Consider the following 57,488-nt stretch of genomic DNA (forward strand, 5'->3'; position numbering starts at 1 on the left):
TGGTTGATTATTCCTCCCCTTTAATAATACTAATTGGTATTGTATTTTATATCGTTGGAAAGCCTGATTAGTCACCTTTACAACGAGGTACAACTTGTAAGGATCATGCATTCGTGGAATGAGCAACACAGCTAAACGTGTGGGTAGCGGCCCAAAAATATTTGCCAAAATCCCCTATATTCTTCTGTTGGTATTCACTCTCGTTTTGAGTTGCTTGGTGGGTTGGATGATTGCACTCTCCCACAGTAATAAGGAAAAACAACACATATTGGCCATTTTTACACTTTATTAATTTTACATTGTCAGGGACCTCAGTAGTTTGTGGAAGATCCATACTCAGTCACAACAGCTTGGCACCTCCTCCTCATGCTGGTCACCAGCCTGGTCACACTGCTGTGGGACGGCATCCCATTACTCAACTAGGATTTGCTGCAAGTCAGCCAACATGGTTGCGTTGGTCACTCTGGCACATACAGCACACCCAAGCTGATCCCACAAGTGTTCAATTGGGTTGAGGTCTGGACTCACGGCAGGCCATTCCACCCTCTCCACTCCCACATTCTGGAGGTGCTCTGTGTTGATCCTGGCTCTGTGGGGGCGAGCGTTGTCATCCTGGAGGATGGAGTTAGGTCACAGATTCTGGAGATATGGGATCGCCACTGGCCCCAGAATATCATTCCTGTCAATTAGGTGCCATTCAGGTGCCAGTCACACAACTGCCAGCACTTGAAGCTCAAAACGAGAGTGAAGAAGAATATTGCAGGGGATTTTGGGCCGCTACCCACACGTTTAGCTGTGTTGCTCGAACAAAGTTGTACCTCGTTGTAAATGTGACTAATCAGGCTTTCCAACGATATAAAATACAATACCAATTGGTATTATTAAAGGGGAGGAAGAATCGACTGAAATAACGTTTCCAAACTTTTTGCAGGAAAAGCGCTATACAAATACAAGTTATTATCATCATTACCAAAGCGCTTTGAGTTGCATTTCATGTACGAAAGGCGCTATATAAATAAAGCTTTACTTACTTACTTACTTACTTACTATTATAATTATTAATATTATAATAATAATAATTATTATTATTATTATTATTATATGTTGATCTCGGCCAACATTCTGTGAGCTTTCAGGAATCAACACATCAACACACTTAGAATGACTGCACAACAATGCATTCTCTTGGAAACCAGTTATACCCCAAAAAACCACAATGCACTGACCTACCATGGGTTCATCCTATCTATCGTCTGATCGATCAATCTGTCAATCAATCTGTCGATCGATCATTCACCCAACCAACCAACCAGCCAAACCATCTTTAAACTTTATCCACTGCCATTATGAGACTAGCTGATCTCACTTTCCTATATATCTAGCTATCAAGCAATCTATCTCTCTCTCTTTCATCGTGTCCCCTAATTCATCCCCTAATTCATCCATCTATCTAACTGGCAGCCAGCCATACATAATCATAACACAAGGATACATAATTGGTCCCCGGCCGAGTCATATCAAAGACTATAAAAATCCCTGCTTGGCACTCAGCATTAAGGGTTGGATTTGGGGTAAGACCCTGCGACATACCAGCGTCATGTCCAGGGGGTGTACTTGTACATCAAGCCACCTTACTCTACGGAAACAGGAGGTAGGGTTCTGCCCTATGGGCCATTAGGCTGGAGAACCTTTGGTTCTCAAAGCTACTTACGTTTTTACATAATTGGTCATCATACTTTCCTATTTATAGCCCAGCCTCCCACCCATCCAACCAACCAACCAACTATCCATCCATCCAATCATCCAACCAACCAAACTCCAAATCTTTATGCGTGACCATAATTGTAGAGGCAATAATAAGATCTCACTTTCTTTAAACTACCCAGCAAATCTATCTATCTATCCTCCATCTTTAAACTAACCTACTGGGGTAAGGGTCTTAAATGTGAGTGTGTGTGTGTGTGTGTGTGTGTGTGTGTGTGTGTGTGTGTGTGTGTGTGTGTGTGTGTGTGTGAGAGAGAGAGAATGTGAGTGAGGGTGAGTGCAAATATGTTTTGTAATTGTTCATTAAATCCAAAGCTACTCTGGATACAGTTGGGAAACGTATTATAACTTACATATTCTCAGAGGATTCCTGATCCTATGTGATGAAAGTTCAGTGGTAGTCTTTAGATATGTTCTATACACCTTTTAAATTAGCAAAACTATAACAGAAGTTTGATATGCACATGAGACTTACTCCTCTGAAATCTGGAGCAGAGGAAGACAAGAGAACACATCTTGATACAACACCGGTCAGCAAGTGCTACAAAATGAAAAGCTTGCATTTCTTGAGCTTCTTACTGAAATACACTTTAATTCAACATTTTGACCTGGCATTTTTGAATTACTTGATTTATTTATTTTTTAAATATTTACTTTGGACGTTTTTGCTTTATCAAGACAGTAGAAATTGACAGGAAGAATGTATGTTCTGTTAGGGAGCAGAGCTAGCGAAGCAGTGTCCATAGTGCGTCCAAGGGTAACAACCGTAATAATAAGAATAAGAATAAGAATAATAACTTACATTTATATAGCGCTTTTCACAGACCCACGGTCGCTTTACAAGGGAATGGGACAAACAGAAAAGAGCCAGAGAGACAAACACACAGAGAAGAAACAGTGAAACAGCTACTAAAGGTTGAATGCAGTGGTGAAAAGGTGGGTTTTAAGGGCAGCTTTGAATATGTCCAGGGTTGGAGAGTTGCGGATATCCTTGGGTAGAGAGTTCCAGAGGATGGGGGCTGCCACACTGAAGGCTCTGTACCCAAAGGTCCGGAGTTTGGCGCTGGGTTGGATGAGGAGGCCCGTGTTAGAGGACCTCAGAGTTCTGGATGGGGTGTAGTGGTGGAGGGGATGGGAGAGGTACTGGGGGGCTGTGGAGGGATTTGTAGGTGAGCAGGAGGAGTTTGAATGTGATGTGGTGTTTGACCGGGAGCCAGTGCAGACGGGCGAGGATGGGGGTGATGTGCTGCCAGGGCTTGGTGCGGGTGAGAACCCTGGCAGCGGGGTTATGCACGTACTGGAGCCTGTTCAGGGCAGTGTCAGGTAACCTGGACAGGACTCCATTACAATAGTCCAGGCGGGAGAAAATTAAGGCATGGATGAGTGTCTCTGTGACGGTGTCTGACAGAGATGAGTGGAGATGTTGAGGTGGAAGAAGGCGGATTTAGTGATGATTTGATATGTGATTGGAATGAGATATATAGATAATCCTTGATAGATAAGGAGTGACACACTGACACTTCATCGTCTATATCAATTGTGGCGTAATGAGTCTGCACTGTAATAATAACAATAACAATTCTTTCTGCGACTTTTTGTGCAATTCACGCCTAGCTTACATGTTTTCATTAGCCAAAATAAATAATAGCCTAGTAAAGAGTGTGCTTTCCGTGAGAGAGAGAGAGAGAGAGACTGCTCATTATTACCTGGTCCAAAGATTTCACACACACTCACACACAGCTCAGCTCCCATTGGCTCCCACAGAACTCGAACCCTGTAGGCTACTGATTGATCTGCACAGCGGACCACCATGAATCCAATCCAATGACTTGGTCACTTTATGATGTTGAACCCAGGGTGCTCTCCGGCGAATTTACGAATGCAGGTGCAAGTGACGCGAGGCGGTCAAAATCGGTCGGTTGCTATGCATTTATTTTCTTTTAAAAATACACATATGTGACGGGAGCAGGTGAAACCATAAACCAGTCACAGACTCTAAGGCTCTAAAATTAAAGTGAAACTTATTGTGTCAACAATATCAGTTTTTAGTTTTTTTTCATAACACGCAACTTGAAGTTTACCCACTCGATATAATAAACAACAGTTTAACGATCACTAAATATGTATCATTTGTGGATTGGATTCACTGTTCTCGTTAGCCTTAGGCTAACGGTAAGGGACCACTCTACTTGTAAACCAGAGCTGCTAAGTCTCACGCTTTGGCCGTGAGACTCACGCATTTCAACCAGTTCTCACGCTCTCACGCCGCACCTCTATTTCTCACGGCGAGAAATAACAATTGTTTTACGGGACTTTTATTTTTGAAATTCCTTGAAAGAAAGCTACCGGACATGAGTTTCGTGGCATCTTTCTGCACGAGTCTGCAATCGAAGCGGCAGGCGAGCGCTAGTGAACAAGCGAGCGAAAGTGAACAAAGGTTGGCTTTGCATGGGAGGCTGCAATAACAAACTTCGGACTTTCTCCAAATCACTGCTATGGATCATTGAAAGACAAGATCCCAGTTTTTCAAAGCATAGGACTGAGATATCCTGGAAAGTATCTGGAGGAGTCAGATCCTGCTTATGATCAGACTCTGGTTGCTCTTTCACAATGTCTTCATCCCTCACTCCCACTGGAATCTGATGACAAACTGGGTTTAACCTTCCAGCAGTGAGAAGCTGGACTCACATCATAATGCCTTGGACTGGGGGAGGGTTTTTCACAAGCCAAAGATGGATTGGACTGTAGTAGTAGCCTGTAGTATGATTCAGGGCATAGGGTGAAAGGAGGTAGAACAGCTCCTCCCATGACTGTGAGATGACTCATGAACACCTTAAATCACAGGAGAACGAACAAGAGGTGTGGTTTGTGAGCTACATTTTATAAGGAATCAGTATTGATGACTAACAGTATTTCTTCTTCAAATATTTCGCCATCTCAATCCTTATGCAATAAATTAATTTGCATAACGGATTTGCATTAGTAGGAAAAAGGAAGAAACCATACAAATTTGTATTCATTTTTGTAATGAATAATTCATTAATACATCTTTATTGGAAAGTCAATGTATTTTGCACTCTATGTTTTTGTTTTGTTGATTGATATTTATTGACCTGACTAAAATAAGATAATTTGATTAAATATAAAATACAAATAATAATTCATTGTCTGATTCTGTTTGAATCAAACATTCTGTTTGAATCAAACATTCTGTTTGAGGCTGATATCACCAGCTCGCTAGTCAACTAGCTAACTATCCCACCACAGCCAGTCAGAGCTACTAGTCAGAACTAACTATCCCACTACAGCCAGTCAGAACTAACTATCCCACTACAGCCAGTCAGAACTAACTATCCCACCACAGCCAGTCAGAACTAACTATCCCACTACAGCCAGTCAGACCTGCTGCTCTAAATATACTATCTCTAGGAGATAAAAAGAAAACACTCAAAGCTCAATTAGCTTTACTTCAAAGCAGGCAGCATGTTCAACCCTTCCCCTGGCATTTCAACTGGTGCCAGTTCTTTCATCTCGTCCCATGCCCCACACTTAGACGGAGTCAGGAAGTCATCATTGGTATCGCTTGGCATTCTGGGATACTGGAGGACATGAGGTCTTTGTAGTTTATGAGGTCAAATCAGAAGTCTACGAGGTCAAATCATCAGGACATGATATCTTTTTTTTGGCTGCAAGTCATCTTCAACTCCAAAAGTATTTTTCTTCTTTAGAAATTCTTTGAAAGTGAGTTGCTTCTATTCTGACACTAATGTCAGTTGGCAGGTTGATGAGGTGTAATTGAAAATGCGTATAGTAAAAAGCACAGCGAAATTCCCACCTAGTTTCCACATGCATATCCCAACCCACATGAGCCAGTGTGTAAGGGGTTAGCGGTCGATTTGGAGTTCAGCATAGTATTCTATATCATATAAGGTTCTATATCATATAAGATTCTATATCATATAAGATTATATATCATATGAGATTATATATTACGAAAACGGGAGGCATTCAAACTTTGCAACAGTGAGGCATGAAGCCAGCTCTTCTAGCGTCTCACTCTCCCACACTCGCAGTTCTTCCACATGACAAATTATTCATATTTCCACCCCTGCTGCGTTTCCTCCTACTGCACCGCCGCAGACAAAAGAAACAAAAAAAAAAGTGCTGATGCGGCTTGAAGGATGGTGTTTTCGTAAGTGGTTCGGCGTCGCTGTCACAAAGGCTGTCACCCTCCGCTATCCATTAGCCTTCTGTAACGGGAGAGGAAGTGATCCGAGGCCCTTATTGTGTGCTTGGCAGACCCCTGTGTGTGTGTGTGTGTCTGTGTGTGTGTGTGTGTGTGTGTGTGTCTGTGTGTGCGTGTGTGTCTGTGTGTGTGTGTGTGTGTGTGGGTGGGTCTGCATTTGTGTGTGATGGCGGCAACAGCGGTGTCTGGCTGGAAGGGGAGGAGGTGTTGGGGAGAGCGCCTGTGCTGCTCTGGGTCCCAGAGGAAAAGTGGCGGCTCTAAGGGGGGACCCTGACTAGTGAGGGAGCCAGGCAGGCAGGCAGGCAGGAGGATGGGGCTGGGGCTGGGGAAGGAGGGGAGGAGGGGAGGGGGGGAGAAGAGGTGCTGGGCCGGCTCTTGCCCTCTCCGCTGACAGGATCTGGTCAATGTCCTGCCTCCGAGGGTCGCGGCCCGGCTTACGCACACAAACTTATCTCCAGTGCATCTGCCCAGGCTGCCTGCGCAGTCAGGCTGTCTCCACGGCGGGCTGCAAGCGCTTTCCTGCTGTGGGGGGGGGGGGGGAGGGGGTGGACGTGTGGGGGGGGAGGGGGGGAATGCAATGGGAGAGAGAAGGGATAGGGGGAGTGGGGGAGGGGGTGGACGTGTGGGGGGGGAGGGGGGGAATGCAATGGGAGAGAGAAGGGATAGGGGGAGTGGGGGAGGGGGTGGACGTGTGGGGGGGGAGGGGGGGAAGGCAATGGGAGAGAGAAGGGATAGGGGGAGTGGGGGAGGGGGTGGACGTGTGGGGGGGGAGGGGGGGAATGCAATGGGAGAGAGAAGGGATAGGGGGAGTGGGGGAGGGGGTGGACGTGTGGGGGGGGAGGGGGGGAATGCAATGGGAGAGAGAAGGGATAGGGGGAGTGGGAGAGAGAAGGGATAGGGGGAGTGGGAGAGAGAAGGGATAGGGGGAGTGGGAGAGAGAAGGGATAGGGGGAGTGGGAGAGAGAAGGGATAGGGGGAGTGGGAGAGAGAAGGGATAGGGGGAGGGGGGGAGAGAAGGGATAGGGGGAGTGGGAGAGAGAAGGGATAGGGGGAGTGGGAGAGAGAAGGGATAGGGGGAGTGGGAGAGAGAAGGGATAGGGGGAGTGGGAGAGAGAAGGGATAGGGGGAGTGGGAGAGAGAAGGGATAGGGGGAGTGGGAGAGAGAAGGGATAGGGGGAGTGGGAGAGAGAAGGGATAGGGGGAGTGGGAGAGAGAAGGGATAGGGGGAGTGGGAGAGAGAAGGGATAGGGGGAGTGGGAGAGAGAAGGGATAGGGGGAGTGGGAGAGAGAAGGGATAGGGGGAGTGGGAGAGAGAAGGGATAGGGGGAGTGGGAGAGAGAAGGGATAGGGGGAGTGGGGGAGAGAAGGGATAGGGGGAGTGGGAGAGAGAAGGGATAGGGGGAGTGGGAGAGAGAAGGGATAGGGGGAGTGGGAGAGAGAAGGGATAGGGGGAGTGGGAGAGAGAAGGGATAGGGGGAGTGGGAGAGAGAAGGGATAGGGGGAGTGGGAGAGAGAAGGGATAGGGGGAGTGGGAGAGAGAAGGGATAGGGGGAGTGGGAGAGAGAAGGGATAGGGGGAGTGGGAGAGAGAAGGGATAGGGGGAGTGGGGGAATGCAATGGGAGAGAGAAGGGATAGGGGGAGTGGGAGAGAGAAGGGATAGGGGGAGTGGGGGAGAGAAGGGATAGGGGGAGTGGGGGAGGCTCAATGGGAAACTGACAATGCAGGGGCCTGGCCTGCCAAGTCACAGAGGATGATATGGAAAACACGAGCCCCCTCCAGGGTAACAGGACCACTTCTGAATTTCGACAAACAAAAATAGCTCCAATGACTGGCTGGTTACTCTCTCTCTTCTCTCTCTCTCTCTCTCTCTCTCTCTCTCTCTCTCTCTCTCTCTCTCTCTCTCTCTCTCTCTCTCTCTCTCTCAGGCCTCCCCTCCTCCTCCTCATTCTCTCCGCCTGTGTCTTGACATTCCCACACGTAGAACGAGCTCATGTTCGAACCCAAGCCGCCTGCGAGGAGAACCTAATTTGCTCTACGGTAAGAGAGGGGGAAAAAAAAGAAAGAAATGTGAAATGTAATAATTCTGCGGAGCCTGGTGTATTTATCATTCCTTCTCTCTGTGGATTGAGATGACCTTATGGTGACCAATTTCGTGGCGCTCGATTCAAGTCCCATTGGCGAGTCATTTCATCATACAAACAGCACGCGATCCAATTCTCATGACCTAATGCATCGTAGAATGCTAGGAAACGCTGCTAGTTCTGTTCTCGCTATTCTCCCTCTCCACCCTGTCATCGACAGAACGAGAGAGCCGTGACAAGATTCAGCTTGGGGGAAAAAAGGCAGCTACTTTTGAATCACTTTGACAGGATGGTGAATTGGTAATAAATACATTGTGTGTGTAAAGTAATGATAAGAGAGCCGTCCGTCGGGAAGTGATCCTGTAAGTGCCAGCCAGGGTCAAGTATCGCAGCTCACTGAGATGTGATTTATTACAAATAAAAACTTCCCATAAAAATCAACATTTAAAGGCATTTAAAGACATCCCATACAACACAGAACAGCCTACGATTGATAAGAACTCTAGTTACTAAAGCTCAATAGCCCCAGTATTGTACGTAAAGGTCGATAGGATACTTTTTTTTATCATTTATTTGGTGTACTGTATTTTAGTATCAGGGACAATGGCATTTCTTCAAGTCAATGGAAAAGTTGTGCATTGTTCTGGCTCCCAAAACACGAGATGATTCTCCAGATCTCATAGCCAAAGGATCCACTGGAGATTTTTTTCCAAAGCCCTTTTGACAGATACCTGACACAGACACAGGCACGGCCATAAACCTCCTAGAGAACAACTCTCCTCATCTGCTCCTCGTTGGGATGATGTCTGTTCCAGTCAGACCTTTAACACAGGGGCTACAGAGGTACAACCCCTCTCTCCTGGTCCACAAGACCCACTATCGGGGCGCTACAGGTTAAGCATCGACCATGTAACCGCAGGGTTCCCGGTTCCAATCCGGCTGCGGACATATCCTGCATGTCATCCCTTCTCTCTCTCTCTCACCCATCCTTCCTGTCAAAGTCTACTGTCTCTATCAATAAAAATAAAAATATCAGTGGGACTGCCCCACTCAGAAAAAAACACTTAAAATGAAAAGACCCACTATCATCATGTGACTTTCAATACGACGAAACAAAGTTTTTGAGAGAGAGAGAAGGAGGAGAGGATTGATTGAGGGGAGGAGGGGAAAGGGGGAACTTTTTATTTATTGCGACATTATTGATGTTATTGAATAGCAATGACAATAAAACTGTGACAAACATGACAAACATGACAAGATGCCGATGAGGATCTATTGAATTTATTTAACCTTTATTTATCCAGGAAGTTACTTTTGAGGTCAAAAGACTTCTTTCTCAAGAGAGACCTGGCTTAGGATGCGTAGGGTCTCTATTCTCTAAACATTATCCACTTTACTGGGGTCGCATTATCCACTTTGCAGTCTTCAACGGATGAAGAACTGAATTTGTCTCCAACTCAGCAAAAAGGGTATGCGGTGTATGTGTGTGTGTGTGTGTGTGTGTGTGTGTGTGTGTGTGTGTGTGTTTGGGGGTGGGGGTACTGTTACTGAACTGTGTGAATTAAGAGAGGAGGAGGAGTGGAGAGGAGAGACAGAAGAGACACCCTCCAGTGTTAATGTACATTCTGTCCTGCTTTCTCAAGGCTGCCGGACTAGGGTGTATGTAAGTGCATGTGCGTGTGTGTGTGAGTGTGCGTGTGCGTGTGTGTGTGCATGTTTGTGTGTGTGTGTGCGTGTGTGTGTTTGTGTGGTGTGTGTGTGTGTGTGTGTGGGTGTGTGTTTGTGTGGTGTGTGTGTGTGTATGTGTGCATGTTTGTGTGTTTGTGTGTGTGTGTGTGTGTGTGTGTGTTTGTGTGGTGTGTGTGTGTGTGTTTGTGTGGTGTGTGTGTGTATGTGTGCGTGTTTGTGTGTGTGTGTGTGTGTGTGTGTGTGTGTTTGTGGTGTGTGTGTGTGTGTGTGTGTGTGTGTGTGTGTGTGTGTGTGTGTGGTTCCTGCTGGTGCCAGGCACAGTGAGCTCAGCCCAGTGTTGACCTGTACAGTCTGAGTGCTGATGATGAATACTCTCCTCCCACTCTGGGCGAGGCCTGGCACTGCACGTAGAGACTATGCACATACAGTAGACACACACACACACACACACACACACACACACACACACACACACACACACACACACCAAGGGTATCAAGGGGCTGGGAGGCATTGAATCTTCTTCTTGGAGTTTACCCTCACTAGTTAATAAGACCCATCACTACAACTGAACTGACAATCCAAAGCTCGAAGCTAAGTGAATGCTCTCAACATACTCAAGTGTTTAATTACTATAGCCAGCACAGTACATAACCCTTTCTTTTGGAAAGCGTAACCTTCCGAATTTGATTTTTTATTATTATTTTATTTTTATTAGTTTTATTTAACCAGCATTCCACAGATTACCGGTGTTTTTCAGGGAGTGCTGGGATCCAAATCTGCCATTGCATATGATTGTTACTCAGAAGATCAGAAGATCATGGTCCATGGCTCGATGAAAGATGAGGTGGTTCACTTTAGGCCACTTCAGGTCACATCTCAGCAACAACGGATTATCCTGATTATCCTGTTATACCACCATTTAAGAATTCTCAGGAAAATGCATTTCCCACCACACCTCTGAACACACACACTCTCCTACTGTATTATTATTATTAGTAGTAGTCATTCATAAGCAGTATGAACAGGGCTGCCAAGTTTCACCAAAAGTTTGGAGTGAGATGTTTTGGCGGTGGAGCGACCCAAAACTGTGCACATTTTGGCAGCGGCGGCCCCTCTCTCCCACCCAATTATTTGTGCTAGTTTCCTGCAATTTTACATGATGTTCATAATAAACCAGCCTTGGTCATCATCTTATATACAGTGCATTGCTCAAGATGGCTATCATGGCTACCAATTTTTTTTGAGGGACCCCCAATTGTTGTATTTGTATTGTAAATTATAATTATTAATAATAATAATAATTATTAATGTACCTGGTTATGTTACAGTAGAGAAACAAAAAACAGTTACCAAAACTGAGTATTTACTAGCTAAGATTGGCAAAAGATTGGCGTGGTGCAACCGAAATGAGTAAACAACTAGTTTGAAACTAGCTAGTAACAACTAGGGGTTTGCCTGCATTTAGTAATGACTTACGCCAAATTGGTGCAACCCAGTCCAGTAGGCTACCAGATACGATGTTGTAATGTAATGTATGCACATATTTTGCTACCACGGTTGCCAGACGGAATTGACAATGTCCAGCCTAACCGATCTAAAAGCTGCCGAATCCACCCGTCCAGTGTGACCAAAAGTAGCCCAATCTGGCAACACTGCTTGCTACGTTCTTGCAGCTCGCGTGAACACAGGTTCTTCCATCAGTGCTCGCCTGACGCTTCGATTGCAGACTCAAGTTAACGCGCGTGCAGAAAGATGCCACGAAACTCATGTCCGGTAGCTTTCTTTCAAGGAATTAAAAAAATAAAAGTCCCGTAAAACAATTGTTATTTCTCGCCGTGAGAAATAGAGATGCGGCGTGAGAGCGTGAGAACTGGTTGAAATGCGTGAGTCTCACGGCGATTGGGTGAGACTTGGCAGCTGTGAGTATGAAAGACAACACGTCATAGCCAATTCCTCTGAATGTGTCATTATGTTTTAGCTCTCTCTCCTCCTGCGTGCAAGCGACCTCATTTAGAAGTAGTCTCATGTTCCACTGAGTGAAGCCTTATTGTCCCCCGCTAGCCTAGCTTAGTGCTAGCCTGGTCCTATCTCACCAGTCATATTGTCCCCCACTAGCCTAGTGTGGTGCCTGGTCCTATCTCACCAGTCGCCACCGGCCTTAACTCCCCACACTCCGTCTTACCCACACACCCCTGCAAATGAATACAAATGAGTGTTTTCCTTCTGAGCTAGACTGCAAAGTATGTTATCACAAGCCCTGAGTTCTACTCTTAAAGGGAACAATCTCATCCTCCAAAGAAAAATAAATATGGGAAACTCTTGAAGATGCAGTCGTATTATGATCGAATTGCTTTTATGTCCTTAATTGCTGAAGAAGATTAATAACAGTTTGATGTAGTGAGCCAGTCGTGCTAGTGACAGATTTGTAAAGTGTTCGTATCGGAGACTCATTGAGGGGACATATTCATAATATGGTGGTGTTATCTTCACACAATGAGATTGTTTGGAATCAGTTCAAAACCATAATGTGGATGCAAGCAAGTTGTTGAGCAGTTGAGAAGGGCAATATTAAGGGAACCAAAGCATTACAAACATTGTGTTTATGAGGGAAAATTTGAACCAAAAAATATATATCCAGTCTCATGCTCCAAAGAAGTGCTTTCCTCATTACAGAGGAATTTTGACCCATGCCAGGAACATGTCAGAAATCTAAAGGAGGTTTGAATAACCTACACCCAGCCTCACAGTCTGACTAAAAGTATTTGCTAATGTGTTTATAGTTGATGTTGCTGAACATGTACTTCAGTGAGTACACTCCCAACTTAGGACATACAGAATGATGGCATAAATAAATACTAAAAAAGTTTTTTTTAATTGACTGACATTTCACCTAAATTCACCTGAAATTGCTCAATTAAACGATTTTCTGTAGATTTTTAAAATTAGATTTTTTTATGATTCACATACATTTTTGTTGATTTTTAGCAAAATACCATTTTTCATTTTTTCAAATTTTTCAAATGCAAATACCACTTACATATCTGTTGTCTTCAAGGAATGACATCATTTGTTTACAAAGTCATGTATGACAACAAAAAACATAAACAATAAAATACAAGTGACTGACTTTCTCATAATCTCAAAATCACTTGTTACTTTTTTTTGAAGCACACACATGTAAATTCCCAGCATATTAGGGCAGGTCTGCTTAGCATTCTGGTTTGAGGTTGAGAGGACGTCACAGGTCCAGAGATGGCTGACCCTCTGCCTTAGCCTTTGTTTGGCAGACGCCTTGGCCCCCTTTAATCTTGCAGAGAGATAAATCCTTTGATGGACCTGGCCTGACTCAGTTGAAAGTACTGCCTGGGCCATCTCCATAGATCACCATAACACAGTATGTTTGATGTTGGGGGGCTGTGGCGCGCGGGTGGGCTCCCTCGCGACCTATAACAGAGTCATCAATCCTGAGCCATGACCACAGCCCCCCCCCCCCCCCCCCCCTCTTATCCTCCTCCTTAAACCATACACACACACACTCACACTCACACACTCACACACACACACACACACACACACTCACACACACACACACACACACACACACACACACACACACACACACACACACGGACACACACACAGACACCCAACCACAACCACCACTGCTGCTGCCCCCTTGACCACAGAGAACTGACAAGCAGAATAACCAACTCCACTCCACTCAAAGTATCAACTCACTGCTATTTTTTCTCTCATCGATTTCCTTTATTTCACTACAACCTGTTTTCCTGGTGTTGTACAAATGAAATGAACACATTCGAAAACAAGGGAGTCGCAATTCCATTAATCTAGTCTTCTTAATCTTTATGGGTCATGTTGGTTGCGTGATGCATTTCATTGAAAACCTGCAACTGAACTTGATTTACATGAATCCTGATAATTAGCGAGTATCTCAAAATACCTTTTTCCCTGACAGCTGCCCTATCAATCAAGTACATTAAAGCATTTATTGACGTGTCATTCAGAAGTGCATCATTGAACTGAGGTGAAGTGTTGGGAGTCTTGTAGATGCTACTGATAAGGTCTTCACCCCCATTACTGCTGCGTAAGAGCCCTCCCTCACTCACTCTCCACGCTCTTATCTTAGTCCTTCATCAACACTGGGCTCATCTGAGTACAGTGGCTCATTTGGATCTTAGTTTCTAAGGGTATATACGTGAGATGGAGGTTTGGTGGAGGTAGAATTCAGAGGACCTCATTGTAATGCTTGGAATGGAATGAGGAATTGATATCATTACAATGAGCCCACCCTTTAGATTTGTCACGGGTGCTAATTACAACACTCACCGTTGTCTTTTATATAACCTGGTTGGTCGGTCATCCTTGGAAATGAGGCGAAATAGGCGTTGGTATCTGTTTATTTACAAGGCTCTTCTTGGGAATTTGCCACCGTACATTTCTTCACTGTTAAATCAGAATCTTACCTCACCTGATCAAATTACTGGCTTGCCCTACAGGTCCCCTGTATGAGTACAGAACATGGAAAGACTGCCTTCTTATTTGCTGCTCCACACTCCTGGAACCTGCTACAAAGCACTTTAAGATAGACTCTCTCCCATCTATGGGTCAATTGTTGCACTATGTATGTTTATGTATTTACTGTGTTGCAGTGTTTTTGTATATCAGCCCCACCGAACAATGAGGGTCTCCCTCAGTGGTCCCCGAGTTGAAATAAAGGCTTGAAATGAAATGAAAATCCTCTTTCCTCCACCAGCCCTCCCAAAAAATTATATATAAAAATAACAAAAACAAATGTCTGTTCAACCTAGCTAGCCATCATGTTACAAAGGGAAATAATTGTCGTTGTTAAAAATGAAAGCCATAGGCTGTAATATATCTAGTAAGTAAAATGTAAAAATGACTTTCCTCATGGAATGTCATTCCTTGAGCACTACACATTTATAATAGAAATCATGTATCATTTGCATAGTCATGGGATGCATTTGCAAGTTTATGTGTAGCTTTAAAGAAAGGAACCAACTAGCAGTGTTGTCTTCCTTACTGACATGGAGCCATCTGGAGATATGTGTTCCAGGCATGCAGGCAAACTATGTTCCCAGCAGGTCCAACTAAGGCAAGTGACAATAACATCCACTGAAAATAGCTTGACAGGCATTTTAATTGGCATACTCTGCATTAGCTCACAAAGTAGTTCCAAAACAAGGGCACAAGTATTAATGCAAACACAAACACCATTGACAAAAGACGAAGATATCCACATGAAGATATATTCACATGAAATTCAAATGATTCAGTTACTTAAAGATCTGTCACAGAAGATCCACATGAAATTCAAATGATTCACTTACTTAAAGTACTTCATGCGACATACTGGCCCCAGCGTTCCCCTGCCTTATCTGAAAGCTTGGGTTGCATCTCCAGCCCACTTTGGTTAATACATTTATTTGACTGTATTTCTCCATTTTGACACAACACACATCATCATCTCAGTATTACTTCATGTCTATGAGGCTTGTATGCATTAATGTATAATGTATAATTATATTTTGGGACCATATCAATGGTGGACTAATGAGAAATGCACTAAAATAAATAATAACTAATTGAAGATCCTGTACCATTTCAGTTTTATACAAACCATCTCCACCTTTTCATCTGCCCTCATCTGCCCCCTTTCACCACACCCTCATTGTCCACTGGTTCTCTTTTATTATCCAGAATGATTCCAGCCGTACTACAATACTCCTCCCATTACTGTCAACTATTGTCTCCACACTCTGCACCTTATAAACCATTTGTTGTAATTTATGATGCACTTGGCATGTTTTTCCTTAATCAGAGGAAAGTAATTGCAGAGTCATGTGCATCATGGTTCACAATGAGGTGCCAAAGCACTTCATGTGTAGGAAGCCAGACACAAACACAGGAAGTCCAGTGTTTCACGGCAGGGGGACGAGAGACTGCGCCGCGTTTCTCTCTGCTGATGGGCGTCTCAGATTAACCGGGGCTAAAGGGGCTGGTTCTGACACCTCATTGTTGCTCCCTGGGATGCAAAGCTAAGACGTCTTGGCTCAGATCTGCAGTGCAGCAACGTTGGTTTAAGTCTACATCACTGTACTCTATGCATGGTCCATTCTGCCACTGAATGAAATAAGGTTTTATATTAGGTTCTAAATAAGGTTATATATTAGGTTCTAAATAAGGTTATATATTAGGTTATAAATAAGGTTATATATTGTTCTTTAGGTAGTGACATTAAAAGTGCATGGTTCTGGGTCTGTGTAGATACTCAAAACCTCCAAATTAAGGTTGAACTTTACTTTCAAATCCCCAGATTCTGACCTAATTGTAACTCCGCAGGGACACAACCATGTCATTGACCCCCGTGCTTTTGACTGGAGGGGGTTATCTCTGCAGAGGGGTTTTCAACCAGACCTCCATGCAACATCATTTACTCATTTAAAGTGAAACTGTTGGTCATGTTTATGTTTTCTGCTTTGACCAGCCATTCAAAGCCCATCCTACATTTTTTTCATTTAATTAACTTTAAAATGTAGCAAATATTTACCTACAATTGCACAAAATTGGCTTTGTATCACAAACTACTTTACTACTACTACTACTACTACTACTACTACTACTACTACTACTACTACTACTACTACTACTACTACTACTACTACTACTACTACTACTACTACTACTACTACTACTACTACTACTACTACTACTACTACTACTACTACTACTACCACTACTACTACAACGATTCCTCTAGTATAAACCATTTAGCAACAACTGACAGTGGTTATGAATTGACTTTGTTTCCAGTAACGCCTGTCTAGGAGTAATAGAACACGTCCACATTAGGAGGACCACAGGGACATCCAGTGGTTAGTAGATGTCTTGTAGCCAAACTGTCTAAATAACACAGGACGCCCAGTGATTTGGTTAAGGGGCTATCATGAATCAAATGGAAAACAAATCACAAAGTGATATATCAATTTTTGAGAGACTTAAGCTTGGTTGTTTTTGTGCTTTTAAAAAGTGCTACAACACTGATTATGTCACAAGTGTGACTTATTTTGTGTTTCCACTTTCACTAAGATGTTGAAATCCTCAATAAAATATCCTATGAATTCTCTTTGAATAATCACCACCACATAACAAGCTAATACAGTATATGCATCAATAGATCTCTCAAATACAATATTGATTTATATACTACCACAGTCTACACATCAGTCTACACATCAGTCTATACATCAGTCTACACATCAGTCTACACATCAGTCTACACATCAGTCTACACATCAGTCTACATATCAGTCTACATATCAGTCTACACGTCGAGGCATTCCTTATTCAGGTACATGTGTCATGAAAACAGTCATGAAAACAGTTATGAAAACAGTCATGAAAACAGTCAAGAAAACAGTCATGAAAACAGTCATGAAAACAGTCATTAAAACAGTCATAAAAACAGTCATGAAAACAGTCAAGAAAACAGTCAAGAAAACAGTCAATGAAAACAGTCATGAAAACAGTCGTGAAAACAGTCGTGAAAACAGTCATGAAAACAGTCAATGAAAACAGTCAAGAAAACAGTCATGAAAACAATCATGAAAACAGTCATGAAAACAGTCATGAAAACAGTCAATGAAAACAGTCAATGAAAACAGTCATGAAAACAGTCATGAAAACAGTCATGAAAACAGTCATGAAAACAGTCATGAAAAATGTCTCCAACAATGAAGCAGCTGGCTGCTCCAGGCGCTCTGTGAGGAGTGACTCTCCTAACTCTCACACAGTACAATTTAGCACTCACTGCTCTCCACACCCATCAATAATATTACATCATAACAACTGCTCGGATTAGATTGCATGTTTTGGTTCATTAAGTGCCACAGCTATAGGCTATAGCGTCATATGCCATCAAAAGGGGAAAATGCGACATGGAAATAGGTCAAAATGCACGACTATCATGCACAAATCAACCTAATGTTATGTAGATAACGTTACATTAAATATGTCTACCATTATCCGCTGTCAAACAGCACATGTAAGAGTTTATTTCTAAATAAACAGGTCTGTACATCTTGTTCTGGAGCGGAAATGTGGACGCTTCAATTGGACTGCCCAGGGAGGGACTCCGGGGCGCTCATACAATCTCTGTGTTTGTTGCAGAGGAACACGGTGACTGTCACCCTGTGACAAATGCACAGATATGAGTGCTCTACTGCTGAGCAGCAAAACCCTCGGATCTTAAACGTGGCTGAAGCGCGCTGGACTTTACGTTTGGAATGTTGGGACTTGTCGGCATAATAGCGTTTTTTTTGTTATGCTTGTTATAAAGAAAAGGTCTATAATACATTTAAATGACATTAAACTAAGATAATAACATGGTTATCATCATTTTTCAAATCATTATTAACAAGTAATTACAGAAAAAATAATTACATTTGTGAGTGTCTTCCGCATTGCCTAGAGCGAAATCATATTTCTGTAGATGATTCGCAAGGCATCCTGAGGTAGGGCCATGGCTCCGAGAACCTAGTCTGATCCTGAAAAATCTCCAAACGGAGCCGTGAACAGCCCTACGGCTCAGCCCTACCCTAAATGAAAACAAGAATTGGGACAGCCCTACTCTACACGTGAACGCGCAAAACCGAGCCGTAGGGTGAAAACCGAGCCGTAGGGTGAAAACCGAGCCGTAGGGTGAAAACCGAGCCGTAGGGGTGAAATGGAATTGGGCCTTAGTCCAAGAGATGGCCTTAGAAAGAGATTTTGTGTCCACCTTTATAAAAATGTACTTTCACAAATGACTTGTGTATAGACCTTCTTGCAAATATGTATACTTATATTTAATTACATGTCATTATTGCTTAAGATTTGTGTGTTTTTTAATTGCTCACTTGCTTGCTCACTTATGCCTTCCATATTTTGCAGTTACCAATACTGATACCAATTATGTCAGTCAATATGTTGTATTCAACATGTAAGCTCTTTAAAATACTGTGACATTCTAATGATTCCTGACTAAACACAACCTGTTCATAATAACATTTCATGATATTGATCGAATGAAATGATGACATTGTTACACTAAAGTCAATAGATGGTCTCCAGACATCACTCTGGGTATGTTGGTTAGTAATGAGTGGAGGGTAGAAAGAAAAGGAGGGAGATGCCAGAGATGGTTTGGAGAAGGGGTGAGGGGGTGGGATCAAGTAGGCAGGTGGTCTCAGGACATCATGTGGGGGGAGAGGGGGGAGAGGGTTTTAACAATAATACCGTATTTTCCGGACTATAAGTCACACTTTTTTTCATAGTTTGGCTGGTCCTGCGACTTATAGTCAGGTGCGACTTATGTGTTTTTGCTCTTCATGACGCATTTCTTTAATTCATACTGACTGACATGAACCAAGGAGTAAACATTACCGTCTACAGCCGCGAGAGGGCGCTCTAGTCTTGTGACAACTATACTGATGTGGAATGAGATCGGGAGCTTGGTGAATTTGCTTACAGGGGGGTATTCCACGTACGTTGATTAGTATATCGGCGAATAAAATAAAAGCCGGGTTCAGGCAACTCGTGATTGGGATTCAAGCCTCGGGTGATTCCTCGAAAGAGGATCAGCCTTGTGTCATCAGTGTTCTAAGAACACCGGTTTAGAAATCCTCGATATGGGCGCGTGCACGCAGTCTAAATGAAGATACTACCCTGCGCAGCGGTCCTACTTATTGCGCAGCAGGTCCTACTTATTGATCTTTATGAAGACGAAAAATAAGATGTAAAATAGTGCAATACTGCTGCAATTAACAAGGCGAGGGAAATGGTTTGGCAAGAAAGTGCTGACCGATTAAATGTGTAGGTCATACTAGCCCCAGTTATTGTTATATGTTCATATTTTAATAAATGAATATTTACTACTGTGGTGATATCAGCAGCAGGCTACATACATACTGTACAGTTATATTGTCATGATGGCATAGTGGTATTGACCGCTGCCATTGTATTTATTTGTATTTTTTCCCCCCTCTTCTGACACACTTTTTACTGCATTTCGTTGTCTGAATCTAATCTAAAATCTCATCTAAAAAAGTATGTAGGCTATAAAATGATGGTGTAGGCTAATTTACAAGAACTGACCCGATTACAATGGTGTTTGATGCCTTTCTGAGTAGTAAATGATGTTCTTCTAACTGGACCCTGGATTTGGCATAGATTTTTTCTTATGATTACTGATGGATAGATGATTCACTTAGACAGATATATATATATATATATATTGTAAATCGATTTGCATGAAGGCTTTGGTTAAATGTAAAAAAACCTATTAAATTAAATATCGAACCTGCAACCTTCAGACCTCTAGCTGGCTGCCTTAACCCCTGCGCCAACCACAGCACTGTGATGATGGCAATGCAAGTTTTTTTTTACACTTTTTTATTTATCTATCTATCTATTTATCTATCTATCACACTTTCAAAATATCAAGTTATCTATCACACAATCAAACTATCTATCTATCTATCTATCGATCACACTTTCAAAATATCAAATTATCTATCTATCACACAGTCAAACTATCTATCTATCTATCTCGTAAAAAGTGGGAACTAATATTTCCTAAAAGACACTTGACGGAACTGTAGTTTCCGCCTGTGAGACATTTCTGACGCACGCATTACCTTAGCCAGCCTGTAAGTCTGCTCGCGACCAGGTTTGCTCAGAAGGATTGGTTGCATAGCAACCAAGCAGCGAATTATTTGAGCCACATTGATGGAACCGAACGCAACCTGAAATTAGCGCCCGGATCTGCTTGAAAGTATGTGAACCCCTTTATTTAATCAGAACCAGTATTTTCTATCTGACATAACAGGTTTATATTGACCAATTCCCTATGGTTTAGAGGGAATCATGCGTGTAGTAGAACATTTGTTAAATCAAGTAGGTAAGTAGAATCCGGTGGGTATTAATTGGGTACTAAATGAACCAGTTGAAGGAGAGATGTTTAGGAAAGAGTTCAGGTGGGACTCTGATAAATAGAGATAAGAAACCTGATCAGTTTTGTCTTATAAAATTAGTCAGGAAATATTTATATGATACAGTACAATATGGATGTACTCTTTATCTTTGGTTATGGGGGTAGGCCTATGGGCTGTTGATGTGTGTGTATCTTTGGTTATGGGGGTAGGCCTACAGAGAGTATGGGCTGTTGATGTGTGTGTATCTGGTTATGGGGGTAGGCCTAGGGGGAGTATGGGCTGTTGATGTGTGTGAAGAAGAATGTGCACAGCAGGATACCCATGTGATATCAGGAAGTCTTCACAGCATGGCCGGAGTTTGTTCACCGCTGCTCACCTACAGGTGAGTTTGTTCACCGCTGCTCACCTACAGGTGTGACATAAGTCATTTTTAACCCCAAAAATAAACAAGCGTAACAGGATGTTTTATAATGAAGTGTTTATGGAGGTTAAAGTCCCACCTGGGAACACCACCACCGCCGTTGAGTAAGGCACTTAGCCCTAAATTACTCCAGGGAGACTGTCTGCTGAAAGCATTGATCTGTGTCAGAATATACTGTTTCATGAGATACTGTATCACTGTCCCATCATCAACTACTGACTGCCCTGATCTGAGTCAGTGAACTGTTGGCTTTTTCCAAGGCCAAAATGGTGAGGATATGCAGCGACCCACTATTACTTGACGTATTTAAAATGAAGAACAATTAACCCCACAATAATGTCACTCTAATAATAAAAAAAAGTGATACTCTAACTACAATGTATTCTTCTATATGCAGCACATGAGAATTTGGCATCACATCAGATGTAATACTCATGGGAAACCACTAGAGGGCGTATTTAGTCTAAAGATGCTGAAACCCAGAGTACTAAACCATTGCGAGCAGACAGATGGCGCAACATTTCAGATATGCTGAATTGCAAAGTTTGAAAATACAACATGTTCCATTCCTCAGAAGAAGAAAAAAAAATAAAAAACACACAAGCCCACATTTAGAGTTAGTCATAAATCAAGTGGGCCCTCGTGTTGTCCTGTGAATTCTCAGTGTACAATTAAATAATGGTTATTGAAATATGTTGTGGCTATTATTATTATTATTATTATTATTATTATTATTATTATTATTATTATTATTATTATTATTATTATTATAGACCTTATGGATAGACTTTATCATTAGGCCTTTTCAATCAATTACTCCCGTGATATGAAGCCTCAAGCAAACGATTGTTATTCCTTCTGTCGGTGTACCATCCCTAGTGATATTATTATTAACATGTTTATGTAATTTGTGGAATGCCCAGTCCAGACGGGAGGAGGAGGCACAGAGGAAAGGGAAATAAAAATAAAAATTCCTTTTCACATGCATCCCTGGAAGCCTATTGGTCCACCTTTTGCATCCCTGGAAGCCTATTGGTCCACATTTTGCATCCCTGGAAGCCTATTGGTCCACATTTTTTTTCCTTGTGCCACAATACTGCACACACGTGACCACCCTGTTTTCACCCAGTTTAACGCATGCACTTAAAAGACAAGCCTTGGACATTTCCCACATATATAAGCACGCGTTAACACTCTAATGTCATATAGGTAAAACCACCGGTCGCCGGACTCGACCCACCGCTCCGAGGGGACCATGGCGGCCGCCACCTCCACCACCTCCACGCTACTGCAGCACAGCAGCATCGAGCACCCGCGGAAACAACGCATAGACCCCCGGAGGAGACAGGCGGCACTCTCCTTCCTCAATAACATCTCTCTGGACGGACGACCGGTGCAGGATGACGCCGACGATCAGATCGAAGAGGAGGAGAATGCAATGGAAGCAGCCAGGACTAGACAGAGCCTGGTGTCTCCAGAGTGTGTCTCCATGGCCCCCCAGGCTCTGCTGGCTGCCCCCCGGGGTAGTGCCGGGCCGGGGATGGGGGGTCCCCCTGGGGCCGCAGCCTGTCCAGAGGCTCCAGAGGGGGTCAGCCCAGCGCTCAGCCCTGCCGTGTTCAACTCGCCTTTCTCCGCAGTGCCCGCTGCCACGAGAGGACGGCTCCAGACCTACACCCAGGGGGTCGTACCCTCCAGGCCAGCCCCCCAGAACTACTGCGGTCTGGAAGGGGGACAGATCGCCAACTCTGCACTGGAGCTGCAGAGATCAAGGTAACTGTCTGCATCCATGTTTACCTTCTTATGTGTGGAGGCGTTTGCAACTTTGCAGAGTATGAATGTGCAATAACACTATGTGCAATATGACAACCCTCGGGTACATAAGGTTCAGACTCAGAGATAGGAAATGTTAGGATATTTATTTATAGCATAGCATAGAGTACAGCACAGTGTTTTATTTGTATAGTATAGTATAGTGGATAGTGTACATAGCCTTTATTTATGTAAACCAGCTCTTTTCCCTTCTTGTTTTTAGTATTCTTTTTTTTCCTAGCACCAGGGGAGCCCCCCCCTCCCAAATCTCGTTGTATGGTACCTGTACTATATTAATGACAATAAAGACCATCCATTCATTCATTCATTCATATCATTGAGTACACGGAGAACACATTCTACATACAGGACAGCAGATTCCATAACGCAGTGGTGGCACACACACCCTCACAAACAGATGACATCATTGCAATTAAATTCATATTGACAGTAATGTAATCCATTGCTGCTGATTCCATTATTTGTTAAGTCGAGTCAGCCAACGGGATCTACAGAGCAACAGACAAACGCTTATCATGCTTATCAACCTCTAGAATGGGGGGTTCGTCACATTTGGGCAAACATGGCTGCTCAAAGGGCACCCAGTCAGTCATGGCAAAAGTAAGATTCATACAAGGACAAGGTGATAGAAAGAGAAAAGGGAAACCGTTCCCCCCCCCCCCCCCCCCCAGATTTGTGCTCTTCCTCAGCAGTGATTCATTCATGTGGTTCATTGATGGTGTCAGGTTTCGTATATATAGTATAGACTTTTAAGCAATGCTTAGCCATACTGGTAGGACAGTGAAGCTGTAGCCTAGTTCACTCAGCTAAACACCCCCTGTCCCCCTCTCCCCAATGATTGGTCATCTGCTTGTCACCTACAGTAACATGACCACATGAGTTTCACCTGGCAATCTCAAATCAGTTAGGTAATTCAGCGAGGGTTAACTGGTGATATGAGATACCAAACCCAGAGCTTACAATACAACTACAGTCCATACAGTATTTTCTTTCCTCTGGATGTCTTCCCAAACCTGCCCTGTACCTGTCTGCTTGTCGCCGTATGCAGACATAAACATCTGGTAACTCTACACGGTCATGGAGGCCTCCTATTCCAAGCCTTTGTTTACTCTGGATTGGTAGCATGGGGAGAAATGTGAGGCCCTAGCAGGAGAGCTGTCTGTGACATCAGCTGCTGTCAGTGTCAGGAGCTGCTGTCAGGTCCACTTCTCTCTCCGTCAGTGGCCGGTCTCCTGCCAGGCGGGCTCTCTGGTGCTGTGTCAACGCCAGACTTCACAGGACAGGAAGCCTGATTCATGAAGACCTCATGAGGATGTTTTGTTTACCCGCGGACCTCCTTGAAGTGACATGCTAGACAGACTGCTTTCGAGAAGCCTTCATGTGCTAATTGCCCTGCTTGGTTGGGAAAAGGTTGCGTCAACAACAATGGTGTTTGCATGGTGAGTGCCGTATGTGGTGAGATGACAATTGAGATGGTTTGTTAAGATGTGCAGAACAAGTTAACCCCCAAGGTATTTTGTAAAATGTAACATTGAGAATTTCAAGGTGTTGTGACCACTAAAGTTTCCATCTCATGATCCGAGAAGCGGACTGGTGGATTGATGATTCACTTGTTTAGTCAAATGTATCGATTGTAAGTCGCTTTGAAATAAGCCGTCTGCTAAATGCCAAACATGTGAATGTATGTGACAAGCAGTAAGCTATGTAGACCTGCCGAAAGGTTCAGTACCGTGATTGGATAAGGTCCCCAAGTGAACTTTACCAACTGACTTTTTTAATATATTTTTTCTGAGTGGGGCAGTCCTAGTCATATTTTTCATTTTATTGGATAGAGACAGTGAAGATAGACAGGAAAGTAAGGAGCAGAGGGCATGTCAGCAGGGCATGGGCCGGATTCGAACCCATGCCGACATGGGCATAATATGACCTGTCTGCACTGTAGACCACTGGGCCAACCCAGTCCACATGTAAACTGAACTCTACGATGCTGAGAACATAGACCTATTGATGGGTCTGTCTTGTTCCATGGACGGTCTTCCACACAGTGACCTGTTGATGGACCCCGGCCATGTTCCGCAGGCGTCCACACAGTGCCTGGTCTGTGTTCCAAGGGGCAGCTGGTGGAAAAGTGTCCAGAGGTCCCTGGCTGCGAAAGGCAGGATGCCCAGGCTGTTTCTGAGAAGCTGCCCGGCTCTCCTCTCTCCATTTTATGTCCTCCTCCACTTCCTCTCCCAGGGGCACCAGACACACACACTCTCTCACTCTCTTGGCCTTCAGTACTGTTCCCAGCTAGGAAGCCCAAACCCCTCAGATCAACAGCCAATATAGACTCTGAGGCCAGAGCTGCTTGGAACTATTCTCTTGCGCACTGGTTCTAATGTATGCAGTTGATGGGTTTATATCCTATCCAGTATCCACTCATCCTCCTCAGTCATTCATGATTCGGGAACATCAAGGGTGATAAGACATGATCAGATTTAGGCTACCACCTTACTGCAAAAGGAATTTCAACCCCAAGGTGTTGCTCTGTTGCAACTGGTCTAAAATGAAGGCTACAAAACATGTTTCCAAGTCTTCTCCTGGTCTCGACCTTGGGGTTAGGGTTTGACCAGCCTTCCTATATAGACAGACAGCCACAGGGAGCTGTGCCAAACGTTATTGGCCCATTCATTAATTCATTGTTTTATTGCCACTCAATCAATTCTGTCTTTTATTCTCTAGGCAAGGGGTCGGCCATAGATGGCGACTCTGGAGCAGTTAGGGGTTCAGTGCCTTGCTCAAGGACACCGACACATGGCCAGCCGAGGTTCGAACTGCCGACCTTGCGATCATTAGACGCCGGCTCTACCACCTGAGCCACAGCCGCCCCTGACAATTACAATGGTCACTTGCAGTTTTGTGCAAACGGGTCATGTCCAAACGCATGTTGTTGTGGTTGATTGTTGTGCTGAAGTCATGGTTGACATAATGACATCAAGCCTTAAGCACCTCTTAAATGATGAACTGTCAGCAAGCTCTGTGAGAGCAGCTGGACATTATGGTGAAAAAACGTAATCAAAACTATACATCTATAAGATAGATGGATAAAGGAAGCATGTTCCAAAGTAGGATGGTGTAAGTTCAAGTTCCACAATGCCAGTTGCTCATGTGGCTCAAACTAAACTACTCATGTTGCTACTCCATGGGACTGGTGTGGGATGTAGGGAAATGTGTGTAGGGGATGGGGTGTGGTGTGGTGTGTAGGGAATGGGATGGGGTGTGGTGTGTAGGGAATGGGATGGGGTGTGTAGGGAATGGGATGGGGTGTGTAGTGAATGGGATGGGGTGTGGTGTGTAGGGAATGGGGTGGGGTGTGTAGGGAATGGGATGGGGTGTGTAGTGAATGGGATGGGGTGTGGTGTGTAGGGAATGGGATGGGGTGTGGTGTGTAGGGAATGGGATGGGGTGTGTAGGGAATGGGATGGGGTGTGTAGTGAATGGGATGGGGTGTGGTGTGTAGGGAATGGGGTGGGGTGTGTAGGGATAGGGAATGGGGTGGGGTGTGTAGGGGGTGTGGTGTGGTGTGTAGGGAATGGGGTGGGGTGTGTAGTGAATGGGGTGTGGTGTGTAGTGAATAGGGTGTGGTGTAGTGTGTGTATATAGTATGTTTTTTATGCCAAGTCTCCAGGGCAGCTTACCACATTCAAAGCGTCTTCCAAAACCATTTCTGTTGTCCTCTCCCAATGTCTACAAAGAAGGAATTCACTGTTATTCACTGTTATTCACTGTTATTCACTGTTCTTCACTGTTCTTCACTGTTCTTCACTGTTCTTCACTGTTATTCTCTGTTATTCTCTGTTATTCTGCCACTGTCGTAAATGTGTTGGAGGAGAAGGACTGAAGGGACTGAGAATAGGCTGATTGGATTCTACCCAAAATAATCACATTTTTGTTGGCCTGGCCTATAATTGTGAGTTGAAGCCTAGGACCGTAGATACTCACCAGTGGAACGGAAGACAATGTCCATGGCAGGCTGCCAATGGGTGTGTGTGTGTGTGTGTGTGTGTGTGTGTGTGTGTGTGTGTGTGTGTGTGTGTGTGTGTGTGTTTGTGTGAAACAATTTAATATCAGTTCTGTGTGGTGCAGTACAACTCCTTAAAATGGAAGGAAGCATATTGGCCAAGTTTTCATATGGATTGTTCTGGAATGTCCCATAGGTAACTGTCAGGGTCAATATTCTGATTGTGTCATTGACTTTCCTTTGGATGATACATTGTGAACCGTGCTTAAAACACAGTCTCACAGATGCTCATTGTTTTTTTCTTCTCACTGTCGAAGGTGATAAGATGATGTTGCTTGTGGTCTCTTTGAAGCTTCCCGACTAGTCCTTGTTAATGTCAAACCGCTACCTTTGGATTGAAGTTGACGGACCGAGTTGAACATCAATAGCTTCTTGCGTCAGTGGTTATGTCTGAAGTAATTGAGCGGTCTGGTCAGTGTTATTGTTTCCAGTGCTATACTGGTATGGAACACGTCCCACTGTCATTTATTAAGGTAGCTTGATCAAAGTCCTCTGGTCCGGGTGAACATGATGGGAAACTGATCTTGATGCCGGCAGGCGTTTTCAGAGGGTCGTTAGATTTGTACTAATCTAACAATTCATAGAAGTGAAATAAAGAATTTCATTTTACCCAAGCATTAGGCCTATCAAAATGAAGAATTGCCTCAAGCACAACTGATCTCTACTCTGAGACATTGCGCACTAGGGCTATCTGTGATGGAGTTGACAAAAAAAGTAATTTCCTGATAAAAGAGTACCTGAAATGAGGTCATGGTCACTATTATGTTTGTAACTGTATGATAGCTCCTTCTGTAGCATCCCCACACATCACTCAGGATATTCACTGGAAGATGTCATAGGCCTGGCCATGAATCACTGGATCCACCATCAGTCAGTATGACCTTCAAACAGAGGTGTTATGAGACCGCCACTCCTCCAGTGGTGTTGGAGTCTGGCTCCGGTTCATCTCACCTGTTACTTCCCATTCCTGTTATACAACAGAGCTTGATGTTCCATGGTTGCACATTTCAAATGTTCTGCTTTTTGCCTTTTTCAAACCTTGTAAAACATCTCAATTCACCTTTTTATGATGGGCTATACAATGTTTAATGAACCTCTATTGGTTTACACTTGGGATGTATTTTAGGACAGTTATCTTGTGTTAATCTGTTCTTTTGTTGATGAACTGGCCCCAGGAGCCCGGGACACTCTGGTCAGCTGTTGCTGAATTGGCCACTGAAGTGTCAAGTCTGGTGTCATCAGGTTGTGTTTATTAGATTGGATTCAACTTTATTGTCATCGCAGAGTACAAGTACTAGGCTATACAACGAAATGCAGTTTAGTGTCCAACCAAAAGTGCAAATAGTGATGTAAGAGCATGATATAAATAGAACAAGAGATAGTGATAGGTGACTATGCAATATAGGCTACTACAGTATGTGCAAAGGTAGTATAGTAAACATCAGTTTAGTTAGAGGTATACAGTTATGGGCTATGTACAGTTATGGGCTGTATACAGTGGGGTAGTTTATGTACAGTATCTAATGCAGAAGTATACAAGAAGATATAGCCTCTCAGGAGACATATGTGTCAATATACATTAATATACAGTATGAGCAAAGGTAGTCATGGAAACACCACTAGTGCAAAGGTTATAGAGTGATCACATTAACCAGGGATGTGCAGCCATCAAAGCATTGTCAAAGTATACATCATACAAGTATTACTATGCTGTACTACACATTTAGTAGAGCAAGATGGCACATGCATGGTTTTTACGCTCTTATGTTGAAGACCTCATGTGGACAGTAGTAGCACATTTCTTGTGATCTTGAATACATCTCATATGTGGTCCTGTTTTCTTTCACTGGCAGCTGATTATAATAACAGATTTTCCCCGGTTAGTCATGCCACAGAAAAGAAGAAAGGCCCATCTGTGTTATGTGAAGTACTCAGGGCCAATGCCTTATCCCAATGCATTGTTTTCTTTCCAATCAGTCCCTGATTCTGGAACATTCTCCATGATCTCTCATAAAGGCTGGTCAGAACACATAAGTGATCGTTGAATACAGCAACCTGCTCAGTGTTGACGTCAGTGAGGACTAGATTCAACCTGCTTAGTGTTGACGCCAGTGAGGACTAGATTCAACCTGCTTAGTGTTGACGCCAGTGAGGACTAGATTCAACCTGCTTAGTGTTGACGCCAGTGAGGACTAGATTCAACCTGCTTAGTGTTGATGTCAGTGAGGACTAGATTCAACCTGCTCAGTGTTGATGTCAGTGAGAACTAGATTCAACCTGTGAGGACTAGATTCAACCTGTGAGGACTAGATTCATCCTGTGAGGACTAGATTCAACCTGTGAGGACTAGATTCAACCTGTGAGGACTAGATTCAACCTGCTCAGTGTTGACGTCAGTGAGGACTAGATTCAAGCTTGGCTTTGTGAATAAACCACTGAGCCTGAAGTGAGGGCACACAGCCATGACAGGGTTAACTATGGTTCAACCCTCAGAGGCGCTGGACAGGACCATGAGATGGAGTTTACTCATTCACTAGAAATATGAAGAGAAATGTCCTGGATGATCTCTATATGCTATTTAAAAACCTAAATGATTTGCTAGACATAATAAACCTTGTTAGAGATGTCCGTGTGGAAAGTTGTCCCATCACCTATTCTAACACAGGAGGGGAATTCTGGAAGGAAAACACATTTGTGATCACTGTTCTGAGAGAAACAAATAATGAGTTCTGTCAAGTATACCACAATCAACTTTGAAAAGGAATGCATTTAGGAATAGGTGGGTCAAATATGTCACATGTAAAATATGGCCTCTTTGTGAAAACCCAACCTCATAGGAGCCAACGGACCCCCATGTGGATCCGAAGTGATATAAAGAGTTTACCTCGATCAATTCTCTTCATCGATATCACATTTTTTTCACAACTTTGCATGCTATACGATGCCACCATTTTTTCCCGAGACGGTAAACACGGCCTAAGTCACATCCAGTTTTCTCCAACTGGAGAATGTGTCATGTCCGGTTTCAACGCCGAATTTCCATACCATTGGTCGGCCAACCCAAAAAATCCCCCCCCCCCCCAAAAAAAGAAAAAAGAAATCTGATACATGAGAAAGGTCAAAGGTCAAAGATGGTGCCAAAATATCTCCAAATGGCCTAAACATATAGGTGTCCGCCTAAACATACCTGTACTAAAACAGGTACAAAGTTGCATTTGCTCACATTACTAGCATCGACTATACTAATAAGACCCTGGAGTACTGATTCCTAGATGATTTGGGCTTCGTTATCAGGTTTCCAAGGTGATATTCACTGTAAAAGCTGTTGTTTTTTTAGGCGGAGACTGAATTTGAGATGTTTTATAATGTTCTAGCTCTATTTGCTCTGACACAGTAACATATATTCTGACACTTCTACAGCCACCCCACAGGTGTTAGCTTTCATTTGATAACAATATCATTATGAAGGCCCTTGTGATTGTGGAGATATTCTATATTCACTGTGGGCATGTCATTTCGAGCAGAAAACCAGAAAAATGAGGTGGATAAGATCTGGTTAAGACTGTTATGCATTTGTATTGCATCATCACATCTTACAGTACTGTTATGTTATGCTAAGAAGACTTTGATTTAAGCCTTTGCCATTGTCTTGCCATGCCAAATCTTAAGGTAGCCTACCTACTTTAGAGCTCCAGCAGAACAACAACAGGTGGTTGGTTGATGCTATACTACTGAAATCTAGGTGTAATTGCAGTGTACAGTAGATTGTCCTACAAAGACACTTAGATTTAGATTTAATAATCCCAAAATGTATTTGACCCCTATACTATCTTTTATTTTTTTGTTTCTTTTTATTCTACTACTCGATCTTTTCAGTTTGTAAAGCGTCTTTGAGTGTCTAGAAAAGCGCTATATAAGTCTTATGTATTATTGTTATTATTATTATTACTATTATTGTTATTATTATTACTATTATTGTTATTGTTATTATCATTATTATTGTTATTATTATTATTGTTATTATTATTATAATATTATTATTATGCTTATAACGGCCTCTTTGTGGTGATGGTATCCTAACGGCTCCTTTGTGGTGATGGTATCCTAACGGCTCCTTTGTGGTGATGGTATCCTAACGGCTGTTCCCTCTGTCCTTCCCTCCAGACGGAGGCTGATCTCCCAGCGGTCCTCCCTGGAGACTTTGGAGGACATTGAGGAGAACGCTCCTCTACGCAGGTACTGTATGACAACAGCTGTCCCTGCACAGCCCGGCACATCACCTCCAGGCAGTTATTTAGTTTGCTCATACTCCAGTTCTATCACCTTTGACTCGCTGAGTCATTTGTTTGATAATGGCATTTGGGGTCCGATCAGATTTGCCCTTTGTTAATTGTTTTTTTCCTAGTGCAGTTTCCTGTCTCGTGGGAATGGGGGTTGGGCTGTATTGTATCTGTCTGGCACATTTGTTTAATGTGACAATCATATAGTTGATCGATCTGTCTTGAATGTGTTGTGTTTAGATGCCGAACCCTATCAGGTTCACCCCGACCAAAGAGCTTCAAGAAGGTTCACTTCATTAAGAACATGAGGCAACATGATATGCGCAACGGAAGGTATGAAGGGCAACAACCCTATCCCTAGTTCAAGACAATCAATACAAACCTTCACGTGAGAATGGCAGGATTCCCTCAATGAATGCACTGCAGTTGAACTATCTCTTACAAAATTCAAAATCTATCTTGGAAAAGAGATGCTTTCTTTTGTTGCTTTAGTGTAAAATGTTATTGACATTAATTAATCAATATTTGAGGAGTGCATTTTTTATTGGGAATCCGGTTCATTCTCACTGAAATAAGTAACTTGTATTTTGTTTAAGTTGTAAATCTAGAACCACATGATCACAACTAAGTCTCTTAGAACACATCACACTTTCTCACTTTTATAAACAATGATGCAGTTTCACTCAAATCCTTGAACACTGCTTAATGTGGGCACACTGATGTTGAGATGATTTGTTTGATAAAAGGCCTAACGAAGTGTAGGATCTTTTGTAGACTGCAACAGTTTCTCACTTATAGTCATGAGCATTGTTGTCTTTTACGACATTGAGAATACTGCAGTCTAAAGGGATTCTCGGGGGTCTAAAAGACCATTCAATAGGCTGGATGATTGCGCTCTATTTGAGACCTTTTCCTTTGATGGAGTTGTTGATTAAATATTGGTCTTGACAGGTACAGTGGGGTGCACACATTTGGGCACCCCTGGTTTAAATGTCTGTTACAATTCATCTCCAACTGATTGAAAGCAAACCTGAACACTAATGCTACTAAGTTAAACATGACACCTTTCTGCAAATCTTAAAGCAAGGTTTATTTTTTTATTTTTTTTATTATAAAAAAGGAAAAGTGCCCTGTGCAAAAGTTTGGGAACCCTTTTGGATTATTCTTTGTTACCTTTTGAGAAGATGATTACTAAGGCCCAGACCAAGGTGATTTACTTGTTAGGGCTTCAATGAGTCAGGTGAATATAATTCCAGGATTGAACTATATATTCTGAAGTAACTCCATGCCTTCTAAAGTATCCGACTGCGGTGGCTGTTGTGTCTGGATTCCTCTAAACAGTTGTCCAAGGATGTCAGAATCAAGATAGTTCACTTCCACCATCAAGGAGAAGGCTACAAAAAACTCTCGCAACATTTCAAACTACCCATTTCCACTGTTCCATAAAGGGAACAATTGAAGTCAAGGCAAGATCTGGAAGACCAAGACATTTTTCAGATAGAATGGCTCTAGATCACTGCAAAAGAGCTGCAAAAAAGAGTAGCAGACACCGGTGTAGTTGTTCACAGGACAACAATACAGCGTACCTTAAACAACAAAAACCTACATGGCAGAGTTGCCAGAAAAAAGCCTTTCCTACAACCTCAACACAAAACTAAGTGTCTGAAGTATGCAAAAGAAAACCTTGAGAAACCTGAAGCCTATTGGAACAATGTGCTTTGGACTGAGAAAACCAAAATTGAACTTTTTGGCCACAACCAAAGAAGCTATGTTTGGAGAAAAAAGGGAGAAGCATTTGTAGAGAAGAGCAGTTAACTGTTAAGCATGTGCGGGAAGTAAGTAAGTAAGTAAAGCTTTATTTATATAGCACCTTTCATACAAGAAATGCAGCTCAAAGTGCTTTACAACAGGAATAAGAACATCTTATGTATGGATTCCACCAAATCTCAAGACATTCTAGAGCAGGGGTGCCCAATACGTTGATCGACCCGTCAATCGCAAAGGTAATGTGGGTAGATCACATGGCCTTGATTTTTTTTTTTTTTAATCCTCACTATGATGTGTGTTTGTAGTAGGTGAGTATGTGTAGTACGTTGCGTTGTTGAAACTAGACTGGTAGATCTTGGCAGACTGGCTACTTGAAAAGTAGATCTTGGTTCAAGAAAGATTGGGCACCCCTGTTCTAGAGGCTAATGTTCGAAGGTCAGTCCAGAAATTGAGAGGTTGGGTATTCCAGCAAGACAATGACCCGAAGCATACCTCAAAATCAACCATGAAGTACCTCCAGGAAAGACGGATGAAGGTTTGGAATGGCCATCACAGTCCCCAGACTTTAATATTATTGAAAATCTGTGGAGAGATCTCAAACATGCCGTGCATGCAAGAAGGCCAAAGAATATTTCTGAGCTAGAGGTGTTCTGCCAGGAAGAATATGGAAACATTCCCTTGAAAGACTCTTAGCTGCCTACAGGAAGCATTTGCAAGCTGTTATGCTCGAGGAGGAGTTACACAGTACTAGCTGACAGGGTTCCCAAACTTTTGCAGAAGGCCTTTTTCCTTGGTTTATTATTTTGAAACAGTAAAAAAATTAAATAATCTTGCTTTAAAATGCGCTGAAATGTGTCATGTTTAACTTAGTACCATTTAGAGGTTAGGTTTGCGTCTTTTCACTTAGATATTAATTGTAAAAGGCATTTTGACTAGGGGTGCCCACATTTTCGCACCCCACTGTATCTGATTAGCTGGACTGGAAAGCTTTTTAGGGATTAGGGGAAGAAAGAGTAAAGGTGATTGTGATGGTAGAACATCATGAGATGTTCTCTCTGCATCACACTGTATCTGCTGAGTCAAGTACAGTAGCTCTTCATAATATCTTAGTCTAGTTTTAGAAGAGTGCTGAATTTGTATGTCTTGTCTAGCTGGTCGGTGTGCCATACAAGGAAGAAAAAGTCACTATTTGTCTGTGACTTTGATATCAATCTGTCCAGCTCTGCCTCTGATGGTATGTCAGAACCCAGATGGTGTAAAATCGGTGCAGAATTTCGGCACTATTTAGCAATTACTCAATGACTTAACTAACACAGGCAGTGGTAGAGTCAACATCGATCCAGATGCTATTGAGCTGTTTTGGTGTGCAGTCAGAGTGATCTGAAAACTGACAAAGTTATATGCAGTAGTTAACTAGTGACAGCCCACGTTAGATGCAGTAGTTAACTAGTGACAGCCCACGTTAGATGCAGTAGTTAACTAGTGACAGCCCACGTTAGATGCTGTAGTTAACTAGTGACAGCCCACGTTAGATGCAGTAGTTAACTAGTGACAGCCCACGTTAGATGCAGTAGTTAACTAGTGACAGCCCACGTTAGATGCTGTAACTATAACTATATTTCATAATTGAAAGGATTTCTTACCCCCTTGTGCAGCTGCCAATCTAGTTTCGAAGTGTGGCTGTTTTTTTTTGTTTTTTTTAAAGATCTCTTTACAAAAATGCATCATTTTTGCCCCAAACCACTGACTACATACTACACTTGAAGACATCATACACTCCTACACTACACATAAAACACACTATTTTCAATTTTGTTCTCTAACTCTTAATTGTTTACGTTTCTTTACCTTAACCTGTAGATCTTTTTTGGACAGATAATTGTTAATTAGCTTATTTATCATTTTGTTTTTCATAGGATAGTCCTTATCAGTGGCAGAAGATCGTTCTATAGTGTGTTTTCTGTCCTGCCCTATCGAGACTGTAGCCCAGCAGGGTATGTATACCACAGCATGACAACTTCCACTTTTTTCCACCCTTCGTTCCCTCCTTCCCTCCGTTCCCTCGTACCTTTGCCTTTGTGGATATCCTTTCCTACAAGAACTGGTTTGACATTGGGAAGTAAAGGGTTGGTTTTGGTGGATGCATTTTTTTTTCTTTTTCTTTTTTTTTCTTCTTTTTTTTCAAGATCGAAAAAGAGATGGACGAGCGGTCTACTAAATGAAACATAATTAATTGAGTCCATTAAAGGCTTGTATCCATCTGTGTCATGTTTTCAGCTTAGACCTACTGTAGGTGTATTGTTGGCTGAATTAATCGATCTTCTGAGGAGGGATTGCGTTTCATTATATTCTACAAGACAGTTTTGCTCATTTGCATTTACTTTCTCTGGCTTTGCTCTTATCATATCGCGACAGCTTCCCTGAGGTGGTTGATTGAGTAGCATGCTTTATCTTGGCACTTGGCACTCTAACTTTGCATGGGCTTTCTGTAACTGTCATGCATTGCGCAACATTTTTGAATGAAGCCAAATTACCCCATGCAGTAGCGTTAATCATGTCTGTTTTGGGGTATACATATCACAGTTTGTTGACAGTTTTGTTGATTACATCAAGATTACATTTCTTGGCGCTCATAAGAAAACAGACTCTGGCTTATCGGTATCTGTTGTTTTCTTTCTTATTACAAGCAACACAAGGCGGTTATGGGAGTCCATGACCGTGGTTCTGAAGCCCCTCCTGGCACATGCAATGGCTTGTTTTGGAGGAAGTGAAAGAGAAAAACAACCGATAAACAACAAAAGAATACAATGGACAGAGAGACGGCACAATACTAGGGCTTACTAAAGAGTATAATAGATGAATTTTGGTGCCATAGTCTCCAAAGCCAGACATACAACGTGGGGGTTAAGGGTTAATAAGTGATATCAGTAGCTCTGCTCCTGACCGCCCACTGACAAGTGCTTGGCTGTGGCGAGTGTTGTTGCTGCAAAATGCACATTATCCACTGTGTCAAAAACGACCCCAGCTAACATTCTGATGCCATCTCTATTTCAGCACAGTATGTTGGGCCATCAAAGATAATCCTATCTGAAGTAATGTGTGAGAGATGGACCTAGAATACGCTGGAGTGCTTTTCGTTGTTTCATTCTTTTTTCTTTCCCTAGTTCTTTCCTGCCCCAAATACATTTATTGATTCACTGCAGTATCCATAGTAACCTAGCAATTAGATTATTTAGTTAATTAGCTCAGGGCTCTGGGGCATTGCAACTGCTGTTGGCGTCTCTTAAGTAACCTACCCTGGTCCAATTCCACAGAGCTTTTTTCTATTAGTAGTCTCATTTCTAGTCTTGTGTCCTTAAATGTTGAAAGTAGATAGTTTATATTTCCTATTCCAACGTTTCAGTCATCTGAGCTTCTTGCAAATCTAGACAATTGTTAGTCAAAGCACTTTGAATTCAGACACATTTAAATTCAATTGCTTTCGCTCAAACAAGTGCTTACTAAAACTGGGAAAAGTTTGAAGTTACAGGGTGTTCTCTGCCACATTTGCCACGCTTGTTCAGTGACATGACAATATATTTTTTCTGCTTCATTTTCTACTACTCAGTTCTCTGATCTCCTCTTCATTGTCATCCTTTGACAGACTGGAAGCCTTTCTAGCTTGCTAAAGGAAAAGCTTTTTTCTCCTGGAAAGCTTTGTTGCTTTTTTTCCCCTGTCATCTCATGTTCCTTGTCTGATGCCTGTGGAATGGGGATCTCATTTCAGAGTTTCCTGTTTATCTCGATAATCGTTAGTCAAAACACTTTGAGGAGTTGTTTGGTTCTACAGCAAACCTGGAACCCCAAATTGCCGTTTGGAGTAAGTATCTATCTGGTCTACTGACACAGTTACAGGCATGTGACCCTTTGGAAATCTACCACAGTCCTTTGACATTCTAAGAACTGGTGATGTCTGAGCTGCATCTGCTAGCATTCTATTAACCCCACTAAGGAACGCCTCTGTACGTCTGTATGAACCACTACTCCTGGGTTTCCCCCTCAGGGTGGATTTGACTGCTGAATTGCTCTTATACCCACCCAAAGAGACACAGATCATTACTTTTATTTGTATAGCACTTTTCCTGCAAACGTTGATGAGTGCATATAACAATAACGTGCATGTTTGACTGTGTGAGAGAGGGTTAGGGTTGGTGTAGAGGCAGAGAACAGATGAGTTGGAAGGATATATCTTTCTGGAGGGAGTCTAAAGGTCTTGTACCCTGGCAGGGAGGTGAAGCTGGAGAGTGGGCGCCAGCGACACCCCTCTGGGGGGGTCAGCGCTAAGGAGATGGTGATCGGGCTGGAGGGTGTGGAGCTGGGGGCCGACGGAAAGGTGAGCGACAAGGGGTGTCTGAGACCTGATCAAAGTCAAATACTTTCTACTGGACTTGAGCTTGATTTTTTTTGTTTTCCCGGTTGCAATTGAACAAATGGAATAGTCCCAAAAGTGCAAACTCCTTGCTCAATAAAGCACACCTCCAACGATGCAAACATTTGCATTTGGCTCAGGTCTGCTACCTTATATGTGACACGGTCTGGTGAAAGTGGGAACAAGTCGTCAACCAATCCAAAATGTTCAGACTTTTATTTTGAAACATGGAAATACGTTGTTGAAAATCACCCACACGAGCCGAGACCTCCGGTTTGTCTAATGACGGAGTAAGTTACATTCTGGGAGAGCTCTGTTAAAATCCTTTCAAGTCTACATATATATATATAGCTTTTTTATTTCCAGTAACCTCTGTATACATACCAAAAAACAATCAATCAACAATGGGAAAAACTAACCCTAACCCTAACAACTTCAGCTTACAGACAAACTTTATTCTGATGGTGACCAACATGATAAGATGCTAGCTGTGGGGGAGGGATGGGTATGTGTATGTCATTGCTTGTATGCTTAGAATTTCTGATACAAGCTATAGGCAGCGAGAACGAGGTGCGGCGCAGCGAGAACGAGGTGCGGCGCAGCGAGAACGAGGTGCGGCGCAGCGAGAACGAGGTGCGGCATAGCTCGTTAATACATTTATTACTTTTCTGATCGGACAACTGAAGGAGGAATTATTTTTTTGCGGATATTAATACATATTGATTTATTTATTTTTCTCTTTGTTTTGACTTGTCCGTCGGACAAGTACAGGAGTAAGTCCACTTGTCCGAACATAAAATGTACTTGTCCCGGACAAGTGGACAAACTCATCCTCTCCCTCCCCAACACTTTTTAAAGAAAGAATACAACTGCAGACGGAATATGACCTACTCTCCACAGACAAAGCCACATACTTACTCACCAAAGCTCGATTCAGAATCTATGACTCGGGAGACATCAAGTTACTAGACCAGCAAGCTCGCCAAGCTCAATCCTCCCGTCTTATTCCTAAAATAGGAAACCGATGAAATAGAGACAGACCACATGGAAATCAACAATATCTTCAAACAGTACTATAGTAGTTTATACTGCTCTGAATTTGACGATAACTCCCCCCAGCCCAACCACTTCTTTGACAACCTCACTTTTCCTTCCGTCCCAACCGAACAAAACTGTTTACTAGCAGGTGAGATCTCCAGTGTTTACTAGCAGGTGAGATCTCCAGTGTTTACTAGCAGGTGAGATCTCCAGTGTTTACTCGCAGGTGAGATCTCCAGTGTTTACTCGCAGGTGAGATCTCCAGTGTTTACTAGCAGGTGAGACCTGCAGTGTTTACTAGCAGGTGAGACCTGCAGTGTTTACTAGCAGGTGAGACCTGCAGTGTTTACTAGCAGGTGAGATCTCCAGTGTTTACTAGCAGGTGAGACCTGCAGTGTTTACTAGCAGGTGAGATCTCCAGTGCGGAGATTCTGAATGCCATTAAATCCTTAAAATGTAACAAAACACCTGGTCCAGACGGTTACACCTCTGAGTTTTATTTAAAAATGTTGCACTTGAACTGTGAATGAATCTTTGTCATCAGGATGCTTGCCGCCAACCTAACAACAAGCTGCAATAACACTCATACCAAAAGGAGGCAAGGACCCTCTCAAGTCCACTCCTATCGCCCAATCTCTTTGTAAAATCAACTACGATAAAAGTGAAATGTTTCCTATTAATCAGTTAGCCACTCTAGTCCCTGGATCGCACTTTACATTCAGAATTGCCAACAAGGGCTTTAACCATCTTGGGATGGATCACACCTACTTTTTCATTCCTCTTCATCAAGAATGTCAGCAATTTATTCGAAAAATGTAAAAAAGACATGGATAGATGGATGAGCACTGCTGGCCGAATTAATCTCATTAAAATGATTGTCTTACGAAAATTCCTTTATCTCTTCCAAAACATCCCCATCCTGATCAAAAAGTCATTTTTCAACTCATTGGATAGGAGCATATTATCGTTTATCTGGAATGGTAAACCACACAGAATCAAAAGAAGTGCCCTTCAAAGACCAAAACAAACTAGCTGGCATGGCCCTACCCAACTTCCTTCACTATTACTGGGCATGTCCTGTTAAAGCAATGTTGCATTGGACTGAAGAAGACCTGTCCAACAGGGGTGAGTCCTGGCTACAAATGGAGTATACCTGTACCTCTCTTAATCTAAACTCCATAATATGTTCCCCATCACACCCCCTTCAAAGCCATCTCTATTCAAATCCAGTGGTCTATCACTCAGTCAGAATCTGGTCACAATTTAGAAGGCATTTTAATTTGAAAATAACTTCAGTACACTCATCACCCATCAAGGATAATCATAACTTTCCACCCTCTCTCTCTGATTGTACATTCGGGGTTTGGTCCTCAAAGGGTATTACATTTCTAACCTAAGTTAACCATATGTTGATGGCAAGTTTGGATCATTTGCACAACTCTCTGAATTATTCAATCTACCGAAGTCTCACTTCTTCAAACACTTTGTCCAGAAAAATAATGCTGCATTCCCAGACCTCCCGACAAACAATGCAGTAGATCACATTCTCTCACTATCCCCAAGTAGCAAAGGTCTAATTTCTACTTATAACAACATATGTGATATAATTCCGCAGTCACTGTAGGATGTTAGGAGACTCTGGGAGAAAGACCTTGGAGAGGAAATGACAAACGATTAATGGCAGGCAGTGCTTGACGTGATACACACCTCCTCCCCTTGTGCCAGGCACAGCTTGATACAGCTCAAAATTGTTTTGAGAGCACACCTGACTAAGGCAAGACTGGTGAAAGTTTTCCCTAATGTAGACTCTTCATACCCTCGCTGTAAAGGTTAACCAGCCAACTACATCCACATGTTCTACCCCAACCTTAACAGTTTTTGGGCCAACATCTTTGGTGCCTACACTAAGATATTTTTAAAAGTCATCACCCCCAATCCCATTATGTGCTCTATTCGGTTTTACCCCTGAAACTCGTTCCCTTAAAAGCCAAGCCCATGTCGTCACAGCATTTACCTCCTTGATTGCCAGATGCCTCTATCTTTTGTTATTTTATTTATTTTTCTTTTTCTTTTTCTCTTCTTGCTCTTTTTTTTTCCCGTACTCCTTAGTTAGACTTTATCAATGGATAAGTATTATTTAATTTTGGACTAAAACGGACAAGGGTGGAGGGTTGGGATGGAGGGGAGGGGTAATGATGTTAACTCACATTATTAACTAATGTGAAAAACCAATAAAAAAAAAGGTTAAACAAAAAGAAAATCACACACTCTCTAGTCAAGCCAAAATATTGCAATGCAATGCATTCAGTGAGTAATCCCCACTTAACATTGTTAGCAGGCTCACAAAATAAGCTGTGTTAGTTGACTAGCGATGTGTCATTGATTTTCAACAACGCTGACATTTTCAAAAGAGAAGTCCGAACATTAAATTGTCTGCCGACTTGCTACCCCTTTCACCAGACCATGTCACATATGAGCAGGGGTGCACATAACTTTTTGGGGCCAGTGCTCAGAGGAGCACCTAGGGATGCTGCTTGGTGCTCCCCGAGCTCGCGAGTCACGACCCGTCCCACAGGATGGATAAAAAAGGGATACATGGATATATTATTAGCAAAACGACATTTATTCATAAATAAAGATGAACGACCAAATTATTGTGTGCAAAACAAAAGAAACAAATGCAAAATCAAATGACTGCTCTTTAAGAATGAAAGTCTGTCCGACTCCTTTAAACACAATGAAATCAACTGACATCTCTTTAAGCACTAACTGAATGTCTGTTCTTTAAACACACTGAAATAAACTGACATCTCTTTAAGCACTAACTGAATGTCTGTTCTTTAAACACACTGATATAAACGGACATCTCTTTAAGCACTGCTCTGTTCTGTAAACACTGAAATCAACTTAAAAAAAAAAAAAAAAAACTGTTGGTGCGCAATAGCGCCTTCATGCGGCTGATCTGCCGCGCAGCATGCATTTTGGCGACGCATGCGCACTGGCGCACCAGTTATGTGCACCCCTGCATATGAGGTTCCTGTCATCACTTACAAAGTCTTTGACTAAGGAAATCCAGTGTCCTCCGTCTTACCTATTTGTTGTGTGTGTGTGTGTGTGTGTGTCTTTGTCTGTCTGTGTGTCTTTGTCTGTCTGTGTCTGTGTGTGTGCATGTGTGTGTGTGTGTGTGTGTGTGCATGTGTGTGCACGCGCGTGTGTGTGTGTGTGCGTATGTGTGCGTGTGCGCTTGCACTTGCGTGTCCACAGACGGTGTCGTACACCCAGCTCCTGTACCCCACCAACGTCCTGGCCGCGGGGCGGAGGAACACCATCGACTCCACCTCCTCCTTCTCTCAGTCCCGCAACGCCAGCCACCGCAGCCTCAGCCTGGGCCGGGCCAACAGCAACCAGAGCAGCATCGACACAGGTCAGCCACCGCAGCGTCCGGACCCGTCTGTAGAGTAGTAGGAAGTAGAAGAGGCCGGCTAGCAACCCGAAGGTCGCTGGTTCGATCCCCCCCGCCTCAGGAGGGGAGTGATATGAGCTGGTGACTGGAGGGTTGCTGGCTGGCATCATATCTAAGGTGCCTACCACTGCTGTTCTGCCTTTGAGCAAGGCACTTAACTAACTAATTGCTCAAGGGGCGCCGACTATGGCTGACAAAATCTATTTCGTTGTACTCTGTGAAATGACAAAAAGGTTGAATCTAATCAACGACAAAAAAGAAATGACACAGGTGGGCAGGAGGGTTCAGTCTGCAGAGTGTAGGAGCAACATTGACATGCTCTGTTTTGCAGACTGTCTATTCTGGAGAGAACTTTAACCCTTGTTCACACTACAAAGCCAAACCGTGCCGTGCTAAGCTGTACTGGGCTGTGCTGGTTACGCATCCACCATAGTTGCTGTAAAGGAAAGGAACATGTGAATGTAAAACCTCCAAGCCAGCCGAGTGTAGTCAGCCCTGTGTATTCAAACTGGACCCTTATTCTTCTCATCTGGATATTGTCGCCCCTAAGCAATGGATATCAGAATGAGATTGAAGTCTGTCTCTCTCTCCTATACATGAGCCTCCATACTGAAAGTCCTCAGTTTCATTTGATTCAACAATATAGTTTGTGTACATATTCATGATAGAGGACGGAGTTATATTTGCAGGAGTGAGAAAGATATCTGTTTACCCAATGTTTCCTCCTGGCTTAATGTGTGCGGTCCTGTCCTGTTCCTCCAGGGAATGAGCTGGGGGACCTCCGGGAGTACGACCCCAACCTGCTGGACGACCCCCAGTGGCCGTGTGGGAAGCACAAGAGGGTCCTCATCTTCCCCTCCTACATGGTGAGACACGTTGTCTACGTCAGCCCTACTTGTCCATAGTGTGCTCCTTCCAGGCACATTTGTATTCTGTTGTTGTTTACAGTGTCGTCTCCTTAAGAGTGCAGTGGGAATTGGTCATGGACGGAGCTATTAGTCTTGAATTTCCTGTTGATGTGTATGGCAGTCTAAGCTCACTAAAGGTTGGCAAACACTACACGATTGCAGACATGAATTGACCACGAGCCATGTTCTCACGTTACATGTCGGCAGTAAACGCGGATCGCCTGCAGTGGACTTTGACGCTTGAACTCCCACAGTGTGAATTGGCGCGTTCAGTCCGGAAATAAATTGGTTCGGAACCTGAAAAGTCTGTTTGCAGCGGGAACCAGAAAATAGTGAGCCTAGTGTTAATATAAGCTACCGTAGTTACATTATATAACAGGCACCAGGAGTTTACACCGTATTAACCGTCTGGTTTTTAATTTTTGGACCCGGCCTGTATTGGAGGCCGGTGTGTATTTGTTGGTGTTGACCACGCCCCCTGGTCATTATAAGAGGCCGGCCTTTAATGGAATAGAGGCCACTGTTAGAGGATTTAGGGTAAGCTACCTAACTAGCTATGATTGGAAACAAAGTAGTATCCAGTCATGGAATTATATTTATCACTACTTTGACTGGTGTGATGTGTTTTCTTTTGCTAAACTAGCCAACTTGATAACATTAGCGTAGCGAGTTACTTGTGAAATTAGCATGCCGGAATGCTAGCATCAGCATAGCAACGAACGCACCATGGCATTTGAAAGACCTGGTTACATCACCCGGACACATTTTGGCACCCGGACAGTATTTGGCATGACACTAAGATTGGGTCTGCCTGTGCAGTGTAGAGACAACGTGGTGTGGACAGTTTGTCTTTCAGTATGAGACTCATCGGTTGCAATCGTCTATAAATAAAAGTAAAAAGTTGTAAAAAGTCGCCTGGCTTAAGTAAATCTCTGGGTTCCAAGATTAAATGCAGTCATGTGATGTTATTTGTTTTCTGGTTAGGGTTAGTGTCAAGTGAAATTAAAAAATCGTCTAAAATCTGAAAAAAAAACAGTTGTAGCCACCCCCTGTTTTTTTTTTGTTATACCCCCTCAACACATCAACTGTACTCACAGCATGCCAAAAGATTCCATCTGGCCATTACAATGGGAAAGGTCACTGGCCCTTGTCCTGGCTGGAGTCCCACTCCCACTGGAGACTGTGTGAACACAACCACTGTCTGCACAGCAGCTTCTCTAAACAGTCACTTCATCATAACAGTTAGTGTTGTGTTTCTGTCTTTGCTCCTGTGTTGTGTTGTGTTTTTGTCTCTGCTCCTGTGTTGTGTTGTGTTTCTGTCTCTGCTCCTGTGTTGTGTTGTGTACTTCCCTTCTTTGTGTTGGGGAAAGGAGCGTTTGTTTGGTTTTATCGTGTTCTAAAGAACAACAGGTTTTTGTCGTCCGAGTACACACTTGAAATTGTTCAAATGATTCAGATGACTTTTTTTGGTCTCTTCCTCACGTTGTGAAACCCAACCCTTTCAAAACCAAATCGATTGTGTTCACTTGAGGAATGTGACCTGTCAATTCTGAACATTTCGCTCACTCATGAACTGATCTTTCAAGTTGTACGGTACTTAGCCGTTCAAGACAAATCAAACGTTCTTTGAAACAAAGACAATAAAAAAAAAGTGTTGCTACAGGCAACCAACTAGCATGAGATACTAATCGTGTAACATGTACATAAGAATCAAGGGGAATACCTGTGAATGAGGTTCCATTTACAGGGTTCCCACGGGTCCTCGAAATCCTTGAAGGTTTGTGAATTTCTGGAAAAAAAATCAAGGCCTTAAAAGTTTTAGAAAATAGACATGGGTCATTGAAAGTGCTTGAATTCCCCTCTCTCTCTCAAAATGTTTTAAAATAAATGTTAGTTTTAAATTATAGTAGATAAGTCACATTGCCTAACTTAACACAGTAACTTCACAATATATTATTTTGCTGTGCTGTGGTAGAGAAGGCAAGAGAGCATCTAGTGTTCAAGCCTCTACATTCAAAAGCCTCTCTTTTTAATTGTTGTCTGTGAGCGGATAGTTTCTATTATATAAATTATCATCTAGATCTGTCTCAAATTATGCCGTGTTGGGTCCTTGAATTTGAGGGAATTGAGTCTTGAAAGTCCTTGAAAAGTGCTTTTGATGTTTCAGAAGGTGTGGGAACCCTGCATTCAGTTAGAAATTCTCCCCCCTCACAAGTTGACTCCGGTAGTCCAGATGAAGTACAGTAACACATCTATTGGCCTGTTTTAAAGTGGAATGGTGGCTAGATGCCAGAGGTCCAAAAATATATTTGACCAGTTGTGGTATTTATGCAAACATGAATCAGAGAAATGTTAGAGAATGTCCTGACACAGATCATTGTTGTTACAATATGATCAATTACACAGTTGCGACTACACCTTTGCTGTACGTCTGTCAGAAGTTACATTGCTCAGATCCATCGAAGTAAATAAACCTCATCAGCGATTGAAATGTAAGGAACTATAAACATATGAAATGTAAGGAACTATAAACATATGAAATGTAAGGAACTATAAACATATGAAATGTAAGGAACTATAATAATAATAATAATAATAATACATTAGACTTATATAACGCTTTTCTAGACACTCAAAGACGCTTTACAAACTGAAAAGATCGAGTAGTAAAATAAAAAGAAACAAAAAAATAAATAAAAGAAAGTATAGGGGTCTAATTAATTTTTTGATTACTAAATCTAAATCTAAGTGTCTTTGTAGGACAATCTACTCTGTATAGCTACTGCAAGTATATCTAGATTTCGGGTGGAGAAGCGGCGAAAACAAGCAAAAAGCAACGCCAGCGTCGTTATAAGCATACAGTACTCTTGTATAGTGTTCTTTCCTGGAGCCAGAGCCTGGCAGTGTTGCCTGACACAAACCCTTCTGTCCTGACACTTAACCACCCTCTGAGTGAGACAATGGAACCCAAAACGGTCTATGAAGATGGGTTACCTTCCACAGTGAGACTGACGCCTCTCTGTGTTTCTGACACCACTGCTGTCGTCTCCCTTTCAGACCACCGTCATCGAGTACGTCAAGCCCTCGGACCTTAAGAAGGACATGAACGAGACGTTCAAGGAGAAGTTCCCCCATATCCGGCTCACTCTCAGCAAAATAAGGAGGTAAGGCTCTCAGTTAGTAAAACGCATTTAAAGGTCCACTAAGTTGTTTGCACTCAGAAAGTCTCAAACAAATGTATGACATGCATACTGACCTAAATAGAACATGATAGCTTCCTCCAGAAACGACATTCTGACACAGCAGGTTTGATTAGCGATTGCAGAAAGTTGATGAAATGCTTCCTGGGAGGGAGGGACTGACAGGCAGGTCACACCACTGGACGAGAGGAGCAGGCAACTAAAGATGCCACACAAAAATGTATTATATCTGAGTGACGATAGAGAGGTGACACGCAGGACTAAAAGCACATACTATTTTACCTAAATTAGTAACATTTACTTTGGATTGCTACCTAGCTTGCATTCCAAGCACAGCGAAAGATAGAAGGCATATATCTCTCCTGTTGACTCGGTGCAGAACTCCCTCTGCAGTATGACAGAAGTGTTTGGACGAACACATGAAGTAGAAGGAAAACAACTATAGAAAGGGGATTCTGGCTGGGAGGTCCAGTAGTTCAATCTTGGTAGTACTTCATGATTTTATGACTCCCCAGAAAATGTTTACATGTCAGTACATTTTAGGATGGGCAAACGATTTCAAATGATATTTCACTAGTTTACTATTTTACCTTTATAGGCAGGTGGTTCCTCGTCCTTAAAGTAGTCTATGAGCCAAGAGAAACAGTCATCCATGGTTCACAGTTGTTTACATAGAGAAACAGTCATCCATGGTTCACAGTTGTTTACATAGAGAAACAGTCATCCATGGATCACAGTTGTTTAAATAGAGAAACAGTCATCCATGGTCCACAGTTGTTTAAATAGAGAAACAGTCATCCATGGATCACAGTTGTTTAAATAGAGAAACAGTCATCCATGGTCCACAGTTGTTTAAATAGAGAAACAGTCATCCATGGTTCACAGTTGTTTACATAAAGAAACAGTCATCCATGGATCACAGTTGTTTAAATAGAGAAACAGTCATCCATGGATCACAGTTGTTTAAATAGAGAAACAGTCATCCATGGATCACAGTTGTTTAAATAGAGAAACAGTCATCCATGGTCCACAGTTGTTTAAATAGAGAAACAGTCATCCATGGTTCACAGTTGTTTAAATAGAGAAACAGTCATCCATGGTTCACAGTTGTTTAAATAGAGAAACAGTCATCCATGGTTCACAGTTGTTTAAATAGAGAAACAGTCATCCATGGTTCACAGTTGTTTAAATAAAGAAACAGTCATCCATGGTCCACAGTTGTTTAAATAGAGAAACAGTCATCCATGGTCCACAGTTGTTTAAATAGAGAAACAGTCATCCATGGATCACAGTTGTTTAAATAGAGAAACAGTCATCCATGGTCCACAGTTGTTTAAATAGAGAAACAGTCATCCATGGTTCACAGTTGTTTACATAAAGAAACAGTCATCCATGGATCACAGTTGTTTAAATAGAGAAACAGTCATCCATGGATCACAGTTGTTTAAATAGAGAAACAGTCATCCATGGTCCACAGTTGTTTAAATAGAGAAACAGTCATCCATGGTTCACAGTTGTTTAAATAGAGAAACAGTCATCCATGGTTCACAGTTGTTTACATAAAGAAACAGTCATCCATGGATCACAGTTGTTTAAATAGAGAAACAGTCATCCATGGTTCACAGTTGTTTAAATAGAGAAACAGTCATCCATGGTTCACAGTTGTTTAAATAGAGAAACAGTCATCCATGGTTCACAGTTGTTTACATAGAGAAACAGTCATCCATGGATCACAGTTGTTTAAATAGAGAAACAGTCATCCATGGTTCACAGTTGTTTAAATAGAGAAACAGTCATCCATGGTTCACAGTTGATTACATAGAGAAACAGTCATCCATGGTCCACAGTTGTTTACATAGAGAAACAGTCATCCATGGTCCACAGTTGTTTAAATAGAGAAACAGTCATCCATGGATCACAGTTGTTTAAATAGAGAAAGTCATCCATGGTTCACAGTTGATTACATAGAGAAGCAGTCATCCATGGTCCACAGTTGTTTAAATAGAGAAACAGTCATCCATGGTTCACAGTTGTTTAAATAGAGAAAGTCATCCATGGTTCACAGTTGATTACATAGAGAAACAGTCATCCATGGTCCACAGTTGTTTACATAGAGAAACAGTCATCCATGGTTCACAGTTGTTTACATAGAGAAACAGTCATCCATGGTTCACAGTTGTTTAAATAGAGAAACAGTCATCCATGGTTCACAGTTGTTTACATAGAGAAACAGTCATCCATGGTCCACAGTTGTTTAAATAGAGAAACAGTCATCCATGGTTCACAGTTGTTTAAATAGAGAAACAGTCATCCATGGTTCACAGTTGTTTACATAGAGAAACAGTCATCCATGGTTCACAGTTGTTTAAATAGAGAAACAGCCATCCATGGTTCACAGTTGTTTACATAGAGAAACAGTCATCCATGGTTCACAGTTGTTTAAATAGAGAAACAGTCATCCATGGATCACAGTTGTTTACATAGAGAAACAGTCATCCATGGTTCACAGTTGTTTACATAAAGAAACAGTCATCCATGGTTCACAGTTGTTTAAATAGAGAAACAGTCATCCATGGTCCACAGTTGTTTAAATAGAGAAACAGTCATCCATGGTTCACAGTTGTTTACATAGAGAAACAGTCATCCATGGTTCACAGTTGTTTACATAAAGAAACAGTCATCCATGGTTCACAGTTGTTTAAATAGAGAAACAGTCATCCATGGTCCACAGTTGTTTAAATAGAGAAACAGTCATCCATGGTCCACAGTTGTTTACATAGAGAAACAGTCATCCATGGTTCACAGTTGTTTACATAAAGAAACAGTCATCCATGGTCCACAGTTGTTTAAATAGAGAAACAGTCATCCATGGTTCACAGTTTTTTAAATAGAGAAACAGTCATCCATGGATCACAGTTGTTTACATAAAGAAACAGTCATCCATGGTTCACAGTTGTTTAAATAGAGAAACAGTCATCCATGGTTCATAGTTGTTTAAATAGAGAAACAGTCATCCATGGTTCACAGTTGTTTAAATAGAGAAACAGTCATCCATGGATCACAGTTGTTTAAATAGAGAAACAGTCATCCATGGTCCACAGTTGTTTAAATAGAGAAACAGTCATCCATGGTTCACAGTTGTTTAAATAGAGAAACAGTCATCCATGGTTCACAGTTGTTTAAATAGAGAAACAGTCATCCATGGATCACAGTTGTTTAAATAGAGAAACAGTCATCCATGGATCACAGTTGTTTAAATAGAGAAACAGTCATCCATGGTTCACAGTTGTTTAAATAGAGAAACAGTCATCCATGGTTCACAGTTGTTTAAATAGAGAAACAGTCATCCATGGATCACAGTTGTTTAAATAGAGAAACAGTCATCCATGGTCCACAGTTGTTTAAATAGAGAAACAGTCATCCATGGATCACAGTTGTTTAAATAGAGAAACAGTCATCCATGGTCCACAGTTGTTTAAATAGAGAAACAGTCATCCATGGTTCACAGTTGTTTACATAAAGAAACAGTCATCCATGGATCACAGTTGTTTAAATAGAGAAACAGTCATCCATGGATCACAGTTGTTTAAATAGAGAAACAGTCATCCATGGTCCACAGTTGTTTAAATAGAGAAACAGTCATCCATGGATCACAGTTGTTTAAATAGAGAAACAGTCATCCATGGTCCACAGTTGTTTAAATAGAGAAACAGTCATCCATGGTTCACAGTTGTTTACATAAAGAAACAGTCATCCATGGATCACAGTTGTTTAAATAGAGAAACAGTCATCCATGGATCACAGTTGTTTAAATAGAGAAACAGTCATCCATGGTCCACAGTTGTTTAAATAGAGAAACAGTCATCCATGGTTCACAGTTGTTTAAATAGAGAAACAGTCATCCATGGTTCACAGTTGTTTACATAGAGAAACAGTCATCCATGGATCACAGTTGTTTAAATAGAGAAACAGTCATCCATGGTTCACAGTTGTTTAAATAGAGAAACAGTCATCCATGGTTCACAGTTGATTACATAGAGAAACAGTCATCCATGGTCCACAGTTGTTTACATAGAGAAACAGTCATCCATGGTCCACAGTTGTTTAAATAGAGAAACAGTCATCCATGGATCACAGTTGTTTAAATAGAGAAAGTCATCCATGGTTCACAGTTGATTACATAGAGAAACAGTCATCCATGGTCCACAGTTGTTTACATAGAGAAACAGTCATCCATGGTCCACAGTTGTTTACATAGAGAAACAGTCATCCATGGTTCACAGTTGTTTAAATAGAGAAACAGTCATCCATGGTTCACAGTTGTTTACATAGAGAAACAGTCATCCATGGTCCACAGTTGTTTAAATAGAGAAACAGTCATCCATGGTTCACAGTTGTTTAAATAGAGAAACAGTCATCCATGGTTCACAGTTGTTTAAATAGAGAAACAGTCATCCATGGTTCACAGTTGTTTAAATAGAGAAACAGTCATCCATGGTTCACAGTTGTTTACATAGAGAAACAGTCATTCATGGTTCACATTTGTTTAAATAGAGAAACAGTCATCCATGGTTCACAGTTGTTTACATAGAGAAACAGTCATCCATGGTTCACAGTTGTTTAAATAGAGAAACAGTCATCCATGGTTCACAGTTGTTTAAATAGAGAAACAGTCATCCATGGTCCACAGTTGTTTAAATAGAGAAACAGTCATCCATGGTCCACAGTTGTTTACATAGAGAAACAGTCATCCATGGTTCACAGTTGTTTACATAAAGAAACAGTCATCCATGGTCCACAGTTGTTTAAATAGAGAAACAGTCATCCATGGTTCACAGTTGTTTAAATAGAGAAACAGTCATCCATGGATCACAGTTGTTTACATAAAGAAACAGTCATCCATGGTTCACAGTTGTTTAAATAGAGAAACAGTCATCCATGGTCCACTGTTGTTTAAATAGAGAAACAGTCATCCATGGATCACAGTTGTTTAAATAGAGAAACAGTCATCCATGGTTCACAGTTGTTTACATAGAGAAACAGTCATCCATGGTTCACAGTTGTTTAAATAGAGAAACAGTCATCCATGGTTCACAGTTGTTTACATAGAGAAACAGTCATCCATGGTTCACAGTTGTTTAAATAGAGAAACAGTCATCCATGGTTCACAGTTGTTTACATAGAGAAACAGTCATCCATGGTTCACAGTTGTTTAAATAGAGAAACAGTCATCCATGGTCCACTGTTGTTTAAATAGAGAAACAGTCATCCATGGTTCACAGTTGTTTACATAAAGAAACAGTCATCCATGGTTCACAGTTGTTTACATAGAGAAACAGTCATCCATGGATCACAGTTGTTTAAATAGAGAAACAGTCATCCATGGTTCACAGTTGTTTAAATAGAGAAACAGTCATCCATGGTTCACAGTTGTTTACATAAAGAAACAGTCATCCATGGATCACAGTTGTTTAAATAGAGAAACAGTCATCCATGGTTCACAGTTGTTTAAATAGAGAAACAGTCATCCATGGTCCACAGTTGTTTACATAGAGAAACAGTCATCCATGGTTCACAGTTGTTTACATAAAGAAACAGTCATCCATGGTCCACAGTTGTTTAAATAGAGAAACAGTCATCCATGGATCACAGTTGTTTAAATAGAGAAACAGTCATCCATGGATCACAGTTGTTTAAATAGAGAAACAGTCATCCATGGATCACAGTTGTTTACATAGAGAAACAGTCATCCATGGTTCACAGTTGTTTACATAGAGAAACAGTCATCCATGGTTCACAGTTGTTTACATAGAGAAACAGTCATCCATGGTTCACAGTTGTTTACATAGAGCAGGCCTATTCAATTAGCGGCCCACGGGCCGCATGCGGCCCAGACGCCACCCCCGATTGGCCCAGCCATAAAAGCAGAGAAAAACGTATTTCGCGAGTGTTCATACTGTAGCGAACGGAGACTTGGTAGTGTAACTCGCTCCATGCGGGAATCGAACCCCGATCTCCCGCATAACCGACGACCGTGCTAACCATTAGACCAAGAGAGTTAACTCCCTTGGTGGAGCTGTTAACGGGCCTCATACAGGATCGTTACAATACAATAGTAGCCTACAGAACGTGAATATAACACCAGGGCTCTCAAATATCACGCATTGGGCGTGGCAAGGTGTGACGTGTGAGCGTGTGAACAGTCAACCCAATCAGGGCATTGTTCAATTACAGCTCTTTTATTGTGTTCAGTCAAGTCTTTTTGACGTGCCTGTGTCAGATGTTACCTAATTTAAAAGGAAAACTATAAATAAACTGCTTGTATTTCATTAGGCCTACATTCATTTGTGTTGGTTTGAAATGTGTCATTACCTGGTGCCTAGGCTACTGGTCGCTGAAAATGTCTGGCCCAGCAACATTTCTTGGTTTTCAAATCTGGCCCAACTGAATTTGTAATTGAATACCCCTGACATAGAGAAACAGTCATCCATGGTTCACAGTTGTTTACATAGAGAAACAGTCATCCATGGATCACAGTTGTTTAAATAGAGAAACAGTCATCCATGGTCCACAGTTGTTTACATAAAGAAACAGTCATCCATGGTTCACAGATGTTTAAATAGAGAAACAGTCATCCATGGATCACAGTTGTTTAAATAGAGAAACAGTCATCCATGGATCACAGTTGTTTACATAGAGAAACAGTCATCCATGGATCACAGTTGTTTACATAGAGAAACAGTCATCCATGGTTCACAGTTGTTTACATAGAGAAACAGTCATCCATGGTTCACAGTTGTTTACATAGAGAAACAGTCATCCATGGATCACAGTTGTTCAAATAGAGAAACAGTCATCCATGGATCACAGTTGTTTACATAGAGAAACAGTCATCCATGGATCACAGTTGTTTAAATAGAGAAACAGTCATCCATGGATCACAGTTGTTTACATAAAGAAACAGTCATCCATGGTTCACAGTTGTTTACATAGAGAAACAGTCATCCATGGATCACAGTTGTTTACATAGAGAAACAGTCATCCATGGATCACAGTTGTTTAAATAGAGAAACAGTCATCCATGGTTCACAGTTGTTTACATAAAGAAACAGTCATCCATGGTTCACAGTTGTTTAAATAGAGAAACAGTCATCCATGGTTCACAGTTGTTTAAATAGCAACTACTAATAGTAACTAGCTGCTGTAACTTGGAAGTGATTAGGGAACAGAAAAGGACTTCCACATTAGGAGCCACATCACCTCAGATGAACTCTGACTTGGTTGGAAGTTACTTTGAGGTGATTTAGCCACAAATCTGAACTTTTTTATTCCCCAATCACTCAGAGTTCGCTGAAGTTAGTAGTGGCTATTTAAACAGTGGTGGTAGAGGTGGTCTAGTGGATAGTGAGTTGGACTTGTGATCGGAAGGTTGTGAGTTCAAATCCCACCTGAAGCCACACCACTACTAGTGTGCCCTTGGGTAAGGCACTTAGCCCTCAGTTACTCCAGGGGGAATGTCCCTGTAATTCGTAATTGTAAGTCGCTTTGGATAAAAGCGTCTGCTAAATGGCAAAATTAATAAATTAAATTATAATTAAACAATTCAGAACAATGGATACCAGTTTCTCTGGCCCATAGACTACTTTCAAGGTAAGAAACCATTCGACTACACGTTGATAAATAGTGTCATATACTTTTAGTGCACCTATTACAGCCACTGTCTGTGATATTTCAAGTATGTTTTTTTTAAATGTTTATTTATGATTAATACAAAAGGGGAATACAAGTATTATATTGCAGTATAATCAAAGCAATACGGACAGATTACTCCGTTGTTTAGGTTTCATGGTCACTGCAAATCATATTTTAAAATGTATTGCCGCTCTGATATGATATGTCATAGAAATTAAGACTAGGGAGGTCATGTCTGGACATATTTCTCACTGTCTGGCGGTTCCCTCTTGGCTCAAGTAGCAGCCTCAGAGTGAATAATCATCCATCATTTAACTAAAGCATCGGTCTCTCTCTCCCCCCCCCCCCCCAGTCTGAAGAGGGAGATCCGTAAGCTGGCCCAGGAGGAGTGCAGCTATGAGGAGCCCACGGTGGCCATGGCCTTCGTCTACTTTGAGAAGCTGGTGCTCCAGGGGAAGCTCAACAAGCAGAACCGCAAACTCTGCGCCGGCGTCTGCGTCCTCCTCGCCGCCAAGATCGGCGGAGACCTGAAGAAGCACGAGGTCAAGCTGCTCATAGACGTACGTGTCCTCACCCTCACCCTCGCCCCCTTGACTTTCCCTGAGTATCTACGGTATGAAAGCTTCATAGACAGAAAAATCAGACTCGAACGTGAAATATTTCTCCCGTGAATTGCGCTGCGGTTCATTTAGTTTACCATGACATCAAGGGGGGATAATCCCCACAACTTGCGAGCTTAAACAAGCACACCAAGTATCGTCATTTGTATATGATTCAGGTCTGCTGTACATCAAACCACGTCATGCATTTCTGTTTCTGTTTTTTCTGTGTGTAGAAACTGGAGGAGAGGTTTCGGGTGAACCGACGGGAGCTGATAGCCTTTGAGTTCCCGGTGCTGGTGGCCCTGGAGTTCAACCTGCACCTCCCAGAGCACGAGGTCATGCCCCACTACAGACGCCTGCTGCAGACCTCCTAGCATTAAGACCCGTCAGGAGGACGGACCCCCGCCTCTCCTCCTGACCCTGGGGACCCCCCACCTCTCCTCCTGATCCTGGGGACCCCCCACCTGTCCTCCTGACCCTGGGGACCCCCACCTCTCCTCCTGACCCTGGGGACCCCCCACCTGTCCTCCTGACCCTGGGGACCCCCACCTCTCCTCCTGACCCTGGGGACCCCCCACCTGTCCTCCTGACCCTGGGGACCCCCACCTCTCCTCCTGACCCTGGGGACCCCCCGCCTCTCCTCCTGACCCTGGGGACCCCCACCTCTCCTCCTGACCCTGGGGACCCACACCTGTCCTCCTGACCCTGGGGACCCCCCACCTGTCCTCCTGACCCTGGGGACCCCCCACCTGTCCTCCTGACCCTGGGGACCCCCACCTCTCCTCCTGACCCTGGGGACCCCCACCTGTCCTCCTGACCCTGGGGACCCCCACCTCTCCTCCTGACCCTGGGGACCCCCACCTCTCCTCCTGACCCTGGGGACCCCCCACCTCTCCTCCTGACCCTGGGGACCCCCCACCTGTCCTCCTGACCCTGGGGACCCCCACCTCTCCTCCTGACCCTGGGGACCCCCACCTCTCCTCCTGACCCTGGGGACCCCCCACCTCTCCTCCTGACCCTGGGGACCCCCCACCTCTCCTCCTGACCCTGGGGACCCCCACCTGTCCTCCTGACCCTGGGGACCCCCCACCTCTCCTCCTGACCCTGAGTACCGCCACCCCCCCTCCACACTTCCCCAGTGACAGACTGGTCTGGGGTCCTGCAGCCTGCTCCATGGTCGTGGAACTGGAGCCCCATCACTCCTTTAGCAGGCAGTGTTCATCACCATACTTCAGTTACTTGAAATCAGCCAAAGTGACCAAAGTATTTTCCAGACACGTATTGTTGCAACATGTTACGTCTACATGCTTTGACAATACATCTCGGACAGACAAACTGAAAGGGGTTGTCCGACCTCCAGCATTTTATTTGATTCTTCCCCCTCCCCCTCCCCTCTTCTTACGTTTGTTAGTTTTTCCACAGTTTTGTTCTCATCCTCTGCTTTTTTCTGTGAGGTTTCACACCATCTTTCTGGTTAAAGGAGGGGTGCAAAGTGAAGGCATTAGAAGATCAGGATTTCTGTTGGAGTCGGGGGGATGTTTTAGTCAAAGCAAAGAAGTGCTTTGTGATTGTTGTATTTCTCACCATCCTTCTTTTCTGAGGACTTCATTCTTGGTTCTTTGTCTTACCGAGGGACTGATAGCCTTTAGTACCTGAAGAGTTGTTCAGAACCAGCTATTCTTTTTGTATTCTTTGGCAGGTTGTCTTCTGATTTTCACAAGAATGGAAAAAAGGCCCTTAGTGTGGCTGATTTTGACAGGACTGTTATCTCTCACAGTGACTTGTGCTTTTGAAAAGAAGTTTTCCAGTCTCTCCTCACTAGAAGTGCACTTTTTGAATATTGGAAACATGGAGGCCATTTTTTCTCGCAGACTGGGAAACGGACTTTAAGAAACGGATTCGGAATAAACTGAGTCGATGCAAACCACAGAAGATAAGTCGATTTCGATGGGCCTGGTCATTTCCTCATGACATCACTAATCCCCATTTTTCGAGCCACCAATCCGCATGACAATTAATCGACACTACTTTCCGATTGCAAGTATTCACTGATTTATTGGGATTTTATAAATTCAGTACATTGAAGTACTCTCCACTCTTTTCTACCTGATAATCGCTTGCTTTGGACCTTGAATGGACCGGCTCTCATCAGTGCGTAGTCTCCGGTGCTCTATGTTAGAGTGTATTATCAGCACGTTTGTTGTGCTATACTGGTGAGGGTGGACAGCTGCTGGAAGGGCGCGGCGCCACTGACCATCGGTAAAGATTAGATATTAAAACTTAACTTGAATTCTCATCATAATTCCAACAACGACATGATGACCAGTCCTGAATGTGATATCACAATGTTATTGTGCTGTTTTTTTTTTGACGGACAAGTGATGCACGTTAAGTATCACAAATGGAAGGTCACCTTTGATATGTTATGATATGTGATCATTGCGACATCATAGCAGTGTTAACAAGAGTTTTTCTTGATCACAGAAGACTCATAGCTTTGTCTCTTAATCTTTCTCTGGTGATTTTACTTTATTACATAATTCTAACGTTCTTTGCAATAAATATTGCATCTAATACTGTATATATGTTGGACCAGATCGATGATCAAAAAAATATATTTTTCTTGCTCATCAGGACAACTTCCTATCTCCAAGACCCTGAAGTAATTCCAAAAGACCCACTGAAATGTGTGTACTGTGTATAATATAAGCCCTTAATGTTGGGCCTGAAAGTCACAATCTGAATGGTATTCAGTGTTTCCCATTAATTACTTAGACTAGGCCTGCCATAGTCTCATTTGTCTCGCCTTAGTGTCATAATGAACTGAAAATATTTGTACATGCGAGCCACATGATTGTGACATGTGAACAACACATTCTTTGGGATTCTCACTGCATCTACTGCAGGTCCATATGATGGAGCGCTATCCAGAACTGCCGTACAATTTAGCTAGCGCTACCCCGCGCCCCTCACCCCTTCACAAAATCACTGGAACTTTGATATGAAAAATGGAAACTGAGACT

At 42.6% G+C, this 57,488-nt stretch overlaps 1 protein-coding gene across 2 annotated transcripts; it reads left to right on the forward strand.

The window, feature by feature from the left end:
* The first annotated feature begins 22,425 nt into the window (after positions 1-22,425).
* Positions 22,426-54,973, forward strand: cables1 (Cdk5 and Abl enzyme substrate 1). 2 transcript variants are annotated; one of them, XM_080546301.1, is made up of 10 exons: positions 22,426-22,987; positions 31,272-31,343; positions 31,628-31,720; positions 35,071-35,148; positions 37,421-37,526; positions 41,865-42,024; positions 42,826-42,929; positions 46,029-46,135; positions 54,216-54,423; positions 54,699-54,973. In XM_080546301.1, the coding sequence occupies exons 1-10, from the start codon at positions 22,473-22,475 to the stop codon at positions 54,837-54,839; spliced, it is 1,584 nt and encodes a 527-aa protein (XP_080402427.1). In that variant the 5' UTR covers positions 22,426-22,472; the 3' UTR covers positions 54,840-54,973. The 2 variants fall into 2 exon arrangements, with proteins under 2 accessions (XP_080402427.1, XP_080402428.1); XM_080546302.1 differs by lacking the exon at positions 31,272-31,343.
* The last annotated feature ends 2,515 nt before the right edge of the window (positions 54,974-57,488 follow it).

This window comes from Nansenia antarctica (genome assembly GCF_963989245.1).
Source record: "Nansenia antarctica genome assembly, chromosome: 16".
In the NCBI taxonomy this organism is placed as follows: domain Eukaryota; kingdom Metazoa; phylum Chordata; class Actinopteri; order Argentiniformes; family Microstomatidae; genus Nansenia; species Nansenia antarctica.

Bases quoted from the DNA above. Each gene is read 5' to 3' on its own strand.
- cables1 (XM_080546301.1), top strand. From the start codon at position 22,473: ATGGCGGCCGCCACCTCCACCACCTCCACGCTACTGCAGCACAGCAGC. The intron at 37,527-41,864 runs GTGAGCGACAAG...GCGTGTCCACAG, and splicing joins AGCTGGGGGCCGACGGAAAG to ACGGTGTCGTACACCCAGCT. The intron at 42,025-42,825 runs GTCAGCCACCGC...CTGTTCCTCCAG, and splicing joins CCAGAGCAGCATCGACACAG to GGAATGAGCTGGGGGACCTC.